The sequence below is a fragment of the Alligator mississippiensis genome, chromosome 1, assembly GCF_030867095.1.
Source record: "Alligator mississippiensis isolate rAllMis1 chromosome 1, rAllMis1, whole genome shotgun sequence".
NCBI lineage: Eukaryota > Metazoa > Chordata > Crocodylia > Alligatoridae > Alligator > Alligator mississippiensis.
The window spans coordinates 217,884,958-217,945,905 of record NC_081824.1 but is presented as its reverse complement, the minus strand read 5'-3'; the positions used below and the strand labels follow the sequence as shown (position 1 = coordinate 217,945,905).

General features: G+C 43.1%; 1 protein-coding gene across 1 annotated transcript; it reads right to left on the bottom strand.

Annotated features, from left to right (window-relative positions):
* Positions 1-2,261: 2,261 nt before the first annotated feature.
* On the bottom strand, positions 2,262-44,454 carry BFSP1 (beaded filament structural protein 1). Its single transcript, XM_006260696.4, has 8 exons — positions 44,084-44,454; positions 31,386-31,446; positions 18,920-19,015; positions 15,104-15,196; positions 13,242-13,349; positions 7,637-7,857; positions 6,177-6,262; positions 2,262-3,582 (listed from the first exon to the last, which is right to left on the bottom strand). Exons 1-8 carry the CDS (start codon positions 44,452-44,454, stop codon positions 2,645-2,647), a joined length of 1,974 nt encoding a protein of 657 aa, XP_006260758.2. The 3' UTR covers positions 2,262-2,644.
* Between the last annotated feature and the right edge of the window lie 16,494 nt (positions 44,455-60,948).

Genomic DNA, 60,948 nt, shown 5'->3' with positions numbered 1-60,948 from the left:
TCTACCAATCGGAATCTGAATTTAGATCAGATAATAAAATGCATCAAAAGCTTCAAAGATAGTTTCTCATTCCATTCTGTTGGCCAAGAAAAATCTTATTTCTATTCTATATATGGTTCTTCTTGACCAACAGAATGAAATGATGAGCAGATGATTAGGCACCTGATTATGTTCACATTGGTCGTGTCTACACGAGACACTGACTGTGCCATAGCTCATTCCTACTGCACCGTAGCATTGTGAGGCATGAAGCACAGCGCTACTACACAGTAGTAATGAGCTACTGCACAGTCAGCATCAACTAAAAGCCATTTGGCAATGTTACTGCACAGTAACTCCAGTTGCCAAAAGTCATTTAGTATTTGTGTATGTAGACAAGGCCATTGAAACTGAAAGGACTCTTTGCCACTGCACAGCCCTGCAGTTGGAGTAGGATTACACTCAACCTAAAACAGACAAGCCTGGATAACTGTAATAACAGCTTTGTTAGAGGTTGTTCATATCCTTAAGGAACGTCCTAAATCATGGAGATTCCTTCATCAGGCTTTATTCAGCCATTTTAATAGATGATTTGCTTGAATAAAAAATGAATCAAGACTCATAACATTTAGGTAGGTCCTGATCTAAGGATTTAAATACACATTTAATTGTAATGGGATTATCCACATGCTTAAATATAAGCACCTGGTTAAGGGCAGACATGTTTCTTGGGTAAATGTGATATCTTTTATTAGACCAAGTAAATAGTTGGAAATATTGTTCCTGGCAAGCTTTCAGGCAAAAGCATCCTTCTTCAGGCATAGAGAGAGTTTGTACCTGGTTAAGTACTTTCCTGAATTCTAGCTTTTGCCTTTAAGTAAAATACCACTTATGTAAACATCTTTATAGATCTAAATAGATCTAAATGATCATAATGTCTTTCTGGGTGAGGTCATTGAAAATACTCACATGGAAAGGAGTTGGCGTGTGTGTGTGTGTGTGTGTGTGTGTGTGTGTGTGTGTGTGTGTGTGAAAACAAACATTAGGGAAGCAATATGAAGATGGTAGTATTATCCGACAAGAAAATTAAGTTGCCTCATGTTCCTATGGAAAATTTCACTTTTTCTCCCTCCAATATGTTGTTTCAGATCAGGTCAGAGTACATAGCTGTCCACCTGATGGCTCCAGTAGTTCACGAGGATTAGAATCCAAATGGCTCATTTCCTGATTTTCCTGTATAGGTTTTGGATCCATGACTGCACTACCTTTTCCAAGTACAGTGTAACCCTCCCCCCCCCCCCACATACACACACACAGACACACACACATTTATTGACTTATTGCTGCACAGTAGGGTTTGGCAAACATATAGCCCACAAGCCAAATCCAGCATTCAGAGCCCCTCTATCTGCCTTGTTGGACCACTGATGGGAAGCTGGATGTTTGGGGATGTGGCTAGGGGGATAGTGGCTTACCACAGAATCTGAGGCATTTGGCGGTCATAGCATTTAGTGGCAGCAGGTTGAAAGAGCACTGTTGCGGTCACCTTGTGGCCACTTGGCCCATTGCCACTGCCATGCTTCACTTTCTTTACCGTCAGCCCTGGTGATGCCACATGCTGGAGCTAGAGCTGGAGCTGAAGCCAGAGCTGCCATGTGCCCTGAGCTCAAGGTGGAGCCACTGTCACCTATCCTGAACTAGTCAGGGCTGCTGCTGTGTGCCCTGGGCCAGAGCTACTGCTGCATGCCCCAGGCCAGAGCCACCCCATTCCCCAGATATATATAGTTTGCAAGGAGCTCCGCAGTCCCAATCCAACCCAGGACACAAGGTGAATTTGATGCTTCTGCTGCACCCCATAGGCATTCTGTGTCTCAAGTACATTGTGAGAAGTGTAGTCTGGCTATTGAGTCAATGGAAAGCCCAGCCATAAGATAGCACTTGAACTACAGGTCCCTTGAAGCACTGTCACTGCTCAAACAGTTGATAGTCAGTAAAAATAAGTGCTTAAGTAGAAAAACAGCTAAAGTTTCTTTTGGCAAGTAATCTAAAACTTTTTTCTGTGTGTGTTAAACACTTTTCTCTATGTACAGGTTATGAACAAGGACTATTTGAAATAAGCTACTACTAAAGTGCCCAGTATCTCATCTTGAAATGCACACAGGACAGTCTTGAAACTGTCGCTTTATTAGCATTTATTAGCATTACTGTGTCCTGTTAAATGTAATACACATTCACTATCACTGTTGTTTTTAGAAGTCAAAGCTTTATTAAAGGAACCAGATGTCATAAGTTAACATTGCAGTTGATGGAGAAACAGGGAAACTTGTAGAAGCATCATTAGAGGAATATACATTTTAAGTAGCTAACTTGTACTGGGTACATATCACCTACTTCTGGCCTAGCCAGGCAACTTAATAACAATTACTTTTAACTTGATCCAATCCTCAATAACGCTGCATAAAATGAGCCTAATACTAGTTTCTTGCAGAAGTTGATCATTGCATCAAAGGTGAACCTACATCAGATAGAATTGTCATCCATGTTTCAATCAATTTCATATCAAACAGCAAAAATCTCACTATTTTATCATTTGCTCAGGGAAAAAAAGAAAGATGTCAATGAATAACTGTGCCAGACAAATCAACTATAAGAAGTATCACGAAATTTAAGAGCCTTTGTCTCCCAGCTTCTTTTTGCTTGTTTTCTCAATTGTTGTCTCCACAATCATAGCTGTCTCTTCATAAGTCTGAATCCTGTCATCAGAAAATTTCTCTATGGATTCCACCACTTCCACCTTCTCATAGCTCATGGACCCAGGCAAGCTCGCTTCTCCAAAAGGAAGGCCACTGCGTCTGTCTTCATCATGCTGTAGGTTTTTTGAGTCTCCTGGCTCAGGTAGGTCAGTAGGACTTGGGGGAGGTAAAGCCTCAGGCTCAGTGGAATCTGGATGCTTTGTGGGTTCTTCATCTTCTCCTTCTGACTTTCTTTCCTCTTCTGGCATTTCTTCTTTCTCTTTCTCTCTTAAGTCTTCAGGCTCAGACACAATCTGCACTTCATCCTCTCTCTTTTCTTCTTCTGATGGTTCAGGGGATTCAGGCAACTCTGGTATTGGTTCCACCTCACTGACACTTGGTGTTTGTTCACTGCCAGTGGAAACTGTGATCCCACCCCCAACAGGGACGGAGGAAGATTGGAAGCAAGGGTCCTCATAGCTGCCTTCCCCTGAAACAAGTACATAGCGCCCTTTGGTGTAGAAATCACTTTTAGGCTCTGGTTTCTGGTAGCCTCTTATTCTTTGTTTTACAATGTTACTCAATTTATCAAAAGCTTTACTTAGTTGAGCTCCATCAGGCACATCCTCTGGGGCAGGTTCTTGCTCAGCTATCTTTAATCCTTCCTGTTCAGCTTCACATGTTACTGAACGTTGGCGTTTAAATTCTAACTGCTCCTCATCAAAGCTTTCCTGAGTTCTTTCAGGCATTTTTTCTGTTGCAAGATTATCTGCTATTTCTTTAGGCATGATCTTTTTCCTTGAAATTTTCTTTGGTGGACCTTTTTGTCTTGGTTTTACACTTGCAATGTCTTGAATAACACGTGTGATATCTACAGAAAACCAAAACAAAGCAACAACAAACAATATTGAATGCAGTTGCCTCAAATGATAAAGCAGTGTACTGACCACCAAGGGCCACAATGTCCTGTCCTGGAGTCTGATATTTCATGCAGAGTTAACTGGAACTGCAAAAGTTGCCACATGTCCTGCTCAGTGTATAAAAATAGCGGTTATGACTGTATGGCTTTGGCTGTGAATCCATTATGCATATACAGACATGTTCATAACCAAATGGAAACAGGGTCACTTTACAGGTAGAAAACCAGGAGCACCAAATCACCATCTCTAAAGACTATCCTAATCCTCTGTGGGCACATTTAGGTCTCATCATTGTAGTACATTACAGCACTGCACCACTATTTTGTACAAACAAAAGTCACTTATCCCTGAAGGGATTAATCCTGGCCAATTTGAAATGGCTTTTATGATCATTACATGGGACTCCTAGATGTGCCAGTCACAGAAGCTTCTCCCAAATCTGATGGGGAATATACATGGGTGCCTCAAAACATTCCCCTTGCCCCTTTCCTTGCAGAGGAATTACAGACAACACATTTGCAGATAGCTGTTGTTACATGTGTCTTTTCTACAAGGTACTTGAAGGAGGGGCAGAGCCCTCACAGCATATATAGCTGCTTGACCTAGTAGAAGGCTCTTGTGTACTGTTGTTGTCAACAAACTGGACTCTGGCTCTGATTTGTTGATCAAGCTACTAAACAACATGCCACTCAGCTGTCATCATGAATTCTGACAGGAGACTTGCTCACATCCTGAACACAAGATTGCGTTGTCTTACGCTTTCTATATATTCACCCCAAAAGGATTTGCAAGCCCCTGGACACCAAGCTTTTCCCAGAAATTTACTCAGCCCTCCAAAGCAGAGATCAGAGAATATGGAAATTTGCTATATGATGATAATGGGGAAATATGCTTCTGTGGAGCCCTTCCTTCCCTCAAAAGAAGGAGACTGCCTGTGAGGATGGACCCCAGCCTTCAGGACACACTGGTGAAAATGGACTAGAGCCACAAAAGGACTTAACAATTTGAAGTTATGACTACTGAATAGGCAATGAGGCTACAGTGTCATGTATTTGTACTTGATTCCCTCCTGCATTTGCACTTGTTTTCCTTCCAGACCTCTAATGAATGTTTGATTATTCCATGCAGAGTTAAATGGCACTCATATGAGGGGAAGAAACACCTCTGTCAGTAGCCCATTATCAGGGCACTCTCTCTAGAGGTGGATTCACAGTGGCTGGGCTTATTCCTTTGAAAGGACTGCAGTAGAAAGATCCACAGCCCTCCTTTTATAAAATATTTTAGGAGTTAGAGATCCTCCCATGTCTCACTTCCTGGGTGAATGCTTTTACCACTGGGAACCTACATGAAAGGTTATCATTTCCTCCTGCTGATGTGTTTTGAATGGAAGTGACTGGCTGGTGTGTTTTACACTGGACTGGTGATGTTGGTGGTCATCCTGCACACCGCATCAGACCTCTCCAGGTTCTCAGGTAGACCTTTGGCTCTTCTTAACTTGAATTTTGGACTGCAAAAAAGCTTAGGAGGAAGTGAGTGGCCTAGTTGTTTATTGCAAAGGGACAATACGCAGCTTGACACTAGAAACCACAGGAACAAGGGGAAAGATATATACAGATATACCTTTCAGGAGGTATACCTTGTCCAGTGTCACAGAAGTGAAAATATATTTAGTGAAAAACCTGATAGCCCTACATGTACAATCAGAGGTACACTTTAATACCAGGGCCAACTCCTCAGCTGGTACATAGTCTAGTTCCACTGACTTCAGAGAAACTCCACCTTTTGCAACAACTAGGGTCTGGCTCCATTTGTTATATGCCAATCATTTATTTCACAAAATACTAGGTAAACATCCCATTTGGACTATGAAAAAATAACTTAAGTTGGAGCCAGGAAAATACATCTTCATTTTTAATCCTGTCTTTTCAACCAAACATCCAATTACCCATGGATTTATGATGCTTCTTAGACGTCTATTAGCTTTGTGTGTAAAATATCCATCATGCATCCCCTTTGTTAACAAAACCCTTGTTATTTTAGCCCCTGCCAGTTACCTATGCCAGTCACTGTTCTGACAAGTTTGAAATGTACTGAGAAGTCATGCAGTACTGAGAAGTGCTATAAACCACCCCATTCATGGCAAACTAGATCACAGCACTTAAACAAGACAAGTATTCCTTGTGCCTGTTATTGGGGCTAAGTTTAATGAAAGAATATATTCAGTTCTTGATTTGAGCAGCATTTTCAGACTTGAGACAGTTATTAAAGACATCCATTGATACTATGAAAATTTTTGCATCAAAAAAGCTTCCTTTTCTTTCCATTATCTTTGTGGATTTTAATTATTCACTATCAGTTATTTTTGCTATGCCACTGGTACAGGAAGGAAACAGTTTTGTTAGGCGAGCAGGATCTCAAGCTCTTGATCCAAAGCCAACTGGATTCACCTGAAAGTCTCCCATTGGATCAGGCCCAATATATAATTGGTTCCAGTAAGGACAAATGCAAGCACTGTTACTTAAATGGGCAAAGAATAGAAGCTTACCTCTTCCCCTTGAGACTGAAGCTTGGGTGGGTCTGTAGCTCTGCATTAAGAGTGTAACTGGGGTTCCAGCAATGGCAGAATTTAACCTGGCAGGGAAGATCAGCACAAGTCATACTTCTCAGAATATCTTGAAGAAGCAAAGCCATTTAAAAGACCTCATTACTAATGTGTCTACATTGCTTCAAATCAAAATGGAGAGCAGTTCAAGATATTTGATTTATGAAATGACTATTTTACTGAATCTAGTACAGTGCATCAGTGTCATAGATCAGCTCCTTTGTTGGTGAAAACCAGCAGAGCTGCATTATTGTCAGGGGGTTATTCTAGCTTATACCAAGAGGGGCTCTCATACAGAGGTGGAACTATCATTCTGGGCATCCTGGGCTGGAGTAGGAGGGAGGTGGTGCTGAGAGTTTACCTCCTTGCACAGAGGCTGCTGTTGCTCTGGTGCAAGCTTTCCAAACTCAAGCTGCTGCTGAGGTGGTAACAGCAGCATGGGCTCCCAAGAACTCCCATTCTGGTGCCCCATCCAAGTTGACACCTATGGGTTGCATTCTGCTTGCCCAACCCTAGTTACACTAGTGATGTGGTCTCTTGTTTTTTACTTCGGTCAAAGGGCATAGGTGTTCCCAGGTACCTTGCCACTCTGGCTCAATTTACCTTCAGTGCAGCTCAAAAAGATGTCTCAGAGAGATCAATGGCACATGAAGTCAGGTAGGAACAAAACCTCATTTAAAGTAGAGGGCTAAAGGTGACTACCATCAGGTCCAGAAACATTAAGAACAGCTCACTTTTCAAGTTCCACTCCCAAAAGTTTTCCCAGTGGTACAGTGGGTAGGGGCAGAATAGTTGCATCCAAGCTCTGTTTACAAATTAGTTACTGTAATTGGCCCCAAAGCCTTTAAAATTAGACCCAAAACTTTTAAGTGCTAAGAAATTGGATGCCATAAGAGGTACTAGTTTATACAACGGCCTTATGTTGTGCTAAACATGCTTAAAGAACACAGGTATTCACCAACTGATGATAAGCTAATTCCATTTGACTGCCTGAATGGGTATTATAGCTTTGGTGAGGGCAGTCTATTCTCTTCCATTTGTACCTGTCATTTGGGCATGGAAATAAAAAGAAGGCAGTTAAATGGTGCCTAAAAATGGTGGCTTACACACACATAGACCCCAAGTCTGGGTTCTGGCAGAACAAGGAGGAAGCATGTTTTAAAACTGTGTCTACAATAGGCAGGAAATCTGGGTTCTTCTACTCCTAGCTCTCCTGCAAACTTCTTATGTGATTCCACAGCAAATGGAGTTCTGCTGTTGATTTCAATGGGCTTTGATCTAAGCCCATTATGCTTCAGTTCCTTTACTTGGATCCCAGTGGATTCACATGAGTTTTGTCTGGATAAAACACCCATTTTTGAATACTATAACAATAACCCATCAGAATACAGAACAGGCCTTACCGGTTGTCTTCAGTCTCAATAATACGTTTGTACCTCTCCAGCTCATTCTCTAAGGACTGCTGGTAGATCACCAGCTGGCGGCAGTCATTGGTGTACTTCTCTAAGGTCTTCTCAGCTTCTTCTATCTCCTTCCTCAGGTTTTCAATCTGCTCGTTGTACAGCTGAATCTCATCATCATAACTCACCTGGGTGTTCTTAATAGCTTGTTCCAGCATGGTTGTCTGTTAAGGAAGGATGAAAGTTGAGAGCAATTCTGTACAGTAACTTAATTGCAATGGAAGAGGACAATGGTAAGAAGTGACAGGCAGTGAAGCTATCTGTCACCGGAAAACTGAAAAAAAACCCCAGACTGGGCCTCAACTGAGCAGCTCCAAAGAGTCCTATATTCACTGTCCATCTGATGCTTTGCTACTGAAGCTAATGGGTGTTTTAATTATGTTTGTTTATTTATTTATTCCTTCAATTACAAATATATCTAGGTATTCTTATCCAAGACTCTGGATACCTGCACCATAAATTAAAAAGTTACAACAGAAACATAGGTCAAGAAATCTCATAAATATGTTCACCTGTGTCTGCTCCCCCCTTGCTAGTTCTACGAAAAATAATAAGAAGCTGAGCTTTGTAATGGGCCCAAAAGGCTGAAAAAATCTAGGTTCAGTGTACTAAAAGGGGGAGAATAAGGATGGCCTTGAGGCATAGTCAGAAGATCTGGGTTCAGCTGCTGGTTCTGCTGCTGGCCACTGGGTGGTCACTCCAAGCTCTGTTACTGACATAGCAGCAATTCTGCAGCTGCATTTGCAGGGACAAGATTGCTTCCCACTTCTCCTTTTCAGAGATTCAGCACATACTGTCCTTGTACCATCTGTTTATCAGATATGTAACTGTAGCTAATTTGCAATCCACCTACCCAATACCCACTAGGTTATACAGCACTAGTGAAAATACTAGCACCTTTGGCATTTTGTGCTCAAACAGCAGCAGAACATGGATGGTAGCTGGTGATATCATGGAATTTCAAGGCGAAAGTGGTGTGATCTCTTCTTCTTTGCTTGCAAGCCCAGCTGCAGGTGGCCGAAGTCTGACTTTGAATCTCTCTCAACCTCAGTCTTCCTATTGGCTGGTTAGGGACAATACTACTTACTTATCTCGTTTATTTAATGTGATGCTGTCCTCAGATAGAAAAGTGCTAAAAATCCAAAAGTCTTAAAACTATTATTTTTAAGACTGCTACTAATACAATCATTTTACTAAGAGATGGCTGGTAAGGCTAGTGCAACAGAAATCCAGAGTAAATATCAGCAAACCAAGTTACAGCCATGCGTGAGTAACAGTGAAACAGTCAAAAGGATTGTTACAGTTTTTATCTTGCCCTTGATACAGTTATATACTCAGGGGAAGTCACATGGAAAAAAAGAAGTCTCTAAAGTTTTTTTATTCCAATGGCATACAAGAATTAACTTGGAAGTTGTATGGGGCAGAAAACCAATTTATTCCCTGTCCATGGTGCTGATTCAAACCCACCAAGGTCAGTGTGACTGTTAGGGCTGTGTGAAACAGCACCATTTAGTTTCGACTTCTGTTTCTCCATTTTGAAGGGACAGTGTTTCACTTTGTCATTTTATTTCATTTTGTTTTGATGCACAGTTCTGTTTTGTTTTGGCAAAACTGTTTCGGTTTTTCAACTTTTCGCCCATAGGCTATAATGGGGAATCATGAAAATGCCTATAACTTTGTCATTTCTTGCTTGGTTGGGGTGAAAATTGCAGAGATTGTAGACCTTTCTGAGGGTATGAAGCCTGCCAGGTTTCAAGGAGATAGGTGCTGGGGTTTCTGGGAGACTGCACCTCAAGCTGCTAAAAGCAATTCTTGTGTCACTTGCCGGCAGCGGCAGCCTCCTGCCATCCTGCCCGCACCCCTGGGAGGACTGTGGGCTGTACTGGACTCCTCCTGGGGTGTGAGACACTGGATCTATGCTTGGGATGACAGAAGGATGCCGCTGATGCCTGGGACTGGTGCTGGACACAGCCCACCACTGGGAAGACTGGAGCTGCCACTGGCCCTAGGCAGCAGCAGCAGCCTTCTGGTTTCCCATGCACAGATTTGGGGGCCTGCACCCCTGGGAGGAGTCCAGCAGTGCTGGGGGAGCAGGTTGAGCTCCATGGGGCTGGCAGAACTGCTCAAAGTGCAGCCCTGGCTCTCCCAACCTCCTTCTGCTAGGATGCACTCTGAGTAGCTCTGCCAGCCCCATGGAGCTCAGCCTGGCAGCGGGAGGCAGCAAGAGAGCCAGTGGCAGAGCCACTTGGAGTGCAGCCCTGGTGAGCACAGCCCAGTAGTGGGAGGCTCTGCAGCCCCACAGAGCTGAGCTTGGCAGTGCAAAACAGGGGAGAGCCACTGGCAGGTCTGCACTCTGAGTGGCTCCACCACTGGCTCTCCTGCTGCCTCCTGCCACCAGGATGAGCTCTGTGGAGCTGGTGGAGCTGCTCTGAGCAAAGCCCTGGCTTTTCCCTGGCTCCTGCCACTGGGCTGCACTCTGAGTGGCCCTGCCAGCCCCATGCTGCTGAGCCTGGTGGTAGGAGGTAGGGGAGAGCCACTGGCCAGGGCTACACTCAGAGCCAGGGCTGCACCCTGAGTGGCTCCACTACTGGCTCTCCCTCTGCCTCCCAACACTGGGCTGAACTCCATGGGCTGGAGGAGCCACTCGGAGTGTAGCCCTGGTGAGCACACCTCAGCAGGTGTAGGCTCCACAGCCCCATGGAGCTGAACTTGGTGGTGGGAGGTGGCAGGAGAGCCAGTGGTGGAGCTGCTCAGAGCGCAGCCCTGGCCAGTGGCTTTCCCCCACCTCTTGCCACCAGGCTCAGCTCTGTGGGGCTGCAGAGACTTCAGCCACTGGGCTGTGTTTGCCAGGGCATATTTGGCCAGCAAGCTGGTTGGACAGTGCAGTGGACCTGACCCTGGCCCTGTTCGGAGTGCAGCCCTGACTGTCCCCCGCTTCTTGCCATGGGGCTGCTTTGAAATGTGAAACATTTTGAAACTTTTGCAATGTTATGAGTGCCCTCATTTCATTTCAAAGCTGTTTTGAAGCCTTTTGTTTCATTTTGATTTTGCTTTTTTGACCTCAAAACACATCAAAACAGCTTCAAAATTAAACACTCATTAAAATTTCTCACAGCCCTAGTGACTGTTCCTTTTAGAAGTTAATATCCAAGTAGCCTGTAAGTAGCTTCATTTCCTGTGCAGCAGCTCCTAGTATACAAATGAAATTTCATTAAATACAACTGGAAATAAGACTGACCACAAGATGGCACCAAGCTCTTGGAAAAGAAAGGCTGCCTTTTCAAGAGTAGAGCACATACTTCTGCTCCCTTCTGCTTTTCTTTGGCTAGTTGGTGATATAGTATTTTTACCATCCAATGTTTCTTTTAGTCTTTTAGAAACATTCACACTTTATTAAAAATTGCCCTCATAAACAGTCTATAAGGAGCTAATGACTGATTAATAGATTGTTTTAATAAATACCTATGCAGTCAATTCTTCTATGGTGTTAACAGGGAAAAATGCTTACAAAGGAATGAGCATTGGTAATTCAGGAACACAAGTCACATTGCCATTTATTTGGGAAAAATTCCACTCTTAAAGTCTTGCAGGTCAGTAGGATACTTATAATTATGGTTTATGGATACCTAATGGTGCCTGTGACTTGCATATAATACCTAGAAACATAGGAGAATAAGGGAGTAGCTGGGCCATTGATTACAGTACATGGTTCTTGCAGAAAGCCACATGATATATCCCTTTATTAAACTGATCAAGTTCTATTGATTTTTTATTAATCCATTATAACTTGAATTTTAATATAAAATATGACCTTGAAAAGTAAGCTTTTATCTTGAAATTCACCATCTTATACCTTTGCCTTTTTGGATGAACCAGATGAAGGCAGATTCTGCACTTATGACCAGAACTATAATAGTTCCTGATTTTCTTTGAGTATAAGATCTCTTCCTACCCAGGCTACTAGATATCTCTAGTAGCCAGGCTACTAAGTGACTGGCTTTCACCCAACCCCACTAATCACTAGCTAAAAGATGCACTAGCCAAAAGATGCTCAGACTCAAGAGGGTGGATAAGACCTCCTATTACGGTGGTCTAATGGCTAAGCTGCTGAAGATCTCCAGAAGAAGTTATGTGCCAGCACACCACCCTCAGAATGGTTCAAGCATTCAAGAGACAAAGGAGCCTTTACTTGCCAGGTTAAGATAATTTTTCACCTTATCCACTACCAGTAGGGTCCTCATATAGGTGGACTGAGGTCCTTACATCCATGGCTATGGTTGTAGCTGTGCTTGCAGATGAAACAATTGCTGTTCAGTTTGAGCCTGTCAGAAAGCACAAGCTGCATTTGGAAGTGTTGGATGACAAGTTCTTAGCTGGGAACAAGGTAGGAGCTGCAGGATGTGTCTTGGTAATTAATTCCCTTTGAATCAGTGCTATATAAGTGCACATATCTTGGTTGCTAGTAAACTCTTAAGTTCATCTACAAATTCATTAATGCATCGTAGTTACTGCACATGAAGTTTAGTAAATGAATAATCAAGTACTAAATCAATGTGCAGTAATCGGGGTTACTGCCCAGTAGCATCAGGGCATGCCTTTTTAGTGTTTCATGTAGATGTGCTCTCTGTGTACCTTTGGAAGGGCTAATTAATTTATTATTAGTAATAGAGATGCACACAGGCTGCTGTGATCAGCTTCAAATGTATTTTTGATGGATGTTCATGAAGTTTATTTCAATTGCCTAGTTCGATCTCCCTAGTTAACACAAGCAATAGATCCTCACCCAGTAATACCCACAGTAGTCCAATAATTTGTGAAGCAAGTTTAATGATTGCGTAAAATGCTGGATTCTCTTCTGATGGAAGATCTCTAGTTTCTCATTCCATGATTCAGGCTTCTGAATCATGGAATATGTTTCATACTTGATCCAAGTTGGTAAGGGTCAGTTGCCATGCATCTGCCTGCTTAGACTCCACTTCCAACTGTAATATGAGTCTCTTGCTTACTTAGGCAAACAACTCCTTTTACTAAGAAGCCACCACAATTATGACTGACCAGCAAAAGTAACTACTTTAATCTGGACTTCATGATATAAGGCTTCTTAGAAACAGGGACATTAAAGTAGCTAGAGATAAAACCTGAACAGTAAACAAACACAAACACCACTACTTTCCCAGCCTCCATGGTACATATTGAGTATACATACTTTATGTCCCCGTTAAATACCAGCCATGATGAGTTTTTTAATGGGAGGTTTTGAGACATTCAAGTTGCATTAGATTGAATCATTAAGATTCACTGGGCACATCCACACATGCCACTATGGAGCTGTTGTTACTGTGTCATCATTTAGTACCTCCTTGTGGAAGTACTAAAAGATGGTGCAATTACATGGTTATTTTTAAGCTATAACAGGGGAGTGCATCAACATAGCTGTGGCATATGGGTTTTGCCCAAGGATGCTACGTTGCCATAGCTTGTTGCTATGACAACATAGTATCACAAGTAGACATGCCCACTGTAGAGTTTCTGGTTAGCCATATAGTACCTCATTCTGCAATTTTGATTTCTGAGCCTGTAGCTGACAAAGAATGCTTTTGTACTCCTCCAGCTGACTCTGCAGGATGGGAATTCGCCTCTCTGCTAGCTGTTTCTCCTGAAAGAAAACCAGAAAAAGCATTTGATTGTGTAAATGTGTCACCACAGATTTTATTATCAGCAGTAACTCTGAAAAGAAAAGGGAATATATCCCTTATAGAAACCATATCCCACCTTGTTATACGCTTAATCATTAGTGTTGGCTTAGAAATGGTATTTAAAGGTCTGTTTTGGGGGAATTGGCTTATAAGTATAGATATATGCATTATAAGGTTTCAAGATGAGCAGTAGGGGTTAAATGGATTTCTAAAGAGCTTGGGAGACACACACACAGCTTCTCATGGCCCTGAAAATAGATGGGCAGTCTAGCACAACAAGGCCAATGGATGGACACAGCCTGAGAACTGAGGGGGGCATGCCATAACACGAGATCACAGCCTTCAAGGCAGACAAGTTGTCTAAGACAAGGACACACAGCCTGGGAGCCAAAGAAGTATGTACCATACTGTCCCATCACACAAGATAAGTGACACCAGCAACAAGGCCTCAAAGAGCAGGGGGGCCTAAGTCCCAGTTTTGGGGGAACAGACCAAATTAGGAGAAGGCCCAGAAGGCTATGTGGATGTGTGACCACACAGAGACAACCAACCAGAGATAGCCATGGATAACCAGAGATAGTCATTAGGAGTCATCAAGGGGGAAGGAGAATACAAAAGCAGAGACTTGAGATTAACAAAGGTCCTTCCCTTTGTCTCATCCATCCCTCCCTTTGTCCCATCCCTCCCTATCTCTCCTTGCTGTCCCTTCCCCTTCTCCTCCCTGAGAGGAGTCCCCATCCCTGCCCCTTTCCCTGGGAAGAGTCCCTGAGTCCCCCATGGACCAAGGGAATACCAGCAGCCTGTCTCATGCACCCCACTGGAGGGGGGGCTGTGGGCGTCGGCATCGCACCTCCAGACTGCTGCCACCTACGAGACAGAGCCTTAGAGTGGAGCCTGTATCCTGACCAGATGTACTTTGACTCTGGTGACAGCCCTAGGATTGGTAGATATAGAATTGTTTGATTGTTTGTATTGTTGCTTTTCTGTTCTTACTCTGTATCAATAAATCAACTGACAGGTGTTGTGGTCGGTCTGAGGGTTGTGTTCGCCCAGAACAAAGGTATAAGGGCTGGGTTCTGTACATCAGGTGTCAACAATCAGAAGTCTCCAATGGAGACAGTGTAAAAGCAGCAATTTTCGTTGAAAATATTTCACTTATTTTGAAATGTGAAATACCCGCTCTTGTAGTTTGCACACAAACAAGAGTTTCTGGTGTGTATCACAGTGGTATGAAAGTGAACCCATCTTGTGTCCTCCCACCTCCTTTTTGTCTTATGTGGTTTTATCTAGTCAACACCAATCTCTGTGATGCATAAGGGTTTCTTGTTCTTGCCGCCACTGTCTTTTCCTGGGGAAAAGAAGATCTTTGAAGCTTCAAATTTCCACTCCTCTTTTTCAGGAGGTGGAAAGCATACCTACTTCTGCTGGACTTGTCTTTTAATATGGCATCTGCTGCACATTTCAGAATATACTTGGATAAACAAAATCTCTGCTCGAGGTTTTTATGACTCAATCTCTTAAGGATGATACCTTCTTTCAAACCTATAGTTGAATTTTCTGCCATTGTCATTTAGGATTCAATATTTATTCAGAAACACCACTTTCCTTCCTATACTACAAAACTAGCATGCGTATCTCAGACTCTTTGGGCCAGTATGGACTGTTCATTGAGTGTTCATAATATAAAGCTTTTTTGACTATTTGCAATACTTACCTCACTTACGCCAGCTGTTACAGAGGACACACGAGGGGTTTTTTGGATGATCTGCTGTAAAATGTTGACATAGGTTTGTACCTCCATGAGATTCTGTGGTGGGGTAAAATCATTGTCATTAGAAATTGGCATTGCATGCTTTTCAATTCAAAGACCTGCACTTCTGTGAAGATTTCTTTCTTTCTGATAACTTCTTTCACCTTGTAAAAATGTAATTTACAGAACTGCTGATAAGTAGATGCACACCTGCATTTAGTGGACTTGACCCCCTCTGAATTTGATGCCCAGTATGCAGTTGAATTACTAAATCAGCACAATCAGATATTTCTTTGCTATAGATGTGGTAGTACTGATGACACATAACACATTCTTTATGAAAGGTTATGTTACTTGTGTTCTTCTAGAAGCAAATGGGAATACCATCTGATTGTGCATGGAGACAGAAGGAGAAGGTACTGGTAAAATGAAGACCTGTAGAAAAAGCTTATTTGTGTGGCCAATGTCTTGGACTTGGACTCCTTCCAGTTGATATTTTGTGAAGAATCTCAGAATAGTTCCATTCAGTTTCAGCATTGGATTTGAATCCCCAGTGTTATTTTGCTTTTCATTCCTACAGAGCTAACCCAGATCTCATGGATATCATTGGAACATGTCTATGAAACTATGGAAAGTGTTAGTTTCTTTTTACCAAACCCATCCCCATGGAGTAAATACAACACTTAAGGCCAAAAAAAAGGTCAAAGTTAGGCCTATGCGAAGCTTTGGGTGGTGATTTGATTCAGAGGAGATTCGACTGGATTTGGTGGCCAAATCTCTGAATCTGAATAGAATCAGAGGGCCAATTAAAAGGTCTGAATTGATTCAATTGATCTTTGGAAAAGATTTGGAGAGCTTTGATGATTCAGACAGTCCCTGCCTACTGCACCAGGGAGCTCCAGGACTCCTAGCTGGTAAGGGGCAGCAGGGGAGGGGGCCTGGGGGAGGAGGGAGGGGACCATGGGGGGACCCCTGACAGCCCCCATCCTCTCCCTGCTCCCTCAGCCCCTACCTGACCCCTGCCCACTCCCCCAGCCCCCCCCCCCATCTGCCCCAGCTCCCAGCCCTTTAAAGAAAAGCCCTGGTGCTCACTGGATGCTACTGAATGGGGGGCAATCTGCGCTGCCCCATGCTGCATGGGGTGCTCTGCTTGAACTCCCCGACTCCCCCACTCCCTCAGCCCCGCCCCCCATGGCTGGCCCCCCACCATGGCTCCAGACCTTTAAGAAAAAAAAAACAGAGAAAAGCCCTGAACTCACTGCTCCTGCAGAAGCCACGGGTCTTATGGGGCTCGTACACCCCCCACATGGTGTGGGGCAGCGAGGATCACCCCCCACTGATAGGAGCAGTGAGCCCAGGGTTTTCTTGTTTTTTTTTTTTCTTAAAGGGCCATAACCATAGCTGGCAGGGCAGCCATGGGGGGCTGGGGGGCTCATGAAGAGCCTCCCATGCAGCGTGGGGCAGTGGGGGGCAATGAGGATCACCCCCCCCCCCCCACACACACACACACACAGCAGCAGCACCTGGTGAACTGAGGCTTTTATTTTCAAAGTGCTGGGAGCTCGGGCAGGTGGAGCAGCCATTGCCAAGCTGGGGGGGATGGACCAGGCTGATTCAGAGATTCAGCCAAATCAATTTAGGGCTGTGATTTGAATTACCAAATCGAATCACCGTTCCCCAAATCAGCTGAATCCAAAGCGAATACTAGCCGCTTCGCACAGGCCTAGTCAAAGTTTTTCTCATGCCTAGTGACCTATAAGGCTATGGTGTAATCAGGTGGCTATCATCACATTCAGCAAGCTTTGACTTCTCAGCCTGTATGACCAGCAACCCATTAATAGAGGGACCAGGTAGGCGCAACTTTCAGCATGAATTCAGCATGGATCAAACTCATATCTCTGGCAATACACTGAGACGTTTTAACTGCTTTTACCACTGGGATCCTTAGTTTGTCTGTGGAATCCTCATCCTGCAATCCTCTAATTATTCTATTTACAGAAATGGAATCTAGAAACACTTTATACTGCTGCACAACAAAATAAATAGTAAGGCACATGAGTAAAGCAGTATCTACTTAGTAGAGTACCAAGGATGATCCTTGTGGCAGAAGGCCACCTCTGTTTCTCCCTAAAAATGCTGCTCTGTGACAATTTGGTTAGGACGGGCCCTACAGAGGGTACACACCTTACCCTATCTCTTTAGGTAACCTGAGCTGGATACATTCCTGAGGGAGGGGGGAAACCTGCTCCCTCTGCCTAGGTGACTGGCATCACATACCTGGGTGAGGGGCTTGGGCTCCCTGGTGGGCTAGAGACTGCCAGTCTGCCCAGCAACCAGTGATGCATTTCAAATTGGTTGGCTGACAGCCAACAAGTGCTGGCCTCCATTGGACCAGGTAAATGAGGTCATAAGGGCTATATAAGTTAAGGACTGCCCAGGAGGTGGGGGCAACAGCCATGAGGAAAACTCGGAGAGAGAGAAGAGCTGGACCATCTGAAACTTGCTCTCTGATTCAAAACTCATGATCAAGGAACTGCCTGCCTCCAGAGGGAATCTCCACCTGCCTCTGGATGATACTTGTGAGTAAGCTACCTGAGATCTAACTAGATATATAGCTTGCAGTAACTCAGATGCATGATCAAAGGCTACTCCAGCTACCTTGTTTGCTCTATGGGGTTTCTCTGATACTATTCACCTCTGTACCCTATTCCAAACCTACTCCTTGTAACTAATAAAGTTCTCCTTTGTACCTAACATGGGAGACTTATTAGGAGTGGGTCTAGATTATGCCTTGGGGTCCCCTTGGTCTGACTAACTAAGGGAAACCACTACTTGTGCTTCCAACTGAGGGAAGCACCCCAAGTTCTTGCAGTCAGTCACATACCCTCAAGGGCTACTAGGCCTGTGTTTCCTAGGGGGTGTAATGCCAGGTTCAAGCCCGTCCCTGGGTGGTGGCAGCTCTACCCCCAGGCTAGCGGGTGTGCTCCAGGAAGGGGGTCAGCCAGATGTGAGGTGCCCCCAGGGAGGCACTCAGAGCCTGGAAAGTGGTCAGATACAGTGAGGTGGGTGGCTTAGTGCAGGAGCACCCCGTACTGGCCTGCCACAGTCCTAAGACCATTTGGTAAGTTAAATGATAATAAAAGATTCATGAAGATACAAATAATCATGTTAATGACTCTGGCCTGCTGACTTCATATGGATTAATTTGGACAAAAGTCTATCTGTTGGTCATGGATAATGAACTGAATGTATTTTATTCACTAAATGATCCAGACTTATCTGGAGTCATGTTGTTTATTTGAACCATTTCAAAATTCTGTAATACCTAAAAATGCAGTGGTGGGTGGGGGAGAGAAGCAGGGCATGGAGAAACCAGCAGACCCTGCTGTGACTGCAAGTCTCTTCTGGAGCTCCAGCTATGGAGCAGAGAAGAGGGGCCAGCTCTGCTGTGGAGCAGAGAGCCCCGCCCACCCCACAGATCATGCCGGGATGCTGGGGGAATCTGATTTAACTTAAACCAACAAGGGGTCTGGGACAGACATTGCATAAACTGGTTTGACCCAAATCAGTTAAGTCTGATACTACATTCAACCAGGTTTATCTCAAACTGGTTTTAGCCATTTTGAAACTGCTTTATGTGCACTGAACATCTGTTCTGTTACAAGTTTAAACCAGTTTCTAATCACTTAAACCTGTTTTTTGTGTAATGTCTGTCCCTAGTCTAACAAACTCCTCCCTAGGGAGATGCTCTAAAAGGGGTGGGGAGTTCCTTGCAATTACCTTCTTGTGCCTCTCCTTTGTGGCATTAACATCATCCTGCAGGAACTGTGATTCAATTTGAAGCTCCAGATTGCACAATAATGCTTCATCTGCTTCCTATAATACAGATGAACATGATGCTGTTAGTATTTGCTTCTAGATCACTAAGAGCAAAGGAGTCACTTGTCCAGAAGATGAATCATTTCACATTCTTAGCCACCTGTTCTGAGATTTAAAGATTATTGGGAGAAATAAAGGTGTTATGAAACCAGCACACAATATGCTCTTTAATCCTTTGTCTTCTATGGTGCATGGTGTGGAGATAATTTCTGAAGAAAAGCAATGTATATATTTCAGCACTGTGGCACTGTCAAAATGTGTTCACCATATGCTGAAAAGTGGCTGGCAGCCAAGGAACGGACACTTACTTTGATGCTAAATGCTTACAATTATGCTTGAATTCTAAACAGGGGGAATCAAAAGAACAAAGTATTGATTTCTCTACTATTTATGACATTATTTGAAACACTTTTTTAATATCCCTGGAAAAATATGCACTATAATTCTGTGTCAAGCTATTTCTCACCACTTTGTAGAACTATACCATTGCAAATTTGTTTTCTCTTTTTGTTGATTTTTTAAAACAATTCTAGCACCAAAAATTATTGATGTGTTAGTATAGAAACACTTAAAATTTGGGGGAAAACCTGTAATAATATATTATACAGGAGGAAGATAATTCCCAAGTCAATTTAATCTAAAAGAAGAAGAAATAATTACTGAGAACTGCACATGTGTAGCTGAGATTAGGATATGGCCCAATCTGACCCCAATTGTTATTGTGTCATATTATTTTAAAAAATACAAACTGAGGTGTCAAACTTATCCTGTGCCCCAGGCTGAATCCAGACCACAGGGTTTCTTGCAGGCCAGATCCACAGAAGCAGCAGCAACAGCAATAGTAATGATGGTGGGGGTAACTACAGCCACCATGGCAGTGGAGCAAGCAGTTTCAGGCTAGGCAGCTACTTGTTGTAGTGGAGGCAGTGCAAACAACAGCAGGCCAAGTGGCAATGGGGCAAATTGGGCTCTATTGGCAATGCCCTCATTTGCCACCTGTGATTTATAGCCATGTCCACCAGAATACCAGGTCTACAGCAGGCCAGCACCACTGTTAGCTACTCCCACAAATTTCCTAGCCCATTGGTAGTGTGACAGGCCAGATGGAGCAGATCCATGGGCCAGAAGCAGCCCATGGGCCATGTGTCTGACAGCTTTGATAAAAAGTAATTTCCAGTAAATTTAACAACATACAGTACAAAATAACAAGTTCTAAAGTGAGTTTTAGACTCAGGCTGACCTCCACCCCCCCCTGGAAAATGTCATCTTTTTGTTTTGCTTTCACTTTTTTGACTGCAGAATAATAATAGAGTACTTCTTCTGTTGTAAAGACCCCCCAAAAGCCATAACAGATCAGAAACTTTTTGAGACTGTGGATTCCTATGGCCCCCTCTACACTTGCAAATAAAGGCACAATTGGATCTAATGCGTAATTCACACAGTTGTACCTCCTGCCATGCCACACGTGCATGGCAGGAGGTGCAATTGTGGGATAGTGCATTAGATCCCATCACACCTTATTGCTGGAACAGGAAGGAGCCCAATCCCAGGCTCCCCCTGCACCAGCAAGAAGTAATCTTCTGCACCTGGGAGCCCCATGCACCCCCCCCCCCCCCACTACCACCATCCCGCATTCTTGGTATGGGAAAACCCTAGGGCTGGAGGATCCTGCACCCACAGGGATCACTCACAGTGATCCTCCTACTGCAGGGGTTTCTCACACCCCCAGGTCCATGAGATCCCAATCCTCTCACCCTGGATGTTTGCTGGGAGGCATGCTGTGGGGACCCAGGATCTGCAACTGTGGGACTCTGCATCCCCACAGCTGCAGGGTGCTGCCAGGACCCAGAATCTGCAGCTGCTGGGACTGAGAGTCCCCATCAGTCTGGTCTGGGCAAGGTACACCCCTGCAGCTGGGAGCCTTGTCACCTGACAGGACTCCCAGCCTTAGGGGACTCCCTGCTATGCATGCACATGGTGCACATTAAAGCTTGATAGCAACTAGCTATAAAGTTAGTACACATTTTCAAGGTTTAACTTTTTAGTGAGTTAGAGCTGTTTATTGTGTGAAAACTACTTTGCATGTGTAACTGCACAGCTAATCAATTAATTGTGCAGTATCTGTAATGTGTAGAGGGGACCTCGGTCAAATTCCTGCGTTCACCTAGTGAATTATGTTTGCACATGTAATAGGGTTAACATTGCTGTCATGGCCTCTGGCCAATCAGGCACAGCTGAGCTGAGCTCTTGAACTGCCATGCCTGAATTTGATCCCTGGCTAATGTGATTGCCCCAGTACCGGCTGATGAGAGCATCACCTAGCCCTTTTTAGCACACTGACAGCCTCAGGATGCAGACATGCCTTGACAACAGCCTCAGTCTTCTCTGAAAGCTGTCCATAGCTGTCTTATTCTGGAACTAAGAAGAGTGAATGGGACTGAATTCCTCTACTGACCCATCTAGGGAAGGGAGTTGACAATCATTTGAAATAATCTGTTGGGTGTTAGTATTGGGTGCTAGTCTGAGAAGGAGGAGTTACTGCTACAGACTTCATTGGAGGGCTGGGCTTGTGAACAGAGCACAAAATGGGGAACTCTAGTAGACTCCCTGCACTCCTTCTACAACAGATTGGGGATGTCAAGGGATGTCGAGGATGTGCTGACATGTGGAATCAGGAGAGGGATTTTTTTTACCCCTTCACATAAGGGTTATCAGTTTGATGAGGTTAAGGATTTGTTAGGGTGTTTGTGTATTTGGACTGAATGACTTTTAATCTGGAACCTCTCACTCAGACCTCTAAAGCCCCTGAGAAAGAGGCTAAATTGGAGAGATGGTAGTATCCAGGTCTCTCCAGGAGGAGGAGGACTCCAGGCTGGCATGTATTCTCCAAGCACGCAACAAGCAATTGGACGCAAGACATTCTTTCCCCCTTAGTTTCCTTTAGTCAGAGCAACCCTAGATGTTTCTTGTTACAAGAGGCTAAAAATAACTTCTAAATGTCTGATGCCTTTTTTAAAATTCAACGCTTTCAATTAGCAGCTGTAAATATCCCTCACATTGGTACAGTCATGTGTTGCAAAGTAAATGCTTCCAGCTACAGGCAGAACATATGACTGGTGAAAGAGAATTTTCCTTTTTTCTACATGCACAGAAAATTAGTCACAAGCAGTGCCCTGCTATTCAGAAATGTGTAGATGCTAGCTCTTTCCATTATGCTATTGATTTTTCTCAGCCAAGTATGCTGGTCCTCCAATAAAACAACAGTGGACTCATTGTTAACCAGCTCAACAGCAAATGCAGCTAATTAAAATAGACCACATACAGAATATTCTAAACCAGTCATCAAGAATATATATCACTTTTCTGCAGTCTTTATAATTTCCTATTGATAGAAAGATCAATATAACAATGAAAATGTTATTAGGCTTGTGGAAGGAAGGCTGACTACCAATTACCAAATGTTTTTGTATGTAATGGGTAAAACTAGTTTTCAGCCTTTTAAATGTGGATGGAGAATATGCATTTGCAGTTTTTTCCTTCCAAACAAGCTGGTTTTAGTTCTGACTTGATATATCATGTATCAAAACACAGAGCACAATTGTTTTTCTTCAAAAATTTGAATTATCACTTTAAACATATTATACAAATCACTCTGTCCAATTATTTTTTTTAATCTTCAGCTTCATATAAAACTCCAGCAGTGATCTAAGTGAATTAAATTGCATTTTTATTCAATAGCAGTGAGAAAGGAATCTGCCAGATCCAGTACTGTAGAATTTGTGCATAGTGACTGACCAAATGGATGCATCTACATGAGACATCTACTGAGGAGTTGCCTAATTCGCTCTGCAGTAAATACCTTGGCACCTACATGTCCAGCCCTATTAGGCCAAAGGAAACTAATAAACTCTGCAGCAAGGTAGTACTTGTAAATGCACGTACTACCCTGCTGCAGAGTTTTTTACTCCACAGCACCACACATGTAGATGCTGATGGGGCTGGCTGGGTCACAAAGGTGCTTGTGTGTCAGGCCTGCCTGACAGCTAGCCCCCCACACAGCCAGCCCTTCCACAACATATTGAGCCAGGTTGGAGCAGCCCTGGGCTGGCAGGCTGACTTCTGCAGCCCCCCGTCAGCCAGGACTGTTCCAACCCAGCTCTGGCCCATGGTCCTAGGCATGCATTTAAGCAGTGCACCCAGAGCAATAAACTCCAGTACCGTATGTACCAGAGCTTATTGCTGCATGCTAATAGCATGTACAGGTGCTCCCAGTAGTTATTAATTACAACAAAGAGGAAACCTGAAATATCTTGAAAGGGATATGCTAAACACGAAAACAGAAAGAAAAGCAGAAATCATAAAAATTACCTCGATCAAGCAGAACAACTTCTGCTGTTGGCAGAGGAAAATAAAGATTGTTTAATTGCAACAGGTTATAAGCACAAAAGCTGAAGGATTAGCAATGGAAACGAGCTGGGGACAGATGAGTTATCTAGCTTTTCACAAAATAAAGCAAACAACAAAGGAGTGTAATTCAGATTTATTACCATATTTTTAAAAGCCAGTCTTGAATAGTTTTTAAAGATGCCCAGGGATTATTAAATCCTTTTCTTGAAGCAATAATCCTGGGGCTGGGCATGGGCACTTTGCTGCACGGTTAATAGCTCAGAGGTTGCAAGTTCAAGGACACAGCAAAAGTGATCACAGCACAGCCTTGCTAAATTCTAATGAATCTATACATTCTGCTAAATACCTTGTCACAAGGACACAGAAAAGGAATAACCCTCTCTCCTTATGCTACTGGCTTAATTGTGTATAGTTTACATTGAGAGGAGCATAGAAACTGTTTCAAAGAAGCCAACTTCCCTTGTCTGGGAAACTAGACTTACAGTTAGGAATGAATCCTGTGAGGGGCCAAGTACTCTCGGTTCCCAGGAGAGTTCACAAGATTTAAAGGTTCTTGGCATTTTATAGGATTGAGACCTTGATGCTGTTAAAAAATCTTCCAGTGCAACAACACACTTTTCCTTTCACCTTCTAGGAACATTTGGATGTTTGATATTAACCTGAGGGAGTGATGAGCATGTTGATGGACTTTCACTGACTATTTCTGCATAGTGTTCAAGCAGTCAGAAGAACTCCAGTCCTGGGCATAGAATGGAGTATTAAGGGTACTATAGGCAACTAAACATGTTGGGACACACATCCTCAGCTGGTATAAATTGGCAGAGCTACATCGACTTTGAAGATGATGCTCCAGTTCAGCTACAAGTTGGAAGGCTTGATGCAGAAATTGATGGTTAAATCTACAGATGTATTTTGCTGAAGGACAGAGTAGGTAATCATAATAGGTCCTCCTGGTCTTAATTTTTTTTAATATATTGGCTGAGGATCTGGCCTGTGACTTTACTCTGAGTAATGTCACTGACATTAATGAGAACCTTCAGAGAAAGGAAGTCATACATGCAGGTGACAGAATCCAGCCAATTACACGGGCATCAGAGAGGGGGAAGTATATGCACCACGGCATAATGAACAGATGATCCCTTTTGCTCAAACAAAGTAGGGAGAACTGAGGAAGAGACTACTTGATCTTTGTCACTTCTGATCCTTCATTATTCCCATTTTTTATCTCTAGGTCAGGGGTTGACAACTTATTGCCCATGAGCCAGATCCAGCCTGGAGAGCCATGGGATCCAGCCCACAATTTTGTCAATGTTCTGGTGTCAGCATTCAATGGCAGGATCCCACACCATATAGTGAGTAGCTTTGCCTGTGCCATGGCCAGGCAACAGGGAGAAGAAGCAGCAGTAGCAGTGTCCAGGTTCTAACTCAGGCCCACCTTGGACCCAAGCCAGGTCAGTCCAGCCTGCCATTGCAAAAAGGTTGACAGCTGCTGTACTAGGTGATATAGGTGATGGATATATAGAACAAACATACACTAATAGCAGACAAATTAAATATATATGGGAGAAAGTATGTGAAGATTGCTTAGAAAAGCACTATTGTGTATCACATGTCTCATTGTCACATCTCTTAAAGGCCACGTCGGAATATATATATCCCCCACCCCTTTTTTTCCAGTGGGGTGGGTTGCAGTGGTGTGTGATCTAGAGATTCTACATTCACTCCTGCATCACATGAGAATACCCCTGACCAAGGCACTCACAGCTGGTCCCATTCTCTCACTTTATAGCCCTTCTACACTGGAAAACAATAAAAAGGAGCTAACAAACTTGAACTGTTTATTATGAAGTTTCCCTTGAGATTCATGAAAAGGGTTTAAATACAGGAGCAGATGGGACAGCACTGCAGATTTAATCACTCCATTTATTGTCATACCAGGCATCTGCTTTGCAACATTCTCCATATTTCTCAGCTAATGTGGACCACTTATACTCAGTGCAGAGTACAAGGATATTTCCATATCTCCTGGATGGTGATTCAAACAGTAACCCTTCTGTTACAATGCTGTATGACTATATTTCATATTTTCATAATTCATATTTTAAGTGGAATGATCTTTACACTATTGGCAAACATTGCCAGGTCTGACTTGCTAACAGATATTCTATTCCGCCTAATTAGGCTCCATTTCTGAGATAAATCCATAATATGTACCTTCGCCATCAACATAGGAGTTTGGCTCCTGTAAGCCGGCATGTTGTATAATTCATGTAAAATTGCTGGTGTTCCTCCATGGCTTAAACAGTTGTGTGTGCATGTATGTAAAGAGGGAGATGGGAAATATCTCTGTTATCCTACATAATCTGCTATATCTCTTTCAAACTCACTAGGTCTGAATAGGATACTTTAAAGATGTAGAAGCTCAAGCATGGTATCTCATGAATGAAATTCATTCAATGAAATTAAATATGAAGTGTATAGTATTAGTATATACTTGCCTATAGACTAATACTAAGAGCCTAGATAACCATCTAGAGGGCTGGAGAATTCTCCATTGAGAAGTCTGGTATAATTAGCACAACTTAAACCTGATGGGAGAGCTTGCATGATGGGAATATTAAATCCTGGGTACCATGGAGCCAGGTTGAGTTGGGAGCATAGCAGCTGTTTTGGTAAACATACATCAGGCATCTGCACACAGTGCCCTTTCCACTGCAGCTGATGTTGAATAATCAACACTTCTATGCTGGTGGTGTTAGCATTGGTAAGGAGACTGGCATTTGTGCCACCTTCCTCCTACTTTATGCTGATGCCAAGGATCTTCTGGAGGTAGTGCTGCTGAAGGTGTTCCAGACATTTTAGGCGGTTCCTGTAGCTCACCCAAGCTTCACAGCCATAGAGAAGAGGTGGGATTACCACAGCCTTATGTAATAGAAGCTTTGTTTGATTCCTGATGTTGTGATCATTGAACACATGATGATACAGTTTTCTGAAGGCAGAGCTGGGGTATCGGATCCTATACTGGATCTCCTCATCAATGTTGGCTGATGAGGTATGCAAAGTTATCTTTGCTAGGGGAATTAATTGGCTTGGAGCAGGATGGTGAAGCACTTTTGTTTTTCCACTGTCAAGGGTCAGTCCCAGGCACTGGTATATTTGAGAGAAGCAGCTAAAGGTAATTTATAGGTCCTGCTCAGTATGTGCAACAACAGCACAGTTATCAGTGAACTGAAGTTCCACAATCAAGGCTGATATAACTTTGGTTTTGGCACAGAAGCAAGAAAGATTGAAAAGGTTCCCATCCACCCTGTACTCGATGCTGATGCCAGGTGACAAACAGTCACATAACATCCTTTTGCAACAGTTCTTCATGAGGTGTTGGGGCAATGCTGTGGCAAAAGGACTAATGAGATCCTTGTTTATATCATGGTAGGGGTTCAGAGGGGTGTGTGTGTGTGTGTGTTGGTGGGGGGCAGCTGACATTTTAAACCCACACAAACAGCATTGCTGAGACAGATGTATAAGTATTCTGGAAAGTTCTGGTATCAAAGTGTCTACAAGATATCAAAAATAGCCAAAAATGTGAAGGAAGGTGGGAGTGCTTAATGAGCTCCATTTGAACTTCTCAACAAAGAGTACAAGGGGTACCTGTAGATGTATGGGAACACTGCTCTGATGCACAGTAATTATAGTGCATCGGAGCAGACTCGATTAACGAAATCTGCTGGAGCGTGCTAATTAGCATGCTCCAGCCGCCTCTGTGTCTCATGTATTCAAAATCCCTGCACTTCAAAATAGCAGCAGGGGTTCTTTAACTAAAGTTCATTGAACTAAAGCTTCCCCACCACCATCTTGAAGCACGGGATGCTGAATACATGAGATGCTGGGGGCACTTCAATGAGAGCGGTTTTCAGAGCCATTCTAATTAAAGCACTCCTGCCCCCCACCCCCAGAGCATGTGTAAAGATGCCCAAAGTGACTTACAGTGAAGAAGAGACTAAATACTAGAGGTTCTAGTACAGCATAGAAAGGCATAACAAGAATCAATGGCTAGAAGCTGAAACCAGACTTAGTCAGAATAAGGCAGTGAGAGTACTTAATCACAGCAAAGGAAGCATGGATTTTATATCTCTAGATTCCTTCAAATGTGAGCCAGGTGCTTTTCTGAAAAACAGGCTTCATCCAAGTACAATTTGGTTCATGGACAAGTGACAGGGTGAATCCTAGGGAACTTCTACACTAAGGAGACCAGACTGTGCTAGGTAGCATTGCTAAACCCAATGTAAAGTGTCATTAGGCATATGCCAATGGCTCTTCTGACTGGGTACATTGTTAATGCCTGCTCAGTGCTGTTGTAAGCTGTCTCTACTCCCATCTCTGCCTGGGTTTAGCAGGCATGCTGTGCTGCAGTAGGCTGCCCCTTAGTATGGTTTAAAAGACCATCTTGTCTTGCATGGCCCTTGAGAAAGGTAGCGAGACTACATGGTGTAATGGCTCTTCTGGTCTTAAACACCATGGATTTATAAAATGCACTTGCACGTGATTAAAGAGCTTACATTTTCAAGGTAATACATATGTAGTAGATAGGTCCAAGGTCTGAATATGACACACATCAAAACTGATGGGTCTGCTATTTAATTGTCTCTTAAGCTTAGTCTGTTTAGCAATACAAACATTGCTGTCACAAATAAGGTCAGACTGGACCATCTCCAAAAGACATGGGATTGAAGCTACAGTACAGCTAGCAACACAGCAGTGTTCTTAAGCATTCGTTAACCATTGGATCAGCATTAGCAACCAAACAAGCTTGATGTTCCCTGTGAACAAATACCCACTTAATTATGTTAACCATATTAAGGGCCAAGCTTGGGGACAAAGCAAATAGTCACTCGTTCCTTTTTTCAGTGGTACAGCAAAGACTGTCAGGACTGTTAAGACTGCCCTACAAGCAAAACTGTTCCTAATTAATGGAGCTCTTTGCACTAAGTCTTCTGTATACCCTGTGCTTTTCCTCAAAACTCCATTTTTTTGTCATTTGGCTAAAGTACACTACTGATGAAATAGCCTCAGCACATCTGTATCCTGCATAGATCATGTTTTTTTTCTAGCACAGTTTGAGGCTCATATGATCTTGCAGTGTATTGTTCTTTGCCATGGAAACAAGAGGACACTGGTATGGAGCCAGGCTAGGAAATTATTTCAGACTTCTGAAATACTGATACCCCTGCACTCTAGAAACAAAACCATGTTAGAATTGGGGATAGCCTAAGAGTAGGGCTAAGCATGTGATTAAGTGCTCGGCCTATAGTAAAATCTATGGTATGCATGAGTTCAAGCCCTTCAAAATTATTTCTGGTCTGTGGGAAGGAAGTGTTTGATGTATGTTTCTATTCCTTTTCTAAGCCAACATTTTGGTGTTAATAATACTGATCCCACAAGGCAACGCATGCCCTGCAGAATAGGATAAAATCTTCAATCCTTAATAGGGCTGCTTGAAATTTCTTTTGACATTTTTTAAAATCAGAAAAGAGACTCTTCAAAACAGAAGCCAAATTGGAAGGAAAACTGTCAAACTGGCTTTGACAGTTTCCCACTTTGAAAAGGTTTCGAGCAGTCAGTGTCCCACTTTGACGCTTCGGAAATGGGACATGTCTATTTTCAGGGGTTCAACTATTTGTTCTGAAATATACGCTCCTTTTATAGTAAGATTTCAGAAAGTAACACTCTGAAGTTATATTTCATTAATATTTTGACCTGACCCAATCACTTAGGGTTCTCATTAGCAGTCCAAGCCAAAGTTTAGTTCATTTGACTTTAGTCCAACCCCTGATCAAGGCAAGATCATCCCTATCTAAACCAAACCTGACAAGTGTTTAGGTAATCTGCTTTTAAAAAGCTTCCAGTAATGAAGTTTCTACAGTTTCTCTAGGTAACTGTTCTGGTTACTGATTTTGGATTTAAACTTCATTGTTGAACAACAAGAAACATTTCTATACCTCCATGCCTTTTTCCATCTGACACCACCAGGGAAGGAATCTAGACTGATCTGCACAAGAAAGAGCAATTCACAAAGACACTGTCCTGCGCCCAGAGGAACAGACTACCATCTTCAGCTTCCTCTCTGCAAAAATGAAGTTTATTTCCTACCTATGTTGACTTTTTACCATTTTTCATTTTCCCTGAGCCTGTTGAAGGGTGTGTGAGCCTGAAAGCTTGCAGAAAAAGATTTTTTTGGGGTGCAATTTCTTAGTTGGTCTAATAGAAGATATCACCTCTGAACCAAGAGTTATTGAGTTTTTGCATTTCTTTTTCTCTCAGATCAACACAGCTACCAAATACATCCCTGGTTGCTTAGCTATACTCATAGGTTAGATATTAGAAAAACTTTTTAAATCTCCCTACAATTTAAGTCCATTACTTCTTGCTCTGTCCTTACAGGCACAGAGGATAAATGATCTCACACCTCTTTTTTAAACTCCCCTTTGCATCCAAAGACTATGACCAAATCAGCACTCAGACTTTTCTAGACTGAATAATTCCAGTTCTTTCAGTCTTTCCTCATATGTCATGTCTTCCAAACCTCTGATATTTTTTTCTGTTTTTTTCTGGACTTTTTTCAATGTGTCTACATCTTTCTTGAAGTGCGATGCCCAGAACTGGACGTAGTACTCCAGGGGAAGCCTTCACAGTGCTGAAGAGAGTGGAGCAGTCATTTCCCAGGACCTGCATATGCCATTCTTGCTAACATATCCTAGTATGCTTTTTGCTTTTTCCAGCAATATTACTCTCTTGACTCAAATTTAGCTTGGGATCCACTATAATGCTCAGATCTTTTTTCTGCAGTGCTGCAGCATATTCATCCATGTGCCATTTTGTAACTGTGCATTTGATGGACCTTAGTTTTAATATCACTGTTTACTTCAGACCATTTTGCGGATTTATCAGGGTCACTTTGGAGGATGAGATTTAGATTTGAAAAACTGCTATCTGACTTGGTTTCATCTGCAGTTCTTCTCAATTGTGTCCTTCAAGTCATTAATGAAGATATTGAACAGTACCAGTCCAGGACAGCCTCTGGAAACCCCCTCTTTGATATTTCTTTACAGATAAAATTTGAACTATTAAGAACTATCTTTGAACACGAGCATCCAACGGGAGAGTTCAAGCTGTCCTGAACACACCTTTAAGCAGTTTAATCTAGATCAGATGTTCTCAAACTTTTTCTTATTCCGTACCCCCTTCTAGATTTACCAGCTTCATGCATACCCCTACCAGCATACGTTTTATATTTTAACACAGTAAATGCCAATTTTATTATAATGAAAATTAAATCTGCAATTACACAATTTCTCCCATGTACCCCTCCCCCCCCATGGAAACCCCTGATCTAAGCCATATTTCCTTGGTTTATTTATGAGAATGTCGAGAGACAGTGTCAAGAGCTTTGTTAAGGTCCAGGTTTATCAGATCTACTCTCCTCCCTCCTTCACAAGGCCCATTACTTCATTATAGGAAGTATTTGGTCTTGACAAATTCATGCTAACTGTTCCTTATGACTCTGTTATCCACTAAATGATTACACACTGATTGGTCTATTAGCAGTCTACACAGAATTTACATGAAAATGCCCATGATTGAAAAAACAAGAAAAGGTTCCAAATTCTCAAATTTGATTCTAATTTCTGAATGTTGCTGAGACTCGGATTGCATTAGATATGTGTACTAATAATTTATAACCAGAAATAAAAGGTAGGATGAAATAGTTCTTTCATTAGTTTAGGGATGGGAATTCCAGTAAATGTGAAGGAGGAGGAGAAAATTATATTGTATTACCAAGATAAACTGCATCAGAAGGGAGAGAAATGCTTAAAGTGGATTTGGCATCAACTGGAAATGGCCTCAAAGTGAATTTGCCTAATAAATGATGCAGATTGCATACTTGTCATTGTAATTGGCTCACCTTATTCAGGCGTCCAAGAGTCTCTTTTAGCTTCTGCTGAAATTCACATTCATTTCTGTACCTGCAGATAGGAAGAAGTTGAATTGGTTATCTTTTTACAGACTGCATTTTCATCTCTAATATGCAGGATATAAGCTTCACATCTTAAGTAGAATATGTACTTTGACAGGGCCTATCAAGTTTATTCATATTTATATTATTTGCTCTGCTTCAGGTAGTGAGATCAATTCTTTATTGTATTAGTTCCCTATATTCTCCTTCTTGCAATTCATAATGAGATGGGTGGGCATGTGTTATGAGTTCTCCAAAGTCCAAGGCTAGATCATTTACAATAAAATGTCAGTGATACACATGGCACAAAACTATATTAGACTACACTGCCAGCAATTTAAAAGTTACCATTTTTACAGTTACCCCACTGATATTTGAAGTATTTGTATTTCACTGTACTTAACAATTATAGTTAACCCCAAGATGAAGAAGATGTACTGAAGTAACCACTGATAAATGTTACAACTTGTGATGGCTGGTTGTTCAAAGGAAATTTCATCTATGTATAGAATCAGGGCTTTTTTATTATTATTTTATAAGTTTTGAGTCCTTTTTTTCACACCATGTTAGGTTATTTATCTATACATAATTACATGTAAAAAAAATCTCTTCTATTTGATTAGGAAATGTTAATTAAGCAATGTGCACATAAAGTTTACAAATGAAGTTTATAAATTAAATATAATGATTACATCAACAATAACAACAAACAACAATAGCAACAATAATAATGGTGTAGCATAAAATGCTAATCACCAGGATTTCAGTTTTATATTGAAATGTGTGCATCATTCTGTCTAAAGCATTTTTTTTTTCCTTTGTGGAAAGCAAGGGAAAAACATCTAATAAAGGTCGGCTTTATTGATTCTGTCCTGTTCTTTGGAGGTGACACAAAAGAAACCTGCTGAAGAGTACAAACAAGACTGTAAATGATCTTGCTTAATAGGAAACATAATTTAATTAACTAGTGTAATTAAAAAAAGGAATTATAAATGTATTACAGTACTGAGCAACAAGATTTGATCATCAAATACTGAACTAATGGCTCATCCAAGACAGGCAACTGATGTTGGCTGAAGAGCAGGATGATGTTGTCTGATTGTCCATTGCTTTCCCTTTCTAATACAGAAGTATATAAAATTGCTATCTTCTCCCCATCCACTAAAATCTGTCAGGTAATGGGCGGAAAAAACCTGGCAGCAGCTGCCCTCTATCTACTATATTTTTCATTACAGAGTAAGTATAGCATAATGAAGATTTTTCCATATCACCTGAGGCTTGCACAAAAGGAAATATAGTCAAACCTGAAGACTTTGCAGGGTTAGGTTCCTTACTGCCCTGCAAAATGGGTGTTTGTGAAGTTTCAAGGGGTATATAGAGCTGTAGCAAAGAGCTGAGAAGCTTGTCATTTAGTTTGGTAGCCTGCTGCTGCAATAAGTGGCTTGCAGATTACTCTGAAAAGAATGACCCAGATTCCATTGCAATTTAAGATTGAAAAGCAAGTTCACTTTGGGAGCATCTACACATCGTCGTACCATGATGTTGGTACGGTGCCAAGCGTTAGTACTTCATTTTGGAAATACTAAAGCATGGCAGTGCAGGCAATTACTGTGCCATATGGGTGGCACACATTTAGATTTCCTAGCTATGTTGCCATAGCAGCACACTATATCCAGGGAGCATGCTGCTATGGCGATGTAGCTGGTGATCAAATGTAGACTCACGTGATCATTATGTCGCCATAGCACACCGTATGGTGACGTAGTATGCTGCTATGTTGCCATAGAGTGATGTGTAGATGCACCTTCTTTTTACTAAAGTTAATACTTTGTCTCTGTCCTGATTCAGAAATTAATTCCAGGGCTATTAATGGTTGTGAGGTACCTGTCATATGAAAAAATAATTTCTGTTCAAAGCTAATAGTAAGCTTAGCCATGAATAGAGCAGGGGACATGCACAATTGTTTCAGTGTATAGAGAAACATATATTTTAGCTGCTTTTAAGAGGATGAGGAGTTGTTATTTGGGAATGTGAACAGGCTACCATGATCTAAATGTGACAACTGCATGAGCCCATTTTCAGTCAGTCAGTCAGTCAGGGTGTATGTAATTGCTGAGCCATGTGATAGCATCATCGGTGGCCATGTGCAATTCCTGTAGTCCACCACTGAACTTAGTCAGTGGGCAGTATCGACAATATGCGACCTGGTGTGTGTTTTGCCACATGTACAGTCTGGGTTGCTGTGAAGTTCCCAACTGTAGCAGTTGGCCATGCACAAAACCTATTCAGCAAGGCCCACTGATGGTCTTGCAGGTTGAAGCCAGGTGGGAAGACTGTAGGATCTGTGATAAGGAACTTGTTTGGTGGTGATGTTGACCTCCATTCTTCACACCAGAGGGTCTCTTCTGTGTGGCCCTGGTGTGGCGGTTTGGACCACAGTGAGTATCATGATGGTATCTTTTGGTCCACATGCAGGAGGTGGATTTAAGAGATCGTCACACCTCAGCAAGCATGGTTTGGAATAGATATTTTCCAGTAGCTTGCTTGTTGCAACTTCCCATCAGATATGGGGGGAACAATGTTGTTCAGGACTGGGAGCCATGGTAGAGTGGTTGGTCAAAGAGTTCCTGAGATGATATGTATCACTGAATGTAGCTGCACATCAATGAGTTTGGTGTGTGAGGACCAATTCCAGACAGGTGTGCAGTATTCTGCTGCAGAGTATGAACAGGCAAGAGCTGACATCCTTAGGATTGAGGCTCTTGCACCCCATGATGACCCAGCCAGCTTAAGGTGGTTGTTGCATGTCTTAATTTTCATTACTGTCTTTTTCAAGTGTTCATAATAGACCTTTGCCCATAGCCCTAGTGTCACACCCAGGTAGATGGGTTCTGCTTAAAAGTTAACTAAATTGCCCTAACTTTGACCCTGAAGTAAGCAGGGCTAAATCTGGAGTGATTTTGCTACACTTCTATCACTGCAGAATCATGCAGATATTACAGTTGTAATAGCTTCTACCATTATCAAAAGGTATTGTTACAAATAATACATCCATCTATTCCCTCACATTGCTCCCAGATCTCTCACTTGCTTTGGGAGAAAGCAACATAATGCCATATATTTTAATATTTCATTGAATCCATATTTATTCTATTACACTTGTTCGGTTGTACTTCATGAGATTTCTTTTGGTCCAATCCTCCAATTTATCAAGGTTTCTCTGAATCCTAGCCCTAATCTCTAGTGTATCTACTATTCCCCCTACCTAGTTTCATCCAAAAACTTGTTGAGGGTAAATTCCATCCCATCTTTCAGATCATTGGTGGAGATATTGAACAAAACTGGCCCCAGAACTGGCCCCTGGGGCACTCTGCTTAATACTGGCTGCATACAAATCCTTCATCCAGCCACTAACATGGGCTCAGTGCTGTCTAGCAGCTGATGCTCCTGTTTTAACGGCCTAGTTCTGTGTGTGTGCACATCCAGTAAGCCAAAAGTAACATGCCAGGGAAAACATTGGAGCCAGGACATGTGTTCTGACCTGCTGGTGTTGCACTTTCAGATAGTTGTAAAAAGCATTGCTCTAGCAGATGGGGTCTATCAGGTGGCTTTGCAGGTGGCTATTGGTATGGATTCCCTCCTACCTTATGTATTCCAGCTGTTCTACTGCATCTGCACTCACTACCTGATACAGCTACTACTGCTAAACAAAATATTCCAGTTTGGGAACAATATTATTTGGTTTTTATCATAACCAGAGTCATGCATATTGCCTAGCTTCATACCTAGTTTTATTATCTAGCAATTATATGCTGCATACAAACCCTATGCATTTTATCTTTGGACATACTTTAGATAAAAGAATACATTATGAGTAATTCTCATAATTTTTAACATTAATTACTTTTGCTCACTTGTTGGCATTCAGCTGATTTGTACTAACTTTTGGGATATCATGGAAAGAGAAATAAATGCTTGATTTTGAGGTTTCCTGCAGCCAAATATAATAGTGCTATGATAACAATGCTCAATGCAATTAACATAATTACATTATGTGCAGAGACTCCCCAGGAATGTTTTCTGTGAGTTTTAGAGAAAGAAAGCTCTATCCATTGATAAAAAGTCTAAGTTATTCATGCTAATGTGAAGAGCTGTGAAGCTGGCTACAAAGGACTGAAAAATAAATTTGATAATAAAATCTGATTTCAACTGTTTCATAGAGCTTTACTTCTGCAAATAGCGTCATAGTACTTTGGCATTTAAAATGTAACCTCAGAAGTATTTGGGGCCCATTTAAAGATGCAAATCAATTGGATATGTATGTATATGAAGAAATGGAGTGTAAGGCTAAATGATTTGTGTGTTAGAGGCAGGCCTGGGTGCTTTGTAAATACATGCATACTAAAAACTAGAACTCTTGGTTCCAAAATGATACCCTTTATTAGACCAACTGGACTAATTGGTCAAGTTGCTCTAATAAAAATCATTTTGAAACCAGGAATTCTAGTTTTTTGGATGTCTTTTTGTCTCAGACCAACACATCTACCAAGTACACCCTTGTAAATACATACTGTACTTAACAAATTCCCTGCTACTGCAGAGGCACAAGATGTTGATAATGCCCTTGTTTTACATGCTTTGCCTAGCAGGAAAACTAGACAGACCTCCTAAATATCTGTCAGAGGTAGACAGGATTCATTCAAGATCAGGCTGTGCAGGCTTGATTCCCAGCAGTGATGTCAGCCATGTCCCTTGCTGATCAGTCAGTGGATAGCTGTGTAGCATAGCACATTGCTGTATCTATGGCTGTGTTCCATTTTCAGAGTGCTAGGTTTCGTTTTGTCTGTATTGTTCTATGCAAAATTTTAGGGCACTTCTCTGATAGTATGATGTAATCTCTTCCTTGCACACTATTACACTTTGCACACTGGAGCAAAAAGCACAATCTCTCCTCTGCCTCAATGGCTAAACAGTTGCTTCTCCCTAGATTTGTACCTTCTGGTTTCATCAGCTAGATTGTGGTTGCTGGTTTGATATTTGGTAAGACTGTTTTACCTCATTCTAGTGAGAAGGCAACATAAGAATTTTTCTGTGCAGGGATCCATGGCAATATGGCTCTTTGCTAGATTTGATTTGTTTGTGCCAGTGTTTTGTGTCCTGGTGCTTTGGATAATGGTTTAAATCCTGAAGCCGTTCTTCACTTGTTTACCAGAATTACAGCTGCAATATCATAAAAAATATCTTGCAGAGCCTTTGTCTGATATGGAACCCAGTCTGAATTTCTGCAGTGAGTTGTTTATGATAATGCTCAAACAGGTAATATTTTGAGTATGATTAATCTCCATGTCACCAAGACACTATTACTTTGATTGTTTCATGAAATATCTTGGTTTTTGCTTTCCCCTGATTGACCTCTTGAACCTATATAAGATAATGAATTTCTATATGGTTTCTCTAGAGACCAACTTGCATAGATAGTGGTATGATTAGGTAACAGAAAACACCAATAATTTTATTAGAGTCCCTTTGTGAAAATATTGGGTTTAGAAACTGTCACAGTAAAGACAGTAGGGAACTGTGGGGTTTTTTTGTTGAGGGTTGCTCTAAGTCTACATCTGTATATAGCTACCTCTTTCTTAAAGGCCCCTTTTGGCATATTTACTTTGATCTTTTTTCTACTCCTTATTTTGGTATAGGTATTTATTAAAATCATGTTTTCTTAACAGTTTCAGTTTGTTCCAATTAGCACTCTATGCTAAAAGCAAGACTAAATTCAAAACCCTCAAAAAGCCCCTAAAAACAAATATAATATAGGCAAAAATCTTACCACATTTTTTTTGCATATTTGAAAATGTAGAATCAAGATGTGGCCTTGGTTCATTGCTCTAGAATAGTAGTCACCAACCAGTCGATTGTGAAAAGAGCACATGCATGCACATGTGCCCACCCTCCCCAGCCCAGCAAATCAGTTGGTGTGGGAGAGATGGAGAGGAGGCCCAGGGGACACATGCAGCAGGGCTTGGGGTGCAAAGCCCAGTCCACAGCCATAGCCGCCTCTGCTGTGCACAGATTGGGGAGGCACGTGACCCTCCAAATGCGGGGCAGTGCCGGTGGCCATAGGTAGGAAGTGGGGGCAAGCCCTGCACAGCTGGGGTGGGGTGGGGTGGGCAACAGGGACGCAAATGGCTCATCTTGGGGGTGCGGTGAGGGGAGGCATGCAGCCCAGGAAGGCAGGGGGGGTATGTGCCCCCAGATCTGCACATGGGGCAAAGCGGGCTGGGGCTGAGGCAGTGCTGGGCTCATCCTGGCTGGGATGCACTCAGGCCAGGCAGCTGCAGCAGTGGCACTGGGGGCAAGACCATGGGGGGGGGCGTAGCCCCTCCAACCCTCACTCCCAGCACCACTGCCAAGTGCAGCATGGGCCAAGCCCAATGGGAAAACCCCAACACAGCCTTTCCCTCCCCTCGAGGACATGAGGGCTGGGGGCTGGTGTGCGTGGGTGAGGGTGAACTGCAGCTGCAGGCTGGAAGGCTGATTTGGGCTTTTCCCAGTGGGCCTGGCCTGTGCTGACCTCAGCACAGATGGTGGTGGCACTGGGAGTGGAGATGCCTCCCTCCCTGTGGCCCTGCTCCCAGAGCCACAGACACCCAGCCTAAGTGCAGCCCAGCTGGGAAAAGCCCAGCACTGCCCCAGCCTCAGCCTGCCCCATATGCAGATGTGGGGGTACACATCCCCTTCCTGCACCCCCCAGATGAGCCGCTCATGACTCTTTCCCCTGCCCCGTCCCATCTGTGCAGGGCTTGCCCCTCCCACACCACCATTGGGGGGGAGGCAGTCATCGAGGCCCCAGTGGTGAGGGAGGGAGTAGGGTAGGGCTGGGGCCTCGATCTTCCCCTCACCACAGACTTACCTGCTGGGTGGGGGGGGGTAGGTCTTTGGTTCCTCTTAAATTCTAAAAGTGATCTCTGACTTAAAAATGTTGGAGACCACTGCTCTAGAAGAAAGTTTAGTTTTCATGGACCATACTTTGATTTATCAGATACCATATAAGTCTTTGGTTGAAGATGCCATGAAGTTTGCCAGTGTTGCTAGTGTAAAGATACCTCTTTGGCTTGAAAGGTATTTGCCCAATTGTGTATAGTGTAGTTATTCCCACTAAACAAGGAAGTATCCATGTTGGAGGATGAGGTTATTTAATGGAGAAAGGTCTCTTTGAATATATTCAGGTTTGTGTTTTAGTATCCAATCTGATGTCTTATTTGGCTACATGGTTTACTAGACATGTGTGTGAGTTTATGAAAGTTTTCCTTTTTTTGATTCTGGATTATAATGGAAGGGATAGTAGTTTTTAATGGTTCCTTCAAGAGCTGCTGCTTTTTCTAATGATGCTTTTTTGGGTCTTTTGTCAGATACCTGGGTTAGGTTTCTTTCTATAAACCATAGAAATATTCTGACTAGATTTCACCATCCTTTGTTGCTGGGATTTGTCTCTGATTATTTGGCCAAAGTTCCTTCCAGAAAGAACTGGCACAAATAGAGGACATGATGGACACTAATTTTCCCCCATATGTACTCTTATTTTATATGGGAGGATTGACTTGCTGTTCCTGGCAGGTCATGGGTGGGAGGAAAAATTGAGGCTAAATTGAAAGGAACTGAAACAAAAGGAGAAAAAGCAATCCCTGTTGCCATTGCCAAGAGAGGCAATCACTGCCGCCTAATAAATACATCTGCAAAACTGCTACATCTCTAAACTCAAAGGAATCTGCTAACTGAGTGGAAGACTGTTCTTGCCTAACCAAATTGTATAGAATCAGCCTTTTGCCTGCTAAAATCTGCTGTCTTCCTCAATGGGCAAAGATCACTCTTATACAGGAGGTCAAAGGCAAACTGTCCCTTGAACCTCATTTAAAGGAATTTAATGGTGCATAAAGTTACTTTGGGATGTGAATGGCCATGTGTGATCATGGCCTAACTAGTCATTAAGCACTACTCACAACTTTTATTTATCTAACTGATGGGTTTGTGTCAGTGGCGATGCATAGGGATGCATGGGGGTGCACATGCACTCCCTGAGAGCACTACTGCACCCCCTCACAGCCAGCATCCCCTGCTTAGATGGCAGGTGGTAGGGGCAGGTAGAAGTACTGTACTCCCCCTGTGAGTTCTAGCCGGGGTGGAAAGGGCACCAGGAGAAGTGCCACTGGTACTTCCAGATGCGTCCCTGGCCCTTCTGGGCATGCCACTGGCACTTCCAGGCAGCATTCCTTCTTAGAGTGAGCTTAGAGGGAATGCTGCTTCTGGGTTGGCACATGCGACCGGCTGTGGGGGGACTCTCCCCCGCCCCCCCCCTCCCCGTTGCTGACTGGCCACTGAGGGGGGCAAGTGCCCCCTCTGAATCAGGAGGCACCAGTCACCCATGGTTTGTATAGATTAGAAGTTGTAACAATAACCACCAACTTGGTTATGAGCGTGAAAGATAGAGCCTTATTAATTCAGAAGTCAAAATCTCAGACTGAGTCATTTGAATGACCTGTAATTCAAAAACAATTTATCCCACTTCCTTAAAAACAGATCCAATACTTGTCTGCCCAGATTCATTTTTCCTAAGGTATGCATACACACACACACACACACACACGCACACACACAATATATATATAGAGAGAGAGAGAGAGAGCAGAAACCAACATTCCATAGTAATGGCCCAATGTATCTTTAATCATCATTTCATTATTAATATTGGTTACCGTTGTTGGCTTGGAGATGGCTGCCAGACATATGTATTGCTACTTTCATTTACTGCTGCTGCTTAATAATGTACCTCATACAATTAGAATGATAATCAGTGATTTGTGGCAGTTCTGTTCTCATTGATCTTGCTTGTTGAGGAGTTTATAGAAGTAACAATATTAACAAATTAATTGTATGCTGAATGAGCTAAAGAGATTATTAAGCATCTGGGGGGTTTTTAATCCAATGATAGCTGTATTCCATAGTGCACATTACCACAATTGTCTATAGCTGAAGAAAGCTTTGGAGTCTTGCACTTGCAGCACATCTTTAAAGGCTGGTCCCAATCCCTCTTTGCTTCTGCAACCCTATTACTACTGGAAGGAGGTCTATATCTTTAAAACATAGCATCCCTTTATACTTTTTCACATCATTTCTCCCACCTGGTCTTATCTATATCCTGATGTTTACTCAGTTGTTCACAGCTTGTATAAGCTCCCCTACTTTTCATTAAGTTAAATCAATTCCTAAGTATTTATCCCTTTAATGGGAAAGCACAAGCATAATTAATCCAGAAACTACTCACATAGACATAAGAATCTGTTAAATGGCTCCTGTCAGTTTCAGGATGATTTTTAAATGGGATTTAGGGAGAGATTTCTGCATTTCATTTCCTTGGATCTGTTTTCTAAATTGTTCAGATTAAGCCAGCACACGTTTACCCAGGTCCATAATAATTAGGGTAGTTTGAAAGCTCTTCCTTTGATTTTATAGACAAGGAATATGCTTTGAAGGCATTCTGATCTGATTTATGATTGGTATTTAAGATAATTGTTCTGTGCACTTAATTTTTATGATCATGCATGGTAAAATGTACTGAGCACACACCATAGTAAATGTTTATATCATTCTATTAGTCCATATTTTTAATGCTCAAAATTATTAGACTGCAAACTGCAAAGCTGTTTACCAAGATGCACAAGCACCTCACAAACATTAATTTATCAATTTCTTTGGCACTTCAGTGTGGTAGGGAACTGCTATTGCTGTTTGCAAGTGAGAAACTAAGTTGCACATGGCTTTAGACTTCACTACTTTGCACCTTATTTGGCCATTTCCAGATGTGCAAAGTGGTTGTATACGCTGTCTCTAGGTAATATTTTACACCCACAGTTGCAAGAGGGGAAAGGCAGTGGAGGAAGACCCAGGAATTCACATGATTTGCTCCATGTCACTCAGATAGCCTCTTGTAAAGCCAGAAGTTATACCAGAGTTTCCTGATTCCCAGCCAGATATTTTGACCATAAGCCAATTCTTCACATGGAGCCCCTTCTGAAATTCTAAGCTAACTGTGTTTTAGATGAGAACAACAAAGATCACTCAAGAGTCACTGCATTTTTAAAAGGGTGTGGTTATTTTTCCATTTTGTGGTAGTAGAGATCAGTTCTAAGGTAAGATATTTCCAAAATTCATATAAACTCCTATAAAGCCAGTTCTACAATTACAAACTTTTGCTGAAATAGCTGTCAGTCAAGCATGTGAAAAAAAATCATATCTTAACTGACATTACCTCTGCTAGGGAGAACCTCCCCTCTGTTTCTTCTCCCTCCCCCTGGCCATGCAAACTCAATTTACACCGGCAAAACCCCCAGTCCTTTAGCTATACCAATACTTGCAAAGCCTTTTTGACTGACTTGAGTGACCTGAGCAATTCTGGATTACAACCTAATGATACTGTTCCTGAAAAACATGATAGAATGTGTAATAATTAAGAGCTAGAGCTATTTATAGTTGCAAATAGGGATAAGTGTTGGGTGTCATACCCTTCACTAAGTTTGAGTGAACCTCAAGACCATTCTTGTAGCACATGGAGAGACAGGATGAGACTATTCTTATTCCAGCCCACTTGCACTGGTCCAGGTGCAGACAATGAAGGAGAACTGGAGAGGAGCCCTGAGTCTCATCCCAGGAGTTCTCCATGGACCCTTCACTGCATGCCTTGACAGAGCAAATATACCAGTGACAGAAGGGGAAGGTGCCTTAGGGCAGTGGTTTGCAAATTTCCAAAAGTCACGGAACCCTTTTATATCACTTCTGTCATAGACCCCTGTATCCCTGGCTTTGCAGGCCATATGAGTAGATTCAGAGCCAAGTGACCTGGCCTGGCAATGGAGGTGTACTTCCTCCTGGCACACTCAAGCATTACTCGTAATCTCTTTGCCAAACCCCTGATGACCTGTCATGGAACTCTGCGATTCTGCAGAGCACAGCTTGAAAACCACTGCTGTAGGGCTGACTGCTGTGAATGCCCAAGCAAGTGAGAAGAATGAATGCAAGCTGCCTCCAGGGCTGCTCCAATTCAGCCCAGGAGATGCTCCTGTTCTCAGCCAGGCTCTATTGTAATGCCCACTCTGACCACCCCCTGCACCTCCCCAAATATCTCTAACTGGATTGCACCTACTCTGCTGTGGTTCTTGGAGACATGAACACAATGTTCATAAAGACAACAGGCTGTGTACCTCTGCGTACTTTCCTTTCAAAGCTCATCCTACATGCTAACTGGTAGGAATAACTGTGCTCCTACAAAGTACAGTAAAAGCTGTGTTATTCAGCACTTCATTAACTGGCATGCTCTATTAACTGGCATGCCGGTCAATGGGGCAAAAGTGAAACCAGAAGTCCCACTTCTCGTTTCACCGAGTCCCACTTTGGGCCATGGCTAGAGCAAAGCAGCCTGCGTGGCCCCCCCCCCGTCCCCTGGCATACTGACACCAGGGGAGGGTGGGGTGGTGCAATGCCTGTCCCCCAGCACACTGATACACTGGACATGGTGGGAGAGGCAGCGACCCAACCAGTCAAAGACACCTCTCAGGTAACCAACATGTTTGGTTATCTGGTGCCCCCCAGCCCCCATGGGTGCCAGATAACAGAGCTTTTGCTGTAGCACAGTTTTGAAATGCAGTCAGGGCTTCCTTTTCCTCAACCCTTGCCCAGAACTTGTCACCATGTGCTCACCCTCCACCCCAGTGATTTTGCCAGGTCAGGTCTGATATGCATGAAGGCAAAGGAGCAGCAAATCATCCTACATCAATTTGCCTCCAACAATTACCACAGTTAGTGGCTCAATGTCCTGTACAGCAAAAGCGGTGTTAACCAGCATCTTACAAGCCAGCATGCTCTGTTAACTGACATGCTGGCTTGTAAGGGCTTGTAAGAGAAAAGTGAAACTGGAAGTGCCCACCGTGGCCCTTCTGGTTTTGCAGGACCTCTATGGCCTGGAGGAAAGCAGAATGTGCTGCCAAGCCCCCATGGCCTGGGGCATAGCTGGCTGTGTGAGTCCCCCCTCCCTGTCCCTCGGGGCCCATGGGCCCGCAGGAGGAGTGGCGATGTGGCGGGAAGCGCGGCAACACCCCAGATGCGGTGGGACACGCAGCAGCCCGATCAGGCAAAGACGCCTGTTCAGGCCACTCCGTTATCCAGCATATTTTATTATCTGGCACCCTCCATTCCCCATGGGTGCTGAATAACAAACCTTTTAGTATGTTGCCATGAATAGAGAAACCATGCATAAGCATCCCAGACAAATCCTGACCCTCTGGGCTTCATCTTGCTGTCCTCTCACCTAACAGCTACTAAGAGCATATGGCTGTCAGTGGGACTTTCCTACAGAAGACAGCAATCCCATCACTGACCTGCCAGCATTTGAAAGCAGGGTCTGTGGAGGTTAGAGAAAAGAAATGGGACTTGCCCACTCTCCATAAAAAAAATCAACCAGCTAACAGGATTCTAGAGCTGGGACTTGGGGAAGTTAACACATAAGGGAATTAAGTTGTTGCCTCTCTTTGTTACCAGAGGTGATGTGTGTCCCCAACAGACTGCAGTGGACAAACACCCCATGGCTCTGGCTGGCTTACTTGTAGCGGAACTCATCGAGCATGCGCTGCGCATCCTTCTCCTCACGCTCCAGTTTGGCCCGGTCAGTTGACAGCTCACGAATGCGCTGGCGATTGAACTCGATCTGTCCGGCAAATGCCTCCTCCAAGCCCGCTAGCTCGTCTATGCGTTGAAAGGTCTCCAGCTGCTTGCGTAACATGGAATTGCGCTGTTCAAGCACCCGGGCCCGATTGATATAGTTAGCAAATCTCTCATTGAGATCCTGTAGGTTTTCCAGGCCTTGGGCCTGAGCCAGGCTGTCAAAGTCTGAGGAGCCTGGTAGTTCATCATAGGCATCTGATCGTTCGTACTTCTCCTTCCGCACTTCACGCAGGTAGCTGCTCCTGTACATGGTTTTGGAGATCTGCAGTTCCAAGGTCCCCACTTGTGTATGTCCCTGTGTCTTCGATTTGGATCTGGAATATGTTTGGGGGATTTGAGGAAGAGAAACAGAAGATAATCCCCCTGCACAAACTATTATGACTTATCTCTGTGGAGGCTTGTGGAACTGCCTGCCACCCAACTGCAGCAAATTAAATTAAATCATATAGCCCCGCCTCACCCTGCCCTCTTTCCAGACACTGTCAGCAGTTTGGGGGTTTGCTTTCTTTCATTCTGCGCATTGTGATTCTGTGTGTCCAGAATAAAAGAGAGCAATATCCAGCTTTCGCTCAGCAGATTAAAACATTATACAGAGAGAACAAAACAAATTCAAGGATAAGCTCAAAGCATTTAATAGGGGGGTTGTTTTTTTTGTTGGCTATTGACAGTACACGGAATCCTTTTGCCAACTCAGGGTTTTGACATGAGAGGATGAAAAAGAGTCATTTTTGCCCGTTTTAATTTTTTTCCTGTCATTGCTTGTGAATGAGCATGTAGGTATGTATGGCATGGTAGAGGAAGAAAGCCCCATATCAGCTAGTTATCCTTCCATGAGGGATGAATAGATTTGTCCCATTTCTTTTCTCTCTTTCCTGTTGAAAAGGACTCTGGGCTTCCAGAAACATTCTTGATACTACAACAAAGGCTTCTGATACAGCAGAACTGTCAGTAACACTTCAGATGGAAGCCACTCTTTCATATGTGGGAAAATCTACTTTAGATACTCAGACCACACACATGAGGTCTGTAATCAACAATTAGGTATCCTAATAACTGTACCTATGGCTAAGTACATGTATGAGCACTCAGGTGGATGGAAGTAACATGGGTTCTAAAATATTCCTATTTCTATATGAATAAACACATTTGATTTTATAGTTAGAAGCATCAGGTCTTCAGGGTTTTGCTTAGACATGTAGAACACTCCAAACGTATTATATTTGATTAGTTCCTTTGTTCCTCTCTCTCGCTAATGTATCACACCTCTGTTCTTGGGTGCTGAGCACTTCAAAATCTGTCTACACATGAGGGCAAGTGTAACCCTTCTGCCAGGCAATTTGAGGCCTGGCTTCAAATGCTGGAAGTTTAGGCTCAAGCCCCCACCCAGATACCTGGCAAATAATTACCTTACTGGATGTCCTAAAAGAATAAGTTCCACATGCACAAGCAATTTTGTATATATATCTCCATTTATTAAAAGTAGGGTACCCCAAGGGAAGACAAAATCTAATGGTCACAAACTGCTGAAAGACCATTTTAGACTGGATATAAGGAAAAACTTCTTTACTGTCTGAGTCTCCAGAGTCTGGAATAAACTCCCCCCAGAAGTGGTGCAAGCACCTACTCTGAATACCTTTAAGAAATACTTGGATGCTTATCTTGCTGGGGTGATTTGACTCCAGCTGACTTCCTGCCCCTTGGGCAGGGGCTGGACCTGATGATCTTGCAAGGTCCCTTCCAGTCACGGTTCCCTCTAAGCTGCGCACATGTGCGCACAATCAAAAATGTTGCTGCGCAGTAACTTTTTAATGCTGTGCACCAGGGCTGGTGCCAGACACTTACTGCTTGGCTGCATAGAGGCTGCTCCATTCCACTTTGCTCCTCACCGGCATTTCCGCAGGGAGAGAGAACACAGCCCCGACCAGAGCAGCCCATGAGGGGCTGAGCCACTGATCAGTGGGCAATCATTGCCCTTGCCCCTTCCTCCTCCATGCCTGCAATGTGGAGCAGGCAGCGGCTCCTCCCTGAGGCAAGGCAGGGGCGGGGACCAAGTTGGGCACCGCACGGGCTCCACTGGCTCCAGGGTCCCCAGTCCCTTCAGGCAAGCTTCACCCCAAGCCCTGCTGGCTTCACCCTAATCTTAGCTTTCATCCCCGTGCTGCAAGCCCCACAGGTCCCATGCCAAAGCCCGGCAGTCCCACAGGTCTTCTGCACTCTGCCACTCCCTGCCTCCTGCTGATCGCTGCAGCCTTTGAAAGCGATGCCATGTGCCTCGCTGCCTGATCTGCCCATCGGAGGGATGCACATGGTGCCATGCCACTTTCAAAGGCTGCAGTGAGGCACAGAGGTGGGGAGCAGGCAGTGCAACCTGCATGTGGGTCCAAGAGACATGACAGGGAGGTACACACACTTCATGTAACAAAGGTACTGGAGATGAAGTCAGCTCTTTGGTAACTGAAGACAGAGAACTCAAATGCTTGCCCATATTTAAGTATTAATTAAGTCTTAATCCTGGCCACACTGACATGATTACAAGGTAGCATGTAGGTATTACAGCTAGTTTCTTCTATTATTTACAACAATGCAAATTAAAAGCAGAATTGGGCCTTTAAAGAAAAATATCTAACAAGATAATAAATAGACTGAGATGAATATTAAAGAATGCATTTGGTACGCAGTGTAATATTAAACATTAAAGGAGGAAGCAGGACCAATTCCGGAATGGACCGAAGCAGCATGCTCACAGACCAAAGCAGCGCGCTCACGGGCTGAAGCGGGGCGCTCATGGATCGCTACACATTACAGGGAACATTGCTTCCAATCCTAATGTCTATGATATCTTTGAAATCTCTCTCTCTCTCTAAATATATATATCTATATAGATATAGATATATATATAAATATAAAGATATAAATATATCTAAATACATAGCTATATATATATCTATATATATCTATATATCTCCCCAAGTCGTCCTCTCAAAGGAATATGTGTGTGTGTGTATGTGTGTGTATTTATTTATTTATTTATAAATAAATAAACACACACACACACACAAACTAGCAAATTGCCGGTCAAGAATGATGGGGGGCAGGGGGAGCTGCTGCCGCTGCCACCCACTGCCCTGTGCTGCCACCACTCCATGTCCGGTCCTGTGCCACGCCCCCTGCTCTTCATCCAGCCCTGTGCCACCCTCCACCCCTGCTCCATGTCTGGCCCTACACTGCCACTGCTCTGTGCCGCCACCACCTCCCAGAGTGGGGGAAGGGAGAGTTTGCATGCAGCTGCATGCGGAGCAGCAGCAGCACAGGGAAGTGGATGGCAGCAGCGTCTGCTGTGTGCAAGTTTCACCCCTGCCTCCCCACTCCTGGGAGGTGGCAGCGGCACAGGGTGGTGGGTTGTGGTACTCCATCCCCATCCGCCTCGCCTGTCATTCTTGATGGGTGTTCTAGATGCAGCATTGGCTGGAGCCATGCCCCTCATGGAACACCTAAATCAGAGAGAGATTTTCACAACTGCTTTGAAGCCAAAATGCAGCTGGGGTGCTGAGTTCTCCAGGACAGCTGGCTGGGTTATTCTTATGTGAAAGCAGAAGCTGATCACTTCTGAAAATATGCTCGTTAGTTTGTAAGCACCTTGCAGGAAGGGTGTGCTCTTTGATTGCTGCAGCACACATATTGTACAGCACCATATACACTATTGATCAGACATGGGAATTAACTAGCTAATTGACTAGTTAACTTTAACTAGTTAAATTTTTCAGCTGTCAACTTTTAACTTTAACTAGTTAAAAAAAAGGGTTAACATTATTTTTTTTTAAAGTATAAGTTAAAAGTTTTAAAAAATTGAAATCTGGCTTTCCCAGAGATTTTCCTGACGCAGCCACTCTCTAGGACTTGAATGGTATGATATTTTATTTATTTATTGAAACTCTAGGACTTCTTTTTTTGAGAGCCAAAGAGTAGTGTGCCTTCCTATGAAATATGGTCTCTGAAGAACTACAAGTCTCAGAGTTCCTTAGTTCATGCTGGCATTTTCTGAGCTTTCACAGAAGTCAACAGGGCAGCCAGTTGGCTGCAGGAGAGGGAACAAGCACAAGCAAGCAGAGACATTGATCCCAGTAAGAGTGGGAGCAAGTAGTGAGGGTGAAGCAGGTGATGACTTTTTTAATTTTAATGAAGATCAGACCCAGCAGTCCAGGGCCCAAGAAATTGAGCATTACTTCTCATCTGTGAAAAACTTATCTGAAATGTCACCTACTATGAAACACCTATTAATCCATTATAACACAAGCATTCCCTCATCTGTCCATGTACAGTGATTGTTCAGTAGTGCGGGCATAGTTTTGCAAGACAGAAGAGGAAAATTGTCAGATGTAAATTTTGAAATGCAGGTTTTGCTGAAGTTCAATAAGCATGTTTAAACAGTTTCTGCTATGCAACTGAACTTTCTTTTTCTTATTGAAACTGATTTTCTCATTTCAGTCTAATTTTGATTTTCAGACACTTTCATTATTTCTAATTTAAATGTATATCATACCCTGTTGTTACCTTTTGAGCAATAAAAAATGTAGCAATGGAGGTTTTCTTTGAAAACAGCTTTCATTTGTCACCTGGCTATGAATACCTTCTTTCTGTTATTCTGGTATACCTATATGATGCATTGACTTTTACAAACTACTTCACATAGAGAGGGTGAGAAGGATCTAACATTACATAGGTATTGGTAAATTGTTATTCTGAAAGCTGTATTACAAGTATAACATTGTTCTCAGGTAAAGCAGGGTGAGTTCTGAGTAAATTAGTGTGCTTCTGTGGGCTTATGAAAAAGAAACCCACTCATTGCATTTGAAAATGAAAAATGATGCTAAGAGGCAATTCACCGTGTTTCACACATTTCTCACGAATCAACTGAATTTTTAATTAGGTACTCTCTTTTTAACTTACCTTTTAACTAGTTGAAAGTAGAAATATTTAACTTTTAACTTAACTCAAGTTAATTTTAAAGGCTGCTAACTTTTAACTTTAACTAGTTACACGTTTCATAAGCTTTTCCCATGACTGCTATTGATATTATGTAAACAATTACACAGGCCATGATTTTCAGAAAGGCCAAACAAAGGGAGCAGTCACTCGTTGGCATCTTTAAACACCGGGCTCATTTGTTAATGCTGAGCACCAGGCATTGATTTCTCTGCAGCGCCAGCATGCTGCAGGTGTCTTTTATATACATTTATTTGAGCTGGACAAGGATTTCTAGAAGATCCGTTAGGTACTCCCTGAGCTGCTGTGGAGGTGGGTCTTTGGGAGAGATCACAACAAGTGGAGTTTGGTGTTTTGTGGACTATATCATTTTGTTGTTGTAACTTTATAGTAGGGGGTTGTTGTAGTAGCATTAGACTGTGGGTGGATGGTCCTTTTATTTTATTTTGTTTCAACAACAATAACAGCAAATGTTCAGTAATACATGCCCACTGGCTCCGTGGGCAGACAATTCACTAAAATGTGCCATTAGAAGAAGTGCTGATTCTGTACCAAAGAGGAGTTATCTGCCCTTCATGTTAATACAAAAAAAAGAGATCACTAGGGTATTTTTGACTGTCATAGGCACATCGGATAGAGGTGAATTTTTCAACTGAATCTATTTATTCCAAAAAGAGGGCTATCTCCAGGAGGTACCATTGCAGTACTGATTGTTCAAAGCAATTTTTTGTGGTATAAACCTCTACAACATGTTTAACTACAGACATCAGATTTCATCTTTGCGTATGTAAGTTAATTTAATTGATTGATTTTCAAACAAATTTCCTGAATACAAAGGACATAGTATAGACCAGACTCAAAAGGACAGTTCTGTGCTGGTTGAATTTCACAAAGCTTCTAGTTTGAAGTGAAAGCCAGTTTACATGATCAAGGACCTGCCTCTGTGGATTCAATCTTCACTTATATAAGTGACTCCATTCTGCTTTATAACCAAGGAACACTTAGCTGTCTAGAGACATGCAGGTACATAAGTAGATGCATAAGAAATGGGGTGCAAAGGGCAGAGCGTGATCATTTCACACACAAATTGGTATAACTCTAGAACAGGTAATGGAGCAATGTACACAATATACACAAGTTGAGGATCTGCCTCTCTCTGTGTTACAGTATTTCATGTTGCTACAGTTCTAGAATTCCCTCTATTTAAAACAGGTAGCAACACAAAGGCCATGGAGAATTAGTCAGCACTTCATGTGATGCCTTGTTTTTAACAGTACTTCTTGTTAGTCCCTAACAAAGGCATCATCCACCCTGCTCTTCTTTTTCATAGAAGACTCTAAAACTCTGAAAGGTCATTGTATACGTGGTCCTGAATAAAACATGTGACAAGTAGCCACCTAAATGCTTGTAAAACCTGACTCTGCTGGGTAGTAATGCATTACATCTCTATCTTTTTTGATCAATCACTTGTAGAATTCTACAGGGTAGAATTCTAAAGACAAGCTACTTGTATCTTTCCTTTGTCCCCAAATTATTCATTCTGAGTCCCCTAATGAAAGCTGTAAGCAAACTGCTTTATAAGGTAAAATGCTACATGAGTTCATTATAATGGCCCCAAAACAAGTGTATAACAAGTGCTGTCCATTCCAATAAATACCTTTTGAACCTGTATGTAATGTTTGAACTCTTGAACTCTAACACTGCCTTTGTCTTTAACTCTACATTAGCATTTTCTTTACAGAAACATCTATCTGCCTGCAAGCCTTCTCACTCAGTAAAGCCAACACAATTTCTTCTGCTAAATGAAACAATTATTTTTAATTTAGTTTATGTTACAAAATCTTGCTGGTGCAAGCTGTCCCATCCTGTACTCAAGATTTGTATTTTCTTCAGTACTGAGGCTCATGACAAAAGCCAGTCAAGCCATATTTCATCCTTTGAGCAATTTATACTGCTTCTGCATTAAAGTGCATTGGAAATTTTCCACAAGGAGTCTGAAGTGCACTGGGCTTTTGCTATGCTACAAAATACAGCAGGACAAACTGTAACATGATTTATATCCTCTGCATTCTCAGTGGAATCAAGCAAACCTAATCAGTACAGAATTGGGCCCTGTGTATCAGTTAACAGCAGATACTATCAAAGACTGGGCCTGGAAAGGACTGCTTTGCATTTAGGCTGCAGAGACTGGCTCCTGGGGAAGTGCAGCGGGGGATGGCTCAGTGGTTTTGGACTTTCTGTAGCCTGCACCAGGGAGAGAAGAACAAACAGGTGGGTAAGCACCCATCCCACTCAGGCATCAAGTGGAGAGCCACATGTCCCAAGCACAGCAGCGGTGACTCCCAGTGCACTGGTTATGGTTGTACTGATGTGTAGCTATTAGCAAAATATGTTACATAAATACCACCAGAGGGCTGTAGTACTACAGTAAGGGTTTGCTAAAATGTTGTTAAAGACTAAGAACCAGAGGTCTTTCACCTACACAAGGCATATGTACAACTCCACTGATGCAGTGAAGTTACTCCTGACTTACACCAGTTGCAGAAGAGGGACCCCCTACCCTGTCATCAGCATGATGTAAAGTAGAGATACTTACATGTTATCACTAAATCTCACAGAATATATATTTGCTCTGTAAATAAACCAGGTACGTTCCTTCATATTTATGATGCCTTGGAGGCATAACTCACCTGACTCTGAAGTAATTTTATAAAGCTCAACAGAGGAGTGAAATAGATATATGAATTTTCCATATAGGGCATAATAGAGTTAATAGCAGGGTCACCTCCAGCTTGCTTTATCTAGGACCAAATTAAGTGAATGTCACTATGGTTTTGCATATCAAAAGGGGAGTAGGGATGAAGACTATTGAATACTCTGTACAGATCACCACCTACTGTCAATTGAGACTGGTGTGGTGAAGCTGACCTACATTTCCTGATGAGAAGGACAAGGACTAGACAAGGACTACCCTCTTTATAGCAGGAATTTGTTTATGTGATGGTAATGCATGGGTGGTCTAGACTAATTATTTAGTGGTCTAGATTAATTATTTCTGTAGACTAATTATTTAGTCTAGAGAAGAGAAGACTGAGAGGGGATTTAGCAGCAAGCTTCAATTACCTGAAGGGTGGCTCCAAAGAGGATGGAGCTGGACTGTTCTCAGTGGTGGCAATTGACAAAACTAGGAGCAATGGTCTCAAGTTGCAGCAAGGGAAGTTTAGGTTAGATATTAGGGAAAACTTTCTCACTAGGAGGGTAGTAAAACACTGGAACAGGTGATCCAGAGAGATTGTGGAATCTCCACCCTTGGAGGTTTTGAAGACCCAGCTAGACAAAGCCTTGGCTGGGATGACATAGTTGGGAATGGTCCTGCTTTGAGCAGGGGTTGGACTAGATGATCTCCTGAGGTCCCTTCAACCCTAATTTTCTATGATGGCTACAACTGCACAAGTAAAAATATATTTGGGCATAAGAATTGAAAGCTAACCTACACCAGCAATATAAAAGATGAAACAGAGAGCTGCCTCCAATGCCTGCATTAAACTGACACCTTCCATTATACCTTGTAGGAAGCCCTCAGCATCTTCCAGAACTGTAGTCCAAATCACATAAGAACAGCAGAATTCAGTGCTGTACTGTAGGACTACATTGTGGCTTTGCCATGAGTCTCTTGTACTGGGCAATTCCCCTTGGTGCCAGGTCCTGCAGTCCATAGCATCTTGAGCTGGCATGGCTTCTCTAATTAGCATACGGTGACCCCTTTTCAGGTCTACCATCCACCTGTGGGGGGGGAGGGGGGCACTACTATGCATCTTCTACCCAATTATATCTGAGCAGGTTTAAGGATCAGATACTCTATGCAAGAGGAAAAGAAGGTTATATGCCCATTTTTACACACACAGATGCATTAACTTGATTTAAATTTGGCCCACAGATAGCAGCATATGTTTTCCTGTCATTGCAGGCCACTCTACAATCAATTTAGCTCGCAGATGGCACCATATATTTTTGATCATCGCAGAAGGTTCCATGAGGAATTATTTTATAGCAAAGCTTGGATGAGGAAGATAAAACATGAACAATTTCCAAAATCCTGAGTTCAATAAGCTGCTATTTGATAACTTCATTGACCATGCTGTGTTGAGATCTAAACCTTAACTGTATGTTGTTCAGTAAGCCACTCAGTCATTTGACCGCACAGCTGGGATTTTCTGCTTTAAAAATCTGTGCCAGAAAAAAAAATTATATTGAAGATGCTCACAGTATGATGTACTGTGTTCTTCAGGAAGAAAACTGCTATCAAGCTCTGAAGAACTGTGGGCTTCCACTGAAACTTTCTTTGCCTTCTCCCAACTCTGTGAAGTAAGTATCCCCAGTCCTTGCTGGGTATGTCTGGAAAAAAGCAAAACTGGCAATGTGAGAAGCAGGCTATGGTAACTGCCATGATTTTTTTTGTTTGTTGTTTGTTTCCTAAGGGCATTTGTACATGCCACAAGATTTCTCATTTTTGCCGCTGCAACTTCATTTGTACTTGCATGAGTGGGATTTCCCACCACTTTAAAAGTCTTTTCAGTGCGTTAAAGTAAAACTCCTTGGGCATGTTTTATTTTGTGGTGCCTCCACTTACGTCGCCCTACCTATGGATTTGTGGCATGCAAACACTAACCGACTCAAAGACTTGTAATTACTTTCTTTCATCACCAGGTGGCGGTGTGCTATTTCTGTAGTTCAGGCCTTTAGTCAGTAGGTGCCACTGTGCTGTTATTTGTTATTTGCTGGCTGCAGGCAGCCAGAAGGCAAGGTCCAAGGAGCATCTGTAGTAAAGTTACTCAGGTAGCAGAGAATAAAGACAATAAAGAGAAAGAAAGAAAGAGAGGAGCAACCATTCCCAGTTGTTTATTACCCTCTGCTATTGGTACCACCACCACTCCCAGCAATAGTCCTGTATGTGCTCCCCTCTCCCTGCACTCCACCAACACCTGCGCCCCCTGCCTGCTGTGCCCACCACAGTGTTCACCACTGCTGATGAGCACAGCAGCATCACCACTGCCAGCAGCATGGTAAGTTTGCAACTTGTTGGATTTGTGTTTGGAGTGTGACACCTTTTCTTAATACTTCAATATTTCTTATAATTGACTATTTCCGTTCATTCCAGAAACACGAGCAATAGTGCAGGTGGACGCTGCATGCCAGACCCATCCCCCTGGCTATGCAGTGTCCTGGGTGATATATAAGTAATATCAGAAATGTCCCACCGGCTGGGGGTATGGGGGGCTCTGGTCCAAAACCCTGTCCTCTTCTTTTTTCCTCTCCCTGTGAAGACTTTCCAGATTGGAAATCAAGAAGGATGAGTAAGGAAAAAAGCATCCAGAGTCCACCTACCCACCAGTAGAAGCAAGTTTGTTAAATAGTGCCTAGATATTGTAGAGATAGTGTATAGATATTCTATACGTATATAGGTATTGTATAGGTATTGTATAGGTGTATCGTAGGCCTGTGCGAATAGGCAGCTATTTGATTTGGCTTTGGATCTGGCTGATTCGGGTGCCAGTAATCTGATTCAGAGCTCCGGACAGGGTTTCCCGCTTCGATTTGGCCAAATCGGCTCCGATGCTTTGGAGCTGCTTCGGAGATTCAGCCATAAGATATAATGGGGAATCAATTAAATATCTACAACTTTGTTGGTTTTTTGTCTGATTTAGATGAAACTTTCAGGGTGCTCTGCTGAGAGCATACAGTCTTCCAAGCTTTAAGATGATAGGTACAGGGGCTTGGGGGAAACTGCACCCCAAATTCTTGAAAGCAAAACTCATGTCACTTGTATGTGTTACATCATGGGGGGTAAAAACTGCAGGCCTGGTAGCCCCTTGTGGGGCCACAAAGTCTTCCAAATTTTAAGGAGATAGGTGTGGGTGGGTAGGTCAGGAAAACTGCACCTCAAGCTGCTAACAGGAAAAATTTGTGACATAGATGATCCTGTGTGTGTTAATGTGCAGTGGGATGAAAGTTGCAGGGATGGTAGCCCCTGGTGAGGCCACAAAGCCTACTAAGTTTCAAGGTGATAGGTGCAGGGGGAGTCTGGCTTCTGGGGTCCCTGCGCCTCTGGCTGCTAACAGGCAAAACTCGTGACATGGGTGACACTGTGTGTGTTAAGGTGCAGTGGGGTGAAAACTGCACTCCTGCTAGCCCCTGCTGAGGCCACAAAGCCTGCCAGCTGTTAAGCAGATAGGTGCAGGGGGGTTCTGGGGCCCTGTACTGCTAGCTGCTGACAGACAAAACTCATGACAGGGGTGCTTGTGCAACTGACTGTCTGTCTTTGGACAGTTCATTGTCTGTATTGATTATTTCCTCTCCTTAGTCTGTGGTTTTGTAGGTGTTTATCCTTGCTAATTAACTCGTTACATTAGCTAGATACTGTGTATTGAGCTGGTCCCTGAGTGAATCATGATTGATTGGTAACTAGTAACACAGTAGTTTAGCAGCCAGGCCTGTAGTATTCCTATCCCTCCCTCCCCCCGTGCCCCAAGATAGACACAGTTGCACAAGCACCCATGTCATGAGTTTTGCCTGTCAGCAGCTAGAGGTGCAGGGCCCCAGAACCCAGAAGCCCTGCACCGATCTCCTCAACAGCTGGCAGGCTTTGTGGCCTTAGCAGGGGCCACCATCCCTGCAGCTTTCAACAGGCTGCGCCTTAACACACACAGTGTCACCCATGTCATGAGTTTTGCTTGTCCACAGCTTGAGGTGCAGTTTCCTCAAACTCCTGCTTCTATATCCTTGAAATTTGGCAGGCTTTGTGGCCTATGTAGGGGTTAGCATCCCTGCAGTTTTTACCCCTCTGTGGCTTAACACATACACGTGACATGAGTTTTGCTTTCAAGATTTTGGGGAAAATTTTCCCCAAACCCCTGCACCTATCTCCTTGAAATTTGTCAGGCTTTGTGTCCTTACCAGGGGCTAGCATCCCTGCAGTTTTCACCCCACTGTAGCTTAACACGTACACGTGACGTGAGTTCTGCTTTCAGGACTTTGAGGTGCAGTTTCCCAGAAACCCCTGCACATATCATGTTGAAGCTTGGCACAGGTCATGTTCTTAGCAGGGGCTACCACCTCTACAAGCTTCGTCCAAATCAGCCAAAAGACAACAAAATTATAGATATTTCATTGATTCCCCATTATACTCTATGGCTAAATCGCCGAATTGGCTCCGAATCTCTTCTGAAGCAGTTTGGAAGCTCTGAATTGATTCAGAAAGCCTAAAGCTTCCATCAATTTAATTCAGATTTGTAGATTTATCATCTGAATCATCTCCGAATCTGAATCATGATCCGAAGCTTTGCACAGCCCTAGTGCATCAGGATTGTAAATAAACAATGCTGGATAGTCACTGGGGAGGCAAATCCCAATTTATTTTACTTTTTGTCTATTTTCCTATTTTTACATTTTATTTATTCATAATTTTTAAAATTATTCCTTTTTTGATTTAAAAAAATCATATAAGTGCACCACATTTTTGCAATAAACATTTGAAATTGCATCTATATGTGTGGCATGCTTTCTTACATAGGCAGATTGGCATGCATGCCAGTCCATGCGGTTTGTGGGTGGGTGGGTTGGGAGACAATGTGATGACTGCACCCCTGCCTTCCGCCTCCCACCTCAGCGTGGGGATCCTTTGCTTGGGGACTTGAGTGATGGCAGTACTGAAAAGAGTTGAGGGTAGACTGTTATGGGAGGTCCAATGCTTTTTTTAGCCCAATTCCAATGTACAGCCATCCACCCCAGAACCCAACAGACCAGAAGAAAAAGGAACAAGCAGTAATATTAGGCCAGGCAGAGAAGAGCCTTCCTTAACATTTGGATGAAGGCAATTAGCAACTGTTTCTTGTGTAATGTTTGGCTTTTGTTTTTGCATCACCTCCAAAACACCCTCCCCCACAAAATGGGTGTCCCCACCACCAACATACAGTGTAGGTGGAGCAGTGCCCTTGGGGTCCCCATTGGGTGGGATCCCCAGTACACAATGAATACTAATCCACCTCGACACCACAAAGGCAACACCCACCCACCTGCCCAGTACTGGTGCTATTTTGCAAAAAGCTCCTCTGTGCTCAGGCTTTGCTAATAGTTTCATAAAAGACAGCAGTGAGTGAGACAATTCATTGTCTTTTACATAACAATCCATTAATGTTTTGACTGACCCTTTTATTTTTTTTCATTAAAAAATAAAACCAGGAGTAAAACCAGGAGTGTGAAAATTCACAGTCCATTCACAGTGCATTTCAGAGTATTCACTCTGAGAACCAAGACACCCACCCACCCACCCCTACAAGTCAAGGACAAAAAATAAAGCAGGGTGGGGTGCATCTGCCTTGGGCATGGACATATTGGGGGAAGGGAATGCAAACAAGTCAATAAAATTTTCATTAAATGACCGTATCTGGTGAATACTTTGCAAATGCAGCAAAAATAGTTTAAATCAATTGAAATGCTATTCAGATTGGTGAATCACAATAAATTGCAATGCTCTTTCCATTGGTAAATCACCATAATTTGAAATGTTATTCATGCAGAGCCAGGCCCTGGCCCTGAGACCTGACAGATTTTTTTGATTGGTGAATCACAATAAATTGGAATGCTATTCATGCATGTATGTGTATGAGAAAAGGTGGGACCTCCCTCACCTAAACTGTAATAAGCAGGCAGGCCCAGGCCCCAGCCCTGAGACCAAGCAAGAGCAAGTACAAATTCACAGATTTTTCAATTAGTCAATCACAATAAATTGAAATACTATTCCCATTGGTGAATCACAATAAATTGCAATGCTATTCATTATTCATGGATGTATGTACATGAGAAAAGGTGGGACCTCCCTCACCTGAACTCTAATAAGTAGGCAGGCCCAGGCCCTGGCTCTAACACCAAGCACAGTTGGTCCTTGGTGTCACAATAAACTCAAATGTTATTTTCATTGGATAATCACAATAGATTAAAATGAAGGGTTTGTGGCCAGTTATTTTTATTGGAAAATAACAATAGATTTAAATCTCATTAGGGAGGGTTGGAAGGCCCACCATGCAGTGAGTGGGGAAGCCAGGATGCGGCTTTTCATACATTTGAGCAAATGTTACAAGGTGGAGGGCTTGTTCATTTGCTGAGATGTGCTGAGTACCATTGGTAGTCAAGTGGTGAAGCATGAATGTAGTGTGAGTATGTGTGCATGCATGTATGTATGAATGTATGTATGTCTGTTGGTATGTTTTCAAACACTTAACCTGCTGAGGTTGCTTTGCTATCACAAAGCATGGAGGTATCAGTGTCTTGGAGAAACAAGGCCAAGAGTGTAGGTCTCACTCTGGCATACAAAACAAGCACTGCACCCTGAAATAAAATGCAGGACAGCTCTTTTTTTTCCTCAAACAGGACAAAGATAAAGACATTTGCAGTGCAGGAAAGAAAGTGGATCCTGACACCTGGCAAAGAAATGAGATGTGTAGTGCCTATCTATATAATAGATATTGTATAGATAGCATATACTTATTGTATGGGTATATAGGTATTGTACAGTTGTGTGGGTATTGTATAGATAGTTTTGATTCATAAATTTTGATTCACAGATTTTTGATTGGCAGATTTTTTATTGCTAAATCACAATAAATTATAGATTCATAGATGTAGGGTCAGAAGGCACCTAAGTAGATCTTCAAATCCGACCCCCTGACCTGGGCAGGAGAGAATACTGGGCTCATATGACCCAAGCTAGGTAATTGTCAAGCCTCCTCTTAAAGACCGCCAGGGTAGGAGCCAGCACCACTTCCCTTGGAAGTTGGTTGCAGATCCTAGCCGCCCTGACTGTGAAGTAGTGTCTTCTAATGTCCAGCCTGAACCTCAAACAACTTATGGCCATTATTCCTTGTTACTCTGGGAGGTGCTCGGGTGAACGGGGTCTCTCCCATTCCCCGCTGGTCCCTCCTGGTAAGTTTATAGACAGCCACCAGGTCCCCCCTCAGCCTTCTCTTGTGAAGGCTGAACAGGTTCAGGTCCCATAGCCTCTCCTCATAGGGTCTGCTCTGCTGTCCCCGGATCATGTGAGTGGCCCTCCTCTGGAGCCTCTTGATGCTGGCCACATTTCTCCTAAAGTACAGCACCCAGAACTGGATACAGTACTCCAACTGTGGACTGACCAGTAACATATAGAGGGGGAGGATCACCTTCTTGGCCCTACTTGTGATGCATCTGTGGATGCATGACAAAGTGCAGTTGGCCTTACTGACCGCATTGGTGGCCCATGTTCATTTTGGAATCAATAATGACTCCAAGATCTTTTTCTGCCACTGTGCTTTCGAGAAGGGAGTTTCCCAGCCTATACGTATGCTGCTGGTTCTTCCTGCCCAAGTGCAGTACCCTGCACTTGTCAGTATTGAATCCCATCCTATTCTCATTCACCCACCCCTGTAACCTGTCCAGGTCCAGCTGTATCCTGTCCCTCCCTTCTAGCATGCCCACCTCACCCCAAATCTTGGTGTTGTCAGTGAATTTGAACGGGGTGCTTTTTACCCCCTCGTCCAAGTCGCTAATAAAGAAATTGAATGGTGCGGGCCTGAGGACTGAGCCCTGGGGGACACCACTGTCCACATGCCTCCAGGTTGAATATGACCCATCCACCACCACTCTCTGGGTGTGGCCCTCCAGCCAGTTAGTGACCCATCTGACTGTGTAGGCATCAATGCTACAGTTGCCTACCTTTTTAATGATAATGGGGTGGTAGACAGCGTCAAAGGCCTGTCTGAAGTCCAGAAAAACTACATCCACCATGATATCTGCATCCAATGATTTTGTGACTTGATCGTAGAAGGCAATCAGGTTAGTCTGACAGGACCTGTCCCTAATGAACCCATGCTGGTTGCCCCTAAGCATCATCCACCTTGCTGATCCTTCCCATATGTGCTCCTGGATAATCTTCTCAAAGAGCTTCCCCAGGATCAAAGTAAGACTAATGGGCCTATGGTTGCCCAGGTCCTCCCTCCTCCCTTTTTTGAAAATGAGGACCACATTGGCCTTCTTCCAGTCATCTGGCACTTGGCCAGAGCATCACGAGTGCTCTTAAAGATGTGCCAGGGGCCCCTCGATAACCCCTGCCAATTCCCTTAGAACCCTGGGGTGGAGAGCATCTAGACGTGCTGATTTGAATACATCTAGCCCCTCAAGAAATTCCCTAACTCAGTCCTCCCTCACCCTAGGCCTGGCAAAGTCTCTTCTGAGTCCATCCTGAATGCCAGTGGGGGAGTCCCGGTCCCTGCACAAAAAAATGGAGGCAAAGAAATTGTTAAAAAAAGTCTGCCTTTTCCTCTGGTGTAACCACTAGATTGCCAAGGTTCCTCTAGTGTAACCACTAGATTGCCAATTCCCACAGGGGCCCCACATTACCTGGTGCTTTCTTCATACTCCCTATGTATTTAAAAAAGGACTTTTTGTTGTCCTTGATCCTTGATGCTAGCCCTAGTTTCATATCTGCCTTAGCTTTCCTAACAGCCCCCCTACAGACCTGAGTGATGGAGGTATACTCCTCTTTGGTGATAGCCCCTCCCTTCCACTGGATGTACACCTCCTTTTTGGCTTTCAGGCATTCCTGAATGCCTTTGGTGAACCAGGGGGGCTTTTGAGCACTCTTACCCGCTTTGATTCTCATTGGGACTGTCACCCGTTGGGCTCAGAAGATCATCTCCTTAAGGAACGACCACTTGTCTTGGACATCCAG

What these genes read in the sequence shown, in the direction of transcription:
- BFSP1 (XM_006260696.4), bottom strand. Translation starts at nt 44,454, where the DNA reads ATGTACAGGAGCAGCTACCTGCGTGAAGTGCGGAAGGAGAAGTACGAA. An exon ending in AATCAAAATTGCAGAATGAG is followed by an intron (nt 7,858 to 13,241) that starts GTACTATATGGC and finishes CTTCCTTAACAG; the next exon opens with ACAACCATGCTGGAACAAGC. An exon ending in ATTGAGACTGAAGACAACCG is followed by an intron (nt 6,263 to 7,636) that starts GTAAGGCCTGTT and finishes CTTCCCTGCCAG; the next exon opens with GTTAAATTCTGCCATTGCTG.